Source organism: Tenebrio molitor, chromosome 2, assembly GCF_963966145.1.
Source record: "Tenebrio molitor chromosome 2, icTenMoli1.1, whole genome shotgun sequence".
NCBI classification, from domain to species: Eukaryota; Metazoa; Arthropoda; class Insecta; order Coleoptera; family Tenebrionidae; genus Tenebrio; species Tenebrio molitor.
In genome coordinates, this window is record NC_091047.1 from 22,780,537 (window position 1) to 22,831,176 (window position 50,640).

Here is a 50,640-nt window from a genome sequence, read left to right on the forward strand (position 1 = left end):
CTATAAATGTAAATTACCAGAAATGTTACCAACATAATTTTTTCCCCTGCTTTTTTGCAACCTGTACCGACTTTATTTATTTTTGATTTTTTCAAAAAACATGCTAGAAGCACGTTTTCTGTAAAGTTTGCCTGGTTTTGCTTCTTCTTGCATCATTTCTCAGATTCGTAGAACTCTTTTGATATATTTTTTTTAATTTCAAATTATTGGGAAATGCTGATAAAATTTTACAATCAAGACCCTTTAGTTCCTTTGGCCCATCCAGTGAATATAAAAAAAATAAAGGTTTTGCTATATGAATTTCAACTACTGCTGGAACGTTTTTGCTGATTGTTGTAGCAATTAGAGAGCTATAGGGTGGTTCCACTACATTTTCTTATTTTATATGTGAGGGATAGCCCAGCCAGCTACAACTACAGTCAATGCAGCAGCACAGAATAACCCAGAAGAAGAACAGAAATAATATGGTAATACAAACGTAGCAACTTTTAGAAGATAGTGAAACAAATTGATTACCCCATCTACATAAAAACCTAAAGGGGAAGTTTTCTCCTCACATCAGTGATGTTAAAATAAGAGCAAGGGTTTTGTTGAATTTTGTTTTGTTGAATTTCAAATTCGTAAACTTTTCAAGGACGTCATCTTTATAGTCAAATTTACTGAGATCGAAAGAAGGACGTGGATGGCATTTAAAAGCATATCCTGCAATTTCCTCGGCAATAAGAAGACGCAGATCTATGAGGAACTGTTACAAGATATGTCTTCTTTATATCTTTCAGTTCTCATTTGGTTTATTTCCAAAGAAATAAACCACCAGGTCTCAGGTCGGTATGAGGAGAGCTTCCACTACGATATAGCACTCATTGAGAGGCGGTGTAAAGGAAATTGGAGAGAAGCTAAGCTACATACAGGGTGTTAGGGAATGGTTGGGAATAAATTTCAGGGTGAACGAAAAATGTGGCTTAAAAACGAAAAAAATAAAAATAAATGTACCTACTCTGGCATATCCGTATTTTTTTATAATACTACGATTTAATAATGGTTTAAAGAAAAAATTTAAACGTGTAAAGTTGAATTTTTTTAAATTCAAAACTAATGCGATTTTAGGCAGACCAATGAACTAATTAGAGAAATTCTCCAACAGTGGACTACATTTTATTTTTTGAGAAAACTACTCATTTTAACGAAAAACTTTATTTAGGTTTTAAGCCACATTTTTCGTAAGGAGTTCACCCTGAAATTTATTCCCAACCATTCCCTAACATCCTGTATAATTGCAGATTTCTGCTTGGCAGTGTGTTATCATCAGAAAATAACCAAAAGAAAAAACAAGCAAATCACTCTTTTTTTTTAATGAACAATTATGATTCATAATACATAATTTAATGTGTATTCTAAAAAAGATTTCCTGTAATGATTAAAATTTAAAATAGATATTTTTGTATTAAGGGCGTGAAGGAGGCGATTTTGGCCCGCGGCGGAACTATAAGCACGAGGCCCGAAGGGCCGAGGGATTATAAAACGCCAAAGGGCCAAAACCGCCGTTCACGCCTGAAATGCAAACATTATTTTTTGTAAAATCATAAATCATTTAAATCCACCTTAAAGTTATGAAAAAATAAATGACATGATTGGTTCTCAAAAATCAAGAGTTGTTGGTTGCCAATGTGATGTCATGCAACAAATAAAATAGCTCTTAAAATTAATTGTTGTTCTTTTAGGCCTTAGGGCGCCCCCAAATTACTGTATAAATAACTTCATTTTGATACGATTTTACAAAAATATATTATTGATTATTTCCTACATCGAATTTTTAATATAAACCTTGATCCCTCTACTGGAACTGCTGTTGAATTTCGATTCAGCAACCAGTCTTCAGTCATTCGTCATTCTTTTGAGCTTAAATTGATTGCTCTCTGAAGTATGTACTATTACGATCATAAAATTTTGGACATCAAACTTCTGTCACATTAAAAAAATAACTCTAAATCATGCTTTATTGAAACTGTCACATGAAAGATGAAATTGTTGTCAATTTGACACCGGTTTAAAATATAATTTTTTTAATATGCGAGTACATTTGGGTATTTGTTTTATATTTTTAATTAATTAAAACCTCGTTCTATTCCATTTGTCTGATTTTTACAACTTTTTGAATATTTTCTCGGTAAATCTGACATTCACATTTTCGAAATTGACACAATCAAAATTGAGGTTATTAATACATAAGGATCGTTTTAGAATGTATGACAGCTCGATGACATTAGTGTCCAAAATTTTTTGATCGCAATAGTAGGTACAGTTGGTTACTAAAAAAAATGGAACTGTCAAAATAAAATTGACACATTTTTACAATTTTTACATAGTGTGAAACCTTCTTACGAGAGATAGGTTAGAATTTACATTAGGAAAATTTTCGTTTCGCGTTTTTTTTGCAACCAAGTGTATATAACATGACTAGATCAAGATTAAACAAAAATGTATATCGTGTGTGGATATCTCAACTGTGATTTTTATTTCTCTCGACACAAATCTTCGTTTTAAAGATATGTATGTCATAAATATTTTCAAAAATACTTTCAGGAAAATTTTATGATTAGGAAATTTCATTTTTAAAAATAGTTAGATAATTTAGCGTATTTGGAAAGTTTGAGTAGCAAGTTAAATCTGATAATAATCAAATTTAATGTGTAATGAACTGATGATATAAAATAGGCAATGAACATAAATAACGTTTTATAAGCAATAAATATTGACAATCATGTTTTTACTATCACGTGCACGTGACATAATACATAAACCTACATACGGATACCTGCTCAAATTTACACCATTTAATTGCAATGATATATCTAAGAGAGCAATATTCAATAAATATTTTTATCTCACTAATTTGTCGCCGTATTAGACACATAAAAATTTAATTTTACGTTAAATAAAACGTAAAGTGTCTGTTTTACGACATGTAACAAATGCAAGCTACGTCTCAGGTCTTAAATGCAGCTTCAGCAATTTCGCTTCCATTTGTCCACTTATCAAGGCACATCGCTAAATGGTCCTTTGTTCGGTATTGCAGTCAGTGATCCTGTTTCAGGATTAGAATCTGCCACTCTTATCTAGTAGCCGCCGGAGGCTTATGTCCTGTTGGAAACATGGGAAAGGGATTTAGTTAATTTACGAACTTTTTGTGGTTAGCACAAATGTGTTTTTCGCCTATCTCGCCGTCGATTCCCCATAAAAAACTCGAATTTAATCTCACTTTCCAGAATGAAGTATTTTCCACTCTTGTATACCAATTCATGGATGATTATACGTTATTAAGTAGAATGTTTAAATATGTAGTGTTCAACAAATCTACTGTGCTCATAATAGAATAATAATGATAGGTAGTAAAATAGTAAAATTACTTTCGACAGGCAAACATTCAATTAAAAGAAACATTTGAAATTAAATTTGGTTTCAGATGACGTCAAAACTAAAAATATATTATCAGTGTAAGATTATGAAATCAACGATGAGTCTTAAATATTTTATCCAACACCTGTTTATTATGAAGTCATAATAATGCCGATTTTGAATATATTATGAGGTCTATAACACTAGTAGGTTATGAACCCATAATTAAACTGTTTTTATAATTAATGAGTTTTGAGAGAATTGAACAGTTTATTGATCATCAAAAAGAATAAGAACTGTTACAGAAGGAGGTTTTGGATAAAACTATGTATTACACTCGTGCCTTAACAGCAAATAAGTCACTTGTATAATAAATAGCTATAAAAGTGTTACAGTGTTAAAAGTTATTTTTTGCATATCGTAATGAAAGTGGCACTTTTTTACACGCAAAATCTTAGTGAAAGTAGCACTTTTTTTACACGAAAAATCGTAGTGAAGGTAGTGTTTTTTTGGATCATTTTATTCCATTTCCTTGGAGATAATTGTCAAAGCATACCTACTTTTTTTTTGTTATTTTTTTTTAAATCCCTTTGAATCAAATTTCTCAAATTACATCGATATGCAAAAAAATAGTGGGTACAACACGTTATGAAAGTCTCTTTTTTTCACTTATTTGCTTGATTAACTCGGGCTACGCCCTCGTAATCAATCTGCAAATTCGAGAAAAAAAGTATGACTTTCATAACTAGTTGTACAAATAGCTATTGTTTTATAAAATCACAGTGAATGTAATTAATAATTTTGTTAAAAATTATACACAGTTAATAAAAGCAGCATAAGCATATTATTTGCATATTTACCTACAACTTAATTGTTAAAAGGTTTACGTAAAAAGGAAAGTGAATGACTATAGTGAAATACAGTGAAATCTTCTCACTAGTAACAGATAATAAAAGCCTCCCTTTTTGAAATATTGAAATATTTCAAGATGATTTACCTTCACATGTAGGTGACCACACACACACAAGCATAACGAAAGCTTAGCGAATTATGCAAATTCTTCACAATTTCTCTGTAGATCTTCAATGTTTTGCCGATGCCGATGAGGTTATGTATGTGAATCACAAATGTAAGTTTTTTGTCTAACACAATGCCTAATCTTCTGAATATGCCAGTTCTGTGAAGCTCTGAATTGCGTACAATATTTTCAGCGTGTCTTTTCTTTTTCACTAGTCGAATAGTATTGCTTCGAGGTGGACATTACCGTATAATAGCTCTTTCATCTGCTACCTTTTCAGAAAAAAATCTTCAAGGAGCGGGAAGAAAGATTTGATGTCAAGCATAGACATGCGTTATATTTCCACACTGCACCCTACAATCTATAGGAATCCTGTTTTTGAAGAACCACAATTATGAATTAGGGACTGGCTCTGGAAGCTGAGTGCTCAAAATTCAAACTCGATGTTCGTAGATGCCACAAAGAACACATTTCTTAATAGTCGAAACAAAGTACATAATGTTTTATCACGGCGAACATCTTCTTCATCGACAATTTGTACCTTATCTTAAAAACAAAATTTGATCAAAAGCGGCTGTGAAAAACCAAAGATTTGGAAACGTATTGTTTAACTTGAACCATTTAACCGTCAATATCGTTATTATGATAGTTGTCATGAACGAAGGTCACCGTGAAAGTCATTGTTATAATACATAGGTAGTTATCATGAGCGAAGATCAAAAATGGTTTTGATTTGAGAGCGGTTCCTAGATACATTCGTCACCATTACCAATATATCATACGAGAAAATTTGGGGCTTCTATTTTGAAGATCTATTATTTAATTTGATGTAGTAACAAACTTAAGGCCTCATTAATCTGTACTCTTTCCAAAACTACTGGCCAGTTTACAGAAGCGAAATTAAGTTAATCGTGATCAGATTGAACCAAGTTTCGGATTCATGGGTTAATCGAGCTTTAAAATTTAATTCGAATTAAATATTTAATTCTGTTTCTGTAAACTAGCCTCCGTCTGTTATACAAATAGCGTCACGTGGAGGAAATACATGAGCATCAAAGTTTTCCGTTCCCATTTCGTCGCTTGCTTTTTTACAAGTGGTTGGTTTTGCCATGGTATGGTACAGGAAGACCGTTGATGATGTTCGACTTTAGAGCTGCCTTTTCGTTATGTTTTACGAAACAAAAAGCATTGCTAATCGATTTTGCACCTGGAATTGTGGCTGCCTCACACGTAGGATCACTAATTTTGAAGTGGCACTTTGCATGAAAATCTATCCATAGTACGTTATCTTATATTTTTCAGTTGCTTGGGATTGCGTTAGGGGTTACCAAAATGTTGATCAAATAAAATCTATTCTTGATTTTTTGAGGTTTCACCAAGACACCAAGACCCTACCTAACTATTTTGATATAATAACGCACCATACAGCATGCTATTAAAATGCGTTAAGAAAATTTAACTCATAAAAACAAATTACTTTTCTGTTTACCATTTTTTCAAAAAATCGTTCTAAGCCCAGATAAAATTTTAACTAGTTTGATCGAAAATTATAGTAGCCGCCAATGTGTCCACGCGTACATTAAAAGCGAAAGAAGATAAAAACTTAGATGGTTAATCAAAAATCAATTCCTTATTCGTAGTAGTAAGTGAGAATGACATTGAAGTTATCGATGCACGCTTCTGCCCTTCGAGCCATAGAAGCTTGAGTTCTCACCAACATGTGGGAATTTTGGCGAATTGACTCGGCAGCATTATTCACACGAACAGTTAATTCTTCGACGGTGTTAACTGGAGTCTCATACACAATCACAAGGGTTTAAGTCCGGTGAACGAGCTGGCCGTAAAACTGGTCCATTACGACCTAATGAAGAAGCCATTGACAAAATGCAATTCGACGTGGTAGATCTTCTGGTTTTAAGTTTTGGAAACGTTGAACACGATAAGGATGTAATCCCTGTTCGTGCAGCGTTCTCCAAAATGTAAAACTGGAAACACCCATTCGTAGTGCAAATCGTCGGCAACTAACATTCGGTTCTTCCTCAACAGCTTGCAGAATTTCAGGCTCCAAGTGCAAGACACGGCGAGATCTTGAACGGTCTCGATCTCGGTTGACAGGACTAAAAGTACCTAAGTACCATAATCCCTTAAATACTGAACAGCATTCACAAAGGTACGTGCACAAGGAACTTGGCTACCGGGAAATCTCTCCATGTGCAAACGCCTGGCTGCATCAGCATTTGATAAAGCTTCCTCGTAGATGAGCACTATGTCTATTAATTCCCTTTCAGCAACTACTAAATGTATTAATCCGTCAAAAGCCATCACAGTGATCAAAAAAGTTTATTATTACAGCTTCTTAAAATTTAAGGGTCGGAAATCGTCGACCAATACTATAAATAACGTACTTCTTCTTAAATTTGAAGTACGTACGCTAAAATTTCAGCGGGCTGCGCAGATACAGGATAGCTTTTTCGTTTTGACGGACCTTTAAAATTTTATCGGTGCGTTACTTTTAACGTACTAGATACAGAATAGCCCCTAATGTCAGACATTTTGAAAAAAACCGATTTGCTTTGCTTTCTGAATCCGAATGATGGACGATTTTGAAAGCTCCACTGAAAATCTTGTTCCTGCCGAGATTGCAGAAGCTGCAGAAAAGGCTAAACTGGAATTACTCCCCAAGAAATTTGCAAAATTCCAGGATCAACAGTACGACAAGTTCAGCGAGTGGTGCAACCGGAAAAAAGCGAAAAGGTACACTGAAGATGTGCTCCTAGCGTATTTTCTGGAAAAGTCAAGAAATGTTAAAGCTTCCACTCTTTGGGCGCAGTATTCAATGCTCAAGACAACGATAGTAGTCAGAAAAATTATTGATACATATAGGCAAGTTCTCTAAGTTAATTGCTTTTCTCAAGAAGAAGAACGATAACTACAAGCCAAACAAATCGAAAATCAATACATAATTGATTTTGATAAATGTACACAATATATCTATGCATAATAAATAATGAATAACTCAATATTTAAAGGGTATGAATTCTAATCATCTAAATAACTGTATTCAATCGATTTTAAATAAAAACAGAATACATTGTTTAAAATATAACGAATATAATGAAACATTAATAGAAATTAAAGACACTTTATTACAAAAATTGAATATTTATTCTAAACGATTAAAAAGATATAAAAATAATAAACAACGGAAATTTGAAAACAAACTATTTAGAAATAATGAGACGTTGTTTTACAAAAATTTAGCAGATAATAAAACTCAAAATATAATGGTATACCAAATATAAATGAAATTAAAGAATTCTGGTCAAACATATGGTCAAATGAAGTTCAATTTAATAATCAGGCAGAATGGATTCCTAATTTAGAAAATGAGATACCAGATAGTAATAATCCACATCATATTCAAATTAGCCTTGAAATTTTAGTTAAAAATATTAATAGTTCACATAATTGGAAATCCCCTGGAGGTGACCAAATTCATAACTTTTGGTTAAAAAAATTTACTTGTATTCATAAATGCTTACTTGATCACTTTAACGGATTTATTAGGGAACCTAACACATTTCCAGAGTTTTTGGCCCTTGGTATAACATATCTGAAACCAAAAGATTCCGATACCAAAAATCCATCAAAATATAGGTAAAAAGTAGGCACTTTTTGCACTAAAAATCGTTGTCAAAGTTGACGTTTAGAGAAACTGACGGAATCGTTCTCTAAAAGTTTTAGAGCACGATTTCTCGCTTTTATGGCACAGAACTGTCCAAATACAACAATCGAATTTGTTGGAAACATTGTTTAGAAGTAGGTTGCTAAACGACGTGGTTCTCAAACAACTTTGGTTATTCATGAAATATTGAACCAATGATAATTATTTTATACAAATTTACGTTGAAACCGGTGTGATGATTTCACGATCGTAGATAAAATGTTGTAAGACATACGTGTAAAAAGTTCCTTTGTTGCACTCACATTTTTGAAATACTCCCTCGTACCTCGGTCGTATTTTAAACCCGTTCGTGCAATAAAGGATAACTTTTTACACTTATATCTTAAATAACTATTATCGACTGTAATTACACGAGAGGTCTTTTTTTGTCCGGATAAAATTGAATTTTTTTACGATAATTTGGTTGCTTATCTGGTGGTTTGTGGAGTCAATTTACCAAAAAGAAACCAAATTAGAGTTTAAAAAATGAAATTTTATCCTGGACGAAAAAAATCTCGAACGTAATTCGACGAGATAATTTAATGAATAATAATAGGTAGGTAATTATGAAAAATTGAACTGGCCATTTTGCACTTCAATTTATTACAAGCTGCGTCAATGTTTAAGATTGTTGGTTGGTTATCATAACAACAAACAAAAATCAGGTTCGAAAAAGTTTGCCATGGAAGTTTAAGCACATTTTATCCAAATGCAAAGTTAGGGCTAACTTTATCCGATGTCAAAGTGACAAATGCATCGCGGCTTATGGGATTTTTTATACATGAATTAAATTATCGCTGCAAAAAAAAAAGTTTAAATAAAGATTTTCATTTGTTTAAAATATTCACTTCAATGACTAGTACAATATTCAGTTACTTATAATACAACCAGTGGTCAAAGATTGCCAAATATTTTTGTGGTGGTATCACGAATGGTCATTCGCTTTATGAACACCACGAGTGCGGAGCACGAATGGTGTTCGCAAGCGTAATGACCATGAGTGACACCACCATAAAAATATTCCACTATCTTTGACTACGAATTGTATTCAACAGACTATTTAATGAACCAAATCAATGATTAAAATAAAATATTTCAAAAACTAATTCGCAAATCTGCAAAAAAACGCGCCGGAAGATATAGGAAGTCACGATAGTCGGTATGGCGTCAGTTTTATCAGTTTTTGGAAGAAAAAGGCTAAAATATTCACCGCAACCACTAGTGGAATACCCAGTTATATTTTCATTAGTGTAATATTCGCTGGAATTTGCTGTTGCTAGGCTACTAAAGTAAATTTCAGCTATTTTATTGGTTAAAATTTGAAAAATGACAGGTAAATTGAATCGTCATTTATATTTAGATTGGAGTGGTTATAAGGAAACGCCTCATTGAATTGTGAATAAACCAAAATTATAATATGAAAAATAGGTACTGTCGTGAGCAAAAAAACTGGTCGTCAAAATCATGCTTTCACACAAAGGAAAATGCTCCATTGTAAAACGGTCGTAAAGATCACAATCATAATGTTGTATGACATAAATCGTGGTTTTTTCTTTTTTTTTTACACTTTGTTGACAATCTAACCAAATTTTGAAATGACATTGACGACCAGAATTTTTTTATTTGCGGCAGTATATCTATAATTAATTACAGTTAAACAATATGTAATTTGTTTTAAATGTCATTTCCGCTCACAAATTACTGTTAAACCTTTTGCAATCAGTAGGTAGTTTTACCAATCAGGTACTGGTACTTTGTAGATACTTTTAATTTTATGTAGAAATAATAGTACATTATGCAACAAGATTTATAAACGGCCCTTTAGACACGAGTTTTATTAGGCAAGAGCGAAGCGAGTGTTTAGTAAAAGAGTGTCTAAGAAGATTATAAACGACTTGCACACTATACTTTTTCTACCATCAAATAAACAAAACAAATAAAACAAGTAACTTCTTTATTTTAAACGTTAATTTAAACATAAAATTCGAACCTGATAAACGTCAATTGACAAGTGACAAATAACTTCATTTTGAATGCCACATGACTTACAAGATTTTTGCTATTAAAAAGACCAGAGCGTGATTAAAAAGCCCGAAGTCACATCTTGTCAAGGTGTATTTAAAAGATCATTTAGCGTCATGGAAACATATGTGATAGATAAATGGCGTTTTAAACATAGGAGTAGTATCAGAGGAAAATGACTTGAACAATTTACAAATAAAAACTTTGTCAGAAATCTGATAAAATTGGTAGCTCTCAAATCACATCAAAAATAAACATAAAAGATTATCCTAAGATTATATCCGTTTAATAAATGTTTTGTTACTATACACATAATAAAATTGTTCAGTGTCACAATGAGCATTAGTGACACTGTGTTCAACTGAAAACAGTTGCACAAAGTTCAATTTTACAACATCGCTTCTGGTGACTATTGAATACAGGCTGATTCACATACTCCGTTCGTTAGAAAATTTCTGATTTCCCAAAATCGTATGATTACGAAAATTGGTAGCCGACTATAATGGACTGCTCCAAGTTCAAATAAAATATCCGGAAATACCGGAAATCGACTCCATCTTTGTTTTTTTAAATGGAAAGGCCCCATTTTGATTTCAAATTCAGAACGTCCTTTGTCAACAGTTATCTGTCATCGTTTTTGAACAATGTCATCTTTTTCGCAAAAAAGCGGGGTTGCAGGGATTCATTAAAAAATGTATAACTCCTCTACCATTAAATTAAAGGTTTGGCCGATCTTTTGTGCTAATAGTGACTTTTTGTTCTGTTTCATACGCTTACTGCAATTTTTCAAAATTGACAATCAAAAAATGTCTAAAACTCATTTTTTTAAATGGCAACTACCATTTCTGACAGTAGATATAAATGTAAAATTTAATTTTAAGGCCACTTTTATCAACATTGTGTATGCCTATTTCCAGCCGTTTTGGCATAATTTTTTGAATAAAATATTCTTTTTTTTATCAAACAATTGTTTTATTTGAATTTTTGTTCAAAAATCGCATTGTAATAAGTAGTAGATATGTAACAAAATAATAATAAAAAATAAGCTAGTTAACAAAAAAATACATTGAGCATTCTCATTAAAATACAGGGTGTTCGGTAAATGTCTGGCCAAACTTTAACCGCGAGCTACTGGCTTCATGTAGAACTCGGAAAAAATATTTAAAAAATTCTATGTCAAAAAATAAAATGACATTTAATTTTTGAGGTACAATTTTTTTTAACTGCTTTTAGTCTTCTACGTTGTCTCACAACCTCGTAGGTAAAATTTCGGCATATTTTTAAAATACACCCTGTATATCATATTTTATAAAACGTACGCCAATGCGAAGTAACCTCTAGGAAATATGCTTTAAAACAAGAAAACCGCATTGGTGTACGTTTTATAAAATATAATATACAGGGTGTATTTTTAAAATGTGCCGAAATTTTACCTACGAGGTTGTGAGACAACGTAGAAGACTAAAAGCAGTTAAAAAAAATTGTACCTCAAAAATTAAATGTCAATTTATTTTTTGACATAGAATTTTTTAAATATTTTTTCCGAGTTCTACATGAAGCCAGTAGCTCGCGGTTAAAGTTTGGCCGGACATTTACCGAACACCTGTATGTTTTTGTTAATTTGCTTATTTTTTATTATTTTGTTGTTACATTATCTACCATTTATTGCGATTTTTGAATAAAAATTCAAACAAAACAATTGCTTGATAAAAAAAAGAATATTTTATTCAAAAAATAGAAATTACGCCAAAACGGCTGGAAATAGGCATACATAATCTTAATAAAGGTGGCCTTAAAATTAAATTTTACATTTATATCTCGTTTCAGAAATGGTAGTTGCCATTTAAAAAAATGAAGTTTTCGACATTTTTTACTTATCAATTTTGGAAAATTGCAGTAGGCGTATGAAACAACAAAAATGTCACTAGCCTAAGAGTGTTGAAAACCCTGAGCAACGTATTAGGTATAAAATTAGACAAATCTCACCGGAAATGTTACAAAACGTAAGGTATGCATGTTACTATCGATCTGCAGTTACCAAGAAACAAACTGTGCCCATTTTGAACATTTGTTGCATTAAATAGTATTCAGCTTATAAAATTGGTTTTTATTTTTTAGCACGTGAACTTTGAAACTATTCAAACGAGGTGTCACTTGGCATACCCTTACATTTGAAAAAAAAAGTTAGGGGTGGTTGCGCACTTTCGGGAGGAGATATGCAAAAACCATGTGCACCAAAATGTAGACAAGGAAAAACAAGTTATGAATTTTATTCCAGTTAAAGTTTCCACACTGTATATTATTAATCTCATCATAGATCACAGACAATTAAACTATAGCAAGACGTCGCATTGCTACCCAATTTTTGGAAACACGATTCCAGCGCGGCGCGAGCAGTTGGCCGAACTAATTTTATAAAGCATGCTTGATGGAGTTGTTTAAATTAATAATTTTGTCCTCATTTAATATTAATTTCAAATGTAAAATGTCTTTAAAATGCACAACGTTTTATTAATTATAAGAAAAATTAACAATAAATGAATTAAATTAAAAACTAGAACCAAAACTAAAATTAAATATTCTGAAAATCCCCATTTTCTTCGTAAGTAACATGTCTTTGACGATTTTTTTTTTAAATTCTCTTCTTACGTCCTGCAGTTTTTTTTTATAAATGATCAAATTGATTGATGCATCCAACAATTTTGTTTTAATTTCCAGAAAATGGCTTTTACAAATAAACCATGAAAATTAATTTTTCGTTCTAAGGCGATACGTAATTTCTTTCCAATACTTCTTTTATTCAAAAATACACTTAGATCGTAAATTTTGGCAACACAACACACAACTCTTCTGTTATACGGGGTGATCAATAAGGACTGTTTAAGTTGGTAACACTGAATCGTATTTTAAATCGTATAACAGGAGTAACTTCCGGTTGTTGGTGGCTTGTCGGTGTTAATGCTATACCTATTTCAGATATTTGTCAAATAAACCAACAAAACATATCCAGTTACAGTGTTATAAATAAAAATTTTCTTAATTGTATTGCCAACTTAAACAGTCCTTCTTGATCACCCGGTACATTACATAGTGGGTCGATAAAAACGGTACCAATTTTGTACGCTCATATTTTCCTGAGTTATTATCTGTTTTTAATGAGTAATATACCAGTAAAAAGCTCAATATTTATAGAAAAGGTTGTTGTTGTCAAGAACTCAAAAATTGTGCGTCACAACATGAAGACATGCAAAAATTCTCTCAATTATAAGTTTTACAGATATGGTTCAATATGCTCCCCATTTTTATTAGCTACCATTTGCAATCGTCTTCACTAGTGATTGATGGAGCAACATCAACATCGCACCGAGCGGCACAAACAATCATATACCTTGAGCTGAAGGCTCCTGAACAATTAACGGAATGCTGGAATCAGCTACCTCAGAGACAAATATGTAGCTTCTGCAATTGGGGACGGACAAAGACGATTACAAATGATAGCTAATAAAAATGGAGGGCATATTGATTGAACCATATCTGGAAACTCATAATTGAGATAGGTAATCTTCAAAACCAGAATTTTTGCATGTCTTCATGTTATGACGCACAACTTTTGAGTTAGGACTATCTCTGCACAGCAAGAGGCCTTCATCTTTTCTATAAATATTGGGTTTTTCACTGGTATATTAATCATTTAAAAAACTTAATAACTCAGGAAGATATGAACGAACAAAATTTGTACCGTTTTTTTCGGCCCACTGTGTATTTTAGTTTCAATTTTAACTTGTCATGCTCCTTAAAAGAATAGGTACCGGGGGCACACACTATTGTTTGGTTTCTTTTTGTCTTGAATTGAAACTGAAAGTATAACTTTATTAAGAAGTTTCACCACTTAAGTTTTTACCTTTATAAATTACGTAGCAGATTCACAAATTGCCCAAAAAGTAGAAAATGTTATTTTTTTCCTTTCTTTATTGTTTTCTTATTAACAATTTCTCAATACTGAACACGTTGGCTATTGTAATTACTTTCATTTAATAAATGGCACTAATTCCTACCTTTTTATTCACAGAAAGTCTTATATCTTTAAAAAGTACATTTTTATTTTTTTCAGAAAAGTGTCACATTTGACAAATATTTTTTGACTGTTTTAAATACAACGGTAATAATCGAAATTTTACGAATAAATATGACGGAGTGTTTTGGCCAACTGCGTGCGGAGCAGCATCGTTGAAGCTATTCCAACGTTATTATATGGGATTGAAGTGTCTTACTATAGTTTAATTGTCTGTGTCATAGATCATCTGAATTGTAAAAGAATTCTACAATCTCATTTTTGTAACTGCAGTTGTGGACATTAAAATTTAAGACAAATGTGCCAACTCGCGTTATCAAAAACTCGACATCTACTTTTTTGTAAATTTATCTTTCATCTTGACAGACTCGGCTGATAAGTGAAAAAAAAGTGTTTATGTAAGATTAAAATTTTGCCACAGTTTGAGTGTTTCAAAACATTGCCAAAATGAAGTTCACAGCACTGCTTCTACTGGCGCTCCATATTTTATCAAGGTAATTTGCACACTATTTTTAGTTAACACTGTGAAAACCAAAACTTTCAGAACCACTGGTGAACCAATCAATAAAAAATTTCCAGAAAATTTTATTTTTGGGACTGCCACAGCCTCTTATCAAATAGAAGGTGGATGGCAAGATGACGGTAAAGGAAAAAGCATATGGGATCATTTTACACATACTCATCCAGAGAACATCGCTAACGGAGGAAATGGAGATATAGCATGCAATTCATATCACAAATATCTAGAAGATGTAGAGTTGCTCAAAAATCTAGGAGCAAATTTCTATCGATTTTCTTTGTCCTGGTCTAGAATCCTTCCCACGGGACAAACGGATCACGTGAACCATGCAGGTGTACGTTACTACAAAAAACCTTATCACTGCCTTGAAATCAAACGGAATCGAACCATTTGTCACTTTGTATCATTGGGATCTTCCCCAACCGCTCCAAGACATCGGTGGATGGCCAAACGAAGCGCTTGTCGACTATTTCGCCGATTATGCCAGACTAGCCTTTAAACTGTTTGGTAATGACGTCAAAAACTGGATGACATTTAACGAAGCTAAACAAATCTGTCAGTATGGTTATGGATATGGTTCTTTCGCTCCGGGGATAACTCACGATGGTATCGACAACTATTTGTGCGGGCACACTGTTCTCAAGTCCCATGCCAAAGCGTACCACATTTACGACAAAGAATTTAGAGCGACACAAAATGGTAGAGTTTCGATGGTTGTGGATACTCATTGGTTCGAACCTGGCAGTGACAGCGACCAAGACAAAGAGGCCGCCTATAGAAAAATGCAGTTCAACGTGAGTTGTTCACCGTAATTAATGACTTTGTTGGCAATATTTTTTTTTAGTTTGGTTGGTTCGCTCATCCAATCTATCACCCCGACGCGCGACGGTAACTATCCTCAAGTCATGATCGACCGTATTGCTGACAGAAGCCGGAAAGAGGGTTTCTCAAAGTCTCGTCTGCCTAAATTTACACCAAAGGAAGTGCATTATATTAAAGGAACTTTTGATTTTCTCTCCCTCAACACCTACGCAACAAATATGGCGCAATGGAGCGACGATTATGCAATTGGAGATCCGAGTTTGGATGCTGACACTAACGTGACCATATATCAAGATGGATCGTGGAACAGTTCGGCTTCTAATTGGCTTAAGGTTGTTCCGTGGGGGGTTAGAAAACTTTTGAACTGGGTTAACGAAAATTACGACAATCCTGAAATTATCATCACAGAGAACGGCTTTTCGGATCATGGAGAAGTCGATGATCAAGGCAGAATTTACTTCTATAAAGTACGCATAGAGGTATTTTTAGCATAGTAAATGACAAAATGTTAAAATTACAGGAATACTTGAGCAATATCCTTCAAGCGATCCTCGAAGATGGAGTCAACGTTACAGGATATACAGCGTGGAGTCTGATGGATAATTTTGAATGGTTGAGTGGATACACGTAAGTATTATGTATTCGAAGCGATTTATGAATACTTTTATATTAATCATTTAGGGAGAAGTTTGGCATTTACCAAGTTAATTTTGATAATCCACATAGACCAAGAACTCCTAAGGCATCAACAGAGTTTCTCAAGAAAGTAATTGCCACCAAATGCTTGGTAGACGTGTGTGAAGATTAATCACCGTTAATACTATTGTCATGTTACAATGAAAGGGCTGACAAAATAGATATTAAATAGTGTAATCCCCAAATGAGTACAGAATTGCATACCTCCACAGTACCGATCCAACATATTTATCTACAGACTGGTACGAAAATTGGATTCACTTTTACACATTTGCCCAAAAGATGGGACTACAAAAAAAATGAAAAGGAATTGCTGTCAACATTGTTTTTTTTTTACGTAGGTAATGTTACGATTTAAATTTCGCGGTAAATCGTAAAGGCGAGAACGTTTTAGAACATTCCAGAACGGGCTCTCGGACCCCGACTTCCGGTACCGGCCGCGTCAATTCGGCGAGAGGAGGGGAAAATATATAAAGGTGGAACCGACGCCATCAAAGGGGTTCTCGATCAGGTTCTCGATCAGGTTCTCGATCAGGTTCTCGAAAGGTTCTCGACTAAGACAGGTCCGAGGTTACGACCGTTCCGTGTGTGAGTGTTGTGTTCAAAGGGGGAGATTAGGGGGTGTTTTAGTGTGCAACAGGTGCTGGCGAACCCGTGGAGGAAGACCGATTCGGCTGGGAAATCGTCCTAGAAGAATTCCAACCGAAACGTCGCGGCGGATAAAGGCTTCCTTCACGAGGGTCAACAACCCTACGCTTCAGCGGATAATTTCACCACCCTGTTGGGCCGACGTCATCCCCCAGGACCCCTCCGGAGAGCAGGACCTCACACCGGACTGTCCCTGGCCGAGGAACCCGAGTCCAGGAGCAACTCATATCTGGCAAGGTCCTTCAGCGTCTTTCTTTTACTGTCCGCCATCTTGGCACACTTCTTTTACGTTGATTCAGTTATCAGACCTGGAGTGACCTCGCCAGAGACGACGAGCTCGCTGGCTCTCGGAAGTTTTTTTATTAATTTTTATCAGTTCATTACCATTTTATACTTTTTTGCACCGGGGCTAAACCTAACTGATTCACGCTTATCCTTAGGGAGTGTCGAGGGGAGGAAGGACCCCGAGGACTTTCCGAGGATACGGACGGCGTAATAGACCAGCGGCGGAAGAAGGACTCGGAGGACCTTCCTCCAGCTCCTCTCTTCCCAGGACTCTTCTTTAGATTTCAAGTCCCAGGCCCGGTGTAAGGGAAGTTTTCGTTAATTTATCATTGATTCGTCATTTGTAATTAGAAATTTAGCCTGGTAGTACCGGCACTGTTTGTAAATTTAACTAGAGTTTAAGCGCCTTCAGCGTGTTATTTTGTGAACCTTCAGTTCGCCACCTTACTCGCTTTCATTTGGTAATATTGACAGTTTAAATAATAGTTTCAAGGTGAAAACTTTAATTTGTACATTTTCGAGAATATCTCTTGGTTTGTATCCTAGATTCACTTTACATACTTTAAAATCTACTCCAACACCATGGCTACATGTCCTAGCGCACATTATTCCGTACGATATTAGAAGAAAATACGTAACAAAACGAATTTGGGATAAATTTCAAAATTCACCGAACATGTACTCCATAACACAAGACATGGCAAATTTACCACCCTTTAGATTAAAATCGCGTAAACCACTTTGGAAAGAAGAATTTCTCATGGAACCATTTTCCAAATCTGACTATTGGAAAGCAGCCTGGCAAGACGTAGATATTTTCAATAAAAATCTAATTGAGGATCCTACAAAACAACTTCCGGGATTTGACCTACCTAGGAAAATCTGGTGTAAATTAAATCGTTTTAGAACCGGGCATGGCAAATGCAATAATATGTTGTTTCACTGGAACATTCGTGAAAACCCTTCTTGTGAATGCGGTGCAGAAAAAGAAACCATCCAACACATTTTGGAAGAATGTCCCCTTACTAAATTCCAGCAAGGTTTCTCCAAACTACATCTACTTACCGAAGACGCCCTAAATTGGCTACAACAAATTAAAAACATATAATTTACCATAATTATTTTATGAATTTCGAATTTTAATTGTAATTTTCTTCATACGAATATATATATATATACTTTACATAGACAACTGTGTTTCGCCCGCAGCGGCATCTAAGTTGGAGTTTAATAATTAAGTGTCGTATGTAAGGCTAGGAAACGATAATTAAACACCATTATATTTACATCTGTGTTTCTGTCCAACACCTGGTATAACACCGTGTTTGTGAAACCTCTTTTCTACCTTCGACAGTCTCGCTCTCGAGACGTAAGTGTGATTTTGTGCCGGGCCTGGAACCAATCAGTCTCCGAAATCGTTATTTAAATTTCCCCCGGTGAAGTTGGGAGATTTAAGTTTTCTCTTGTGGTCGTTGGAGTAAGTTTTTTTTTTAAAGAGAAAATAATAACGTAACAGTAACTATACTTTCAAAAAATGTAGCTAAATTAATGTTGGTTGTAGCCGATTAGGATTTTTTTTTTTTGCCTTTCCCTTTTCACCGTACTGGTCTATCAGGTACCTTGCGGTCGGCTTTTTCCTCTTTTTTCCTTTGTGCGGCGGGGCTCCGGGGTACTTTCCACGGCCACCCATACCCATCCTCTCTTCTCCTTTTTTCTTTCTGGACAACACAACATGAAATACAGCACAAACATCCATGGGAGGCCCATCCGGCCTGGGATTTGAACCCTGCTGACCTCGCGGTGGTGTCGGGAGAGTGTCGCTCTTCCTTCCACCACCCTACCGTCAGCCCCTACTAGACATACACACACATCCATGGCCCGGCGGAGTTTCCTTCCTTCGAAAAAATCCTCCCCCTTCGGTGGGATTCGAACCCACTAGCGCCGGGACCGCGACCTCGGAGCACTGTCTCCGACAGCCATGCGGCCACCGAGCTACTTTTCCACATTTGCCCAAAAGATGGAACTACAAGAAAAGATTAAATGGAATTGCTGGCAACATTGTTTTTTTTACATAACTATGCTTTCAAAAAATGCCGATTAGGATATGTTGCACGCTAATGATCCTGCACTCTTACAGCTGCTGTTCTACCAGAGCGACCTTCTTTAGCAGGGTAATACCATTTTATGATATTTATTCGCTGCTCAATATTGAAATTCACAATTTTCAATTGGCAGTGACATTGACAATTGTGAAAATAATGACAATTGCACGAAAAATTTAATTCGGTGTTGCCATTTAATTAAATGCAGGGCAAGTCACATAAGGCTTATTTCTGAATTTATTTTGTACGCAACCAAAATTACTAATGACGCTGACCACTTGATAACGTTTATAATGTGATTTAATTTAGTAATCAACGTAAGTATGTAATTTGGCTAAAAATGTCAAAATGACATTGTCCTGTTCTCAAAAATTAAATTCATCAACTGCTGTTTTGACATTTTTAGCCAAATTACATACCTACGTTAATTACTAAATTAAATCACATTATAAACGGTATCAAGTGGTCAGCGTCATTAGTATTTTTGGTTGCGTACAAAATAAATTCAGAAATAAGCCTTATGTGATTTGCTTTGTATATATTTGTAACCCTCAAATTTTTTGTAAAAACAGCGACATCTCTTGGCAATAAGAAGAAAAGTGACTCCAATTTTCGTAGCCACTCTCTATATGTTGACTCATATAATCCTTGATTGATAAGTCTCATAAAAAGTGATATTACCAAAAATGACACCTGACGACGTGACTCATTATATTTAGTTCATCATATTTTACTACAGTTTATGCATACCATGTCTAAAAAAACGCTAAAGAGAGAGAATAAATTATTTTTTCCACTACTAGTCTCAGAAGGCTTCATTATTGACCCTCGAACCGACCCCAGAAGTAGAATTTCTCTCCCAAGGTTAATAATAATTTTCATTATTAACCTAGGTGAATAATGAACAGCCGTCACCTAACAACGAAAGATTTTCGTTAATTTCATTGGTTAACGCAGACGATTTTCATAGCAACCGTTGAAAACTGAGAACTCGGATCGTCGCATCGAACAAAATAATGTTATTAATAATTATTATCCGAAAGGGTTTTAACGTATCTAGTAGTGGAAAAAATAGTATATAAACCACGGTGAAGAAGTCCCTTATAGCCTTCGCGCCTTGGCACTCTGGCTATAATCATCATGAAGTTCTTCACCTTGGTGTATAATATACTATTCCTACGACCGCTAGTCTAAATAGCTAAAATCCCTAACTAACAACCCCTCTAGTAAACGCTTCCTTACGCACATGTGCTTGTAAATTAACTCCGCCCACAACAGTATATTATTATTCGAGTTTTATAGGACGCTAGATTGTGAACGAATGTCACAGTGCGTCTTATAAAACTAGTGTAACATTAGTATATTAAAACATGAGTTTTATAAAACTTATATTAAGACACGAGTCAGATTTGCAGCACGACTGCTGCAAGCAGGAGTGCCTGTAAATGACGAGTGCTCTTAAGTTTTATAAAACGAATTTTTTATGCAATTTTTTCTAATTTGCAAATTAAATACATGCTTTTTTTACAAATAAAATCAATTTTGGTAATTTAGGGAATTTTGTGACAGCTGGTGACACATTTATTTCATGGTTAACATTTAAAGTAAAATTCTAAATTTGAATCTAGACTAAACATAATTGTCATTTCGCAAGTGAAATTGCAATTAAAGATGAATTATCTAGAAATGCGGCAAATAGCAGAGAATACCCGAGTCAATTTGCTGCCGGCAATGTGTGTTACCAACTGAAAATAGTTCCTAGATTTCGGATGTGTTAATACTTAGCTTATTAACGCATTCAAAATGAATGCGTTAACAGCTTTGTTAAAACAGCAAATTAGAAAAACTATTTTTTCTACTTTGGTCGCATTAATTTGATAAATACTCAAAAAAAATCTAATTATGAAATAATCTAAGGATTTGTGTGTGGCATGAGTTATGGTGGTATTTCTGTGTAATTTATGTCAAATTTCAAATGTTTTAATTGTTAACAGGAGCTCGGTAGAGACGCCGGACTCCGGCCAGCGTGCTATTACAGCAATACCAACGTACAGGTTGCTCATTGTAGCTTGAGCTGCGAGGTATGTCCAAAGTTGATTAAAGAGGTCCGATAAAGAGGTCCTGGAAGCAACAAAGAAATGCGACAAAGTTAGTGTTAGGCCACGCCCATTCGGCTCTCACAGCTCAAGCTACAATGGGGAAGCTGTAATAAGTATTAAAAAACAAAACAAAAACAGTTTCACAAAAAGTTCCTTTGTGACACTACTTTTAGTTTCATAAAGACTCACTTATGATAGCAAAGCCGAAATAGTTGTTTTAAAATATTTTTTTAAATCATTACTAATCGTTTCAGGTTTTAAAATTTCGTTAGAATGAGCTTTGTTAGGATACTAAAAAAAAATAAATTACATTTTAAAATCTGGATAGTATGAGCGTTGTTAGGGTAATAAAAAATAAATTACTTTATCTACCCTTGCTGTTAAAATGCTACTAGACTTTTTGATTTGAATAGATACACTTTAGCATCTGCTATAGAAAAAATTCATTTTTTCTTTTCATTTTCAAGGGTTTTCCATGCGGTTTCCTTGTTTTAAAGCATATTTCCTAGAGGTTACTTCGCATTGGCAAACATTTTATAAAATATGATACACGGTGTATTTTTAAAATGTGCCGAAATTTTACCTACGAGATTGTGGGACAACGTAGAAGACTAAAAGCAACTAAAAAAACCTACCTCAAAAAATAAATGTCATTTTATTTTTTGAAATGGACCCTTTCACATATATTTTTTCCAAGTTCTGCACGAAGCCAGTAGCTCGTGGTTAAAATTTTGTCACGCATTTCAGTAACACCCTGTATATTTAGTTATATACCGCTTTTCATGTTATGTATCTCTGGAAACGAACACGAAAAAAATATTATCTCTCATCGAAATTTATCGTAATTTATTGATAATATCATAAAGAGTAGAAGTGAGTCTTTTTGTGCTAAGCCCAGAGATTGAAGACCGAGACGAAGTCGAGCTCGCAACTGGGCGAAGCACAAAACGACCTTCTACTCTGAATAATATACAAGTGTATCTGAAATACGTGTGCCAGTGGAAGAATTCGCCAATTTATTAAACTTTTTTCTATAAGATTTTGCAAAACTCGCAAAAGTTTTCCAACATTTTTGACCCCCAATTTTTACCAAACGAGTCGTTTTGTGTGAATAACTCATCTCTATTTTTGTGTAACAATGTAGAACAATGTAAGTTTTTTGACAAAACTTCGTTCTATCATAACAGAAAAATTTCGCCCTTATCCATGAGCGGGTGTACATTTTAATGGGTAATTCATTCCACATTTAAAATCTATTTTTCTATTTTGCACCTTCAACACAGTCAGCGAAGCACTAAAACGGGTTTCGAAAAGGAATTCTTTTCGATACCGGTTTCAGGAACATTTACTTCAATTTTTAATGTTGGCAGTGACTCACAGTGACTAGTTGCTAGGTCACTGCACTTCACGACACTTTAAATTTAAAATTTGCAATTGTTCTTCTAGTTACCACTGTTACTAACCCTTTAAAAAAATTAATTTTCCAGGCATTGTGTTTTAAACTATTTTTTATTATACCTGAATCATAATCCCGGTTTTTGACACTAAAATGCGTGCGAAAAAGGGCCCTTAAAACACTAAAGCTTTAAGGGTCGCTTAGGTAACAACAAATTCAACTATATTTTGAACAATGGTAAATACACAATTTATAATAGCAACGAAACAACAACAATTGACCATTTCTATATCAACGATTAATGACACAGATTACTTCGGAAAAGGTATTTCAATTTAATTTTTTTGTTATAATTTTCAGATTGTAGTGCAGGTATAATAAAAAATAGCGTATGATACACGTTTATAAGGGCCTTTAAAGCACTTGCGACGTTAAAAGCACTCCGCTACGCGTCGTGGTCTTAAACTCGTCTCGCGTGCTTTAAAGGCTTCCTTATAAACTTGTATCATAATATACTATTTTAATTTAAAATTTAAAATAGAGACAAAATAGAAAAAGTATTGCATTACACTGGTTTTATAAGGCATATTGTCGCACTTATTTGCTTTATAGCATTCCTCGGTGCGCTCTAAAAAACGCGTACGACAAAATGGTGTCTTACAAAACTCGTATAATAAATTCCACAGAGGAACTTCTTCTTTCTTCAATCATACAGGAAAATCTGGAGCCTCTATTTTGAAGATCTATTATTTAATTTGGTGTAGTAGTAAATTTAAGACCTCGTTGATCTCTAGCCCTACAAAACTACGTCTGTCAGTTTGGTCGGTTGACATTTCCTCGAGTTGTCTGGGCACGAAAATTCTCAACTAGGGCCACGTAGGGGAAACGAACAAGGATCAAAGCTTTCCAGTCCCATTTCGTAATAACACACATAATCAAATCTTAATCTCATCAGAGATCATCTGAATTGTAAATGAATTCTACAATATCTCATTTTTGTAATTGCAGTTGTGGACATTAAAACCTAAGCAAATGTGGTAAGTCGTGTTATCAAAACTAGACATCGTATTTTTTGCTATATATCTTTCATCTTCTCCTGGTCTAGAATCCTTCCCACGGGAAAAGCTGATCAAGTCAACCAAGCAGGCGGAGAGTATGTACTACAAAAACCTAATCAATGCCTTAAAATCAAACGGAATCGAACCATTTCTCACGTTGTACCATTGGGACCTTCCCCAGTCGCTCGAAGACATCGGTGGATGGCTAAACGAAACGCTAGTCGACTATTTCGTGATTTTTTTTTAATGTCAAGTAGATATTGTGATGTAACATTGTTACTTGTATACCGGGTATCAACCACCAAACCTGGCCATAAGCACATTACACATATTAAAATAATATATGAGTTGCTATGAAACACATTAATGTTTCGTCAAATTTGCCCAATAATAATTAAGCATAATATTGCTCTGTGATCGTTCTTCCCTTTTCCAAATTTCAAAAGTATTTCTACTTTCTACGTTACCTACATCAAAAGTTTCCTGATGGCATTGTTTGTACGGATGATAATAATTATAGCTGTCAATATGACATTACACAATAATATATTTCATAGCAACTCATATATTATTTTAATATGTGTAATGTGCCTATGGCCAGGTTTGGTGGTTGATACCCGGTATATACATTCATTGACCTGTGTTTTTTTTTAACTGAACATAAGGACTAAGTATGGGCTATGTTCAAGTTTCTAGAAATGTGGGTTGCATACTCTGCAAATATTGAATCTATCATGACAGCTGTTATGAGGTTAAATGGCGGCGAAACGGCTGCGGCGAAACGTCTCATCGCCTTCTACAAACCACTGAGGGTAAAAATCATTCACTCCCGAGGTCCATATACTATTTTTTGCATGACCCAACGATTTTAATTGAAAAAAACAGAAAATCTGTAAATTATCACTAACTGTCAAGCTAAATCCCTGTTTTTGACACTTAAATGCGTGCGAAAAAAGGCCTTTAAAACACTAAAGCTTTAAGGGTTGCTTAGGTAACAACAAATTCACTTACATTTTGAACAATGATAAATAGACCTTGATACACGATTTATGATAGCAACGAAACAACAATTGACCATTTCTATACCAACGATTAATGATACAGATTACCTCGGAAAAGGTATTTCAATTTACTTTTTTTGTTATAATTTTCAGATTGTAGTGCAGGCATAATAAAAAATATCGTATGATACACGTTTATAAGGGCCTTTAAAGCACTTGCGACGTTAAAAGCACTCCGCTTCGCGTCGTGCTCTTCAACTCGTCGCACGTGCTTTAAAGGCTTCCTTATAAACTTGTACCATAATATACTATTTTACCTTTCGGTTTTTTCAATTAAAATTTTTGGATCGTGCAAATACATGTGCATAATACGGTGCGATCAATTAAAAAATAAATCAAGTCGGCGTGTTACCTATGGCAACCCATGTTATAGCATTGGCTCCAAAGCAAGCTCGATTTATTTTTTAAATGATCGCTCGGTAGTATCTGCACCTTGGTACTGCATGATTGTTACCGTCGGTGCTTTGTAGGACCCTCGGGCTTCGCCTTCTGGCTACAAACTGCACCTCGAGTAAAAAAACAAATTAAAAAGCTTGAGTTGGCTATAGTTTTTTGCCCTAGGGGAAAAAGAACCGGTATACTCCATACAATCACGGAGTAAAGTTGCTCATTACAGGTATCCATCAAGGGAGATATGAACATGATTTTTCGTGGTTATACACCGAGGGCCTTTGGCCCGAGGTTTATAAGTCAACCGAGGGGAAAAACATGAATATCTCCCGTGGTGCATACAATATTTTATTTTTTAGTGTCTGTACTTAAAAGTTAAAACTTTCTTAAATTAGTATATTAAAGTATAAGTGGATATTAAGGTCTTTAAAACACGCGCGATTTTTTGAGCACGACGGCGCAGCCAGACCAGTTATCCACGAATACTTTACGATATATTTTTTAATGTTAAATGAGTTAACATTTAGACTTCACGTTTCTCCGGTCCTCTCGGGTTTGGTGATGTTTCCATGGAAAAGAGCGTTTTTTAAAGTTCGATTTAAACACGCTCAGGCGTGTTTTAAATGAGCAAAATTGGTTACCAATAAAAAAAATAGTATATTATGATACAAGTTTATAAGGAAACTTGCTACGCGTCGTGCTCTTAAACTCGTCGCGCGTGCTTTAAAGGCCCTTATACACGTGTATCATACGCTATTTTTTTTTATACCTCCACTACAATCTGAAAGTTATAACAAAAAAAGTAAATTGAAATACCTTTTCCGAAGTAATCTGTGTCATTAATCGTTGATATAGAAATGGTCAATTGTTGTTCTTTCGTTGCTATCATCAATTTTGTATCAATGTCTATTTAGGATCATTGTTCAAAATATAGGTGAATTTGTTGTTACCTAAGCAACCCTTAAAGCTTTAGTGTTTTAAAGGCTTTTTCGGCCTCCCAATCTGGGAAATATAGCGTTACCTTACACTTTAGGTCAAGGGAGGTGCGATTTCCCGTACAATGTCAAAAATTTCTAGTGGAATGTGGGAAAAATCTGGTGGAGTACGGGAAAAATGTGCGGACACCGTTGATTTATTCTTTTCACAGTTAATTTAAAATTAAAGTGTCCATACGTTACTTTAATTTGGTGTAAAAAAACACATTTCCCTGTATAATTTTTCCGATAAATGTGTTTGTTTAATTTATATCGATCGAAAAAGAAAATAATCGTAACAGGGAAAATGCAACCTATTGGGTTGGCAGCTGTATATGTCAAAAAGTTTGACAATTGTCAGGTATTTCATGAATATCTGCAAAATTGCACAATAAAACTAAACCACAGAAGTTGATATATGGTTTTGTGTACCTACTTTATCCAGTACTAGCTGTTAGTGCTAAAGTGCAACTGGAAAATAAAAATATACAAAACATTCTAACCCCAAAATCTTGTATTCACCTGAAGAAAGATGATTCGTTTTCACCAGGAAGTAGTGGTTAAGTACAAGACATTTTAATAATTTGCAACATTATTAACATAATTTATTTTGTAAAATTACAGTTGTAAACATTATTGTTACAATTCTCCCCTTTAGAGAACAATGCAGAAACAATTTGGTAACTGTCAGCTTTATTACTTCTGGGTTTAATGTCAATATGTTGTACTGGTGCTTCTCTTACGGTACTGGTGATGGAATTGTCTGCTGGTACATAGTTATATTGGAAGCAAGTGCTAAAAATTCAAGTAGATTAAAGCACTGTATCGAAGTTTGTGACACAACTCACCACTGTTTGAGCTGTAGCTGCAACACAGTACATTTTGTTTTTGATGTTGAAGGAAGGCCATCAGTCATCACGAATCATTTTAGGAACTTCAATCTTGTGTCCATAGGGCAATCAAGGTTCAAATATTTGTCAATTTTATTAATACCAATTTAACCTGACTTCCATATATTTCTTCACAGTTTCAACCCAGTTTGGATTGGTAATGGCAAATGATCTACAAATATTGGTTTTTGTGTCAGTTATCAATATAATATCTTCTCTTGACATTTTTCATTTTCAGAGTATATAACTCCTTTCGGAGACAGGCACCACAAACACCTATTAATAAAACTGTCTGTAATAAAATATGGTTTATTAAAAATTTGTGAATTAAAGAATAGTTATTACATACTTTCGTGAGAAGAAATTGTCCTATGTAACGTTGTTTCGATTTTGTGGTAATAATTCAGAATTTAGTCCTGCCACTAGTTGTACTGCCTCTGGTGTCACATTTAACTCACTCTATATTATATACTAGACATTTTTTTCACTCGATTAATACACCAAAATCAAATTTTGAAGCACGACCGTGAAAATTTAGCCGGCAAATAATTTGTTAGGAAAAAAACAAATGAGCGGTCACGGTCGTCAAGGAATTGATTCCACAGCATTCGATTCTTTATTGACGATGTCAAATTCTACAATAAAATTAGTCTTGATTTTTAAAAGATTTAATATTTTGGTCAGCCGAAAAGTCTAATACAAATGTCGTACGGGACGTATTTTCCGGCCCTCCAACTAATCAGGCACTCGGCTGCGCCATCGTGCCCGAAACCAGTTGTCGTGCCGGAAAATTCACATCCCGTACTCTAATGTAAATAACTATTTCGCACGCATTTAAGGGCCAGTTTCATAATAAAAACTTAAAGAGTCGACTTTATCTTAAAGTAACTTTAATGGATTGTTGCAACAATATGTTTCTATGGTAAATGGTAAACTTTAATGTTAAAGTAACTTTAGGCTGATTATGAAATTGGGGGTTAGTGTCAAAAATATGTTTTTAAGGTCGTCTCAAGTTAAAAAATCTTGTCAGTGCCAATTACGAGACAAAAAACACCATTACTTTTCAATTGCTTCATTGCCAACAGACTCAGGCCCGGTTGTATAAAGCTTAGTTAACATTGTGTCAGCTAACAACGCGTCAAGTCGGAAATCCGCCCATTTGATTGGCTGATTCAAATAAAATGTTAAATATCCTCCAATCAGATCGCTTGACATTATGTTAACTTTAACAACGACTTGACATCGCTTTATACAACCGGGCCTTAGTCATTGTTGATCACGCTGTGGCTGTACTGGGAGATTTCTTCAAGTTATGAATGATGATCAACGAACTTCTATCGTTTTATAGGGAATAATTTCGAGCTGAACAACACTTAAATTTCAGGGACATTTTATCGGTTTCGATACTCACTAGACTCGATTGATGCTGTTGTCGGTTCTATGTAGTATGAACCAGGTACATGATAAAAAAGCTCCTGAAAACACTTCAATTTAATAATAATAACAAATTAAATTTATCGCGATTCTATTTGTAAAAATTGATAAAAAATAAAGCTCTAAAATTTCCACAATTAAAAAAACACTACAAAACGACTTGATTTTTTATTTTTTTCAACATTACTTGTAATGTCAAATAAGTGTCACTTTTTTTTAAATGGAAACATACAGGCTGGACCATCGTATAGTATATTTGCGATAAAACCCTTTTTAATTGTAAAAAAAATTGAAATTTAGAAGGCATAATCTTAAATTTCCGCTGTACGAAATGGCCGAATCATTTTTTATAAAATAAAATAAATGTGCAATTTGACTTTGATAGCGTTTTATTATCAAAGTAACAAAGCAATCCGGATTTTTTTCTTACAATTTCCCCTACAAGACAATGTAGATTTGGATTATACAAAAGTTGGCATTTAAATTAGGATAATAACTGAATAAATCGACATTTATCAAGTACGAACAAACTAGTAGTATTTTAGGGTAGTATTTTAAAATGACGGAAATCATTAAACGGTGGTGAAGTTTGATTTACAAGGGCCTCCAATACCTTACAAATTCAGGACCGTACCGCCAGTTATGATTTGCAGCGGCTTCTTTGGGGTAAGCGACCATTGTCAATCAAGAATTATGACCCATAGAGGGTCCTCAATAAATTACTAACATTATGATACCAAAAATTATTAAATGTCAATTAATTTGAAATCATAAAAGTGCTGTTGCAAATGCAAAGTGGTTTTTTGCAACTTTAGTCAACTTTATCTAAAACAGTCTTGATTAATTTAACATTAATTAAAAAAAATAACAATACTTAATAACGTTGTCCTTTATTGTTTTAATGTTATGTTTATGTATGATTTTTTTTTGGTTTTCAGTCTTTTGTAATTGTTTGTACTCCGGAATTTGGAACAAGGCGTGATTTAAAGTTGTACTAGGAAAAGATAGTATTATCATCATCAATATCAGGAAAGCATGAATCACGATGAAATCTTTTTGAAAAATCACCTGAGAACAACACATTGGTGACACTTGATACATTAGAAACATTTATAAAATAAATATTACTTTTACCTCAAAATTTTACAGTTTTTATTGTTCGTAAATGACTACAATTTTAAATGTTGTAAACATTAACTTGATGCAGTGTTTACTTTGTTGTATTTTACATCATTTAATCAGTTTTTCCGTTGACCGCTTGTTAATTTCAATATTAATGAATTCTTTTGTCTAAATTATAGTGTATTAACGGACCTCATTGATACACTATTTTTCACTAATCAACGATTTTTGCGATTTTGACGTTTTGATTAAATTTTGATGTATAAACAACCTCGAACATGCATTGTTTGCACTTATAGTCTATCCAGTGATAGATTGTTGACAGTCAAGTATTCATTTCACGACTCCCGTACTACGCGAAGAAAATAGTACCGCGGCAAATTTAAAATATCCCACAATGTTACTAAATTACAAAATGAAGTCTTCATACACGCGTTGAATTAAGATTTTATTTAGGATGTCTCAGAATAAATGTAGGAGACGTGGATGACATATTCTTCGTAAATTCTAATAACGAATTCGAAAGAAAAAGTGCCCTAGGATAATAATTAACAACGTAAGATGTAGGCTAAAAAATTTATATATGATAATAAATTTATAATGTCACATGAATGTTTTAAAATATTAACTTACGTTGACATGAATTAATTTTGGGCCAGGAAAATCAAATAACGACAAAACATGTTTACTTCTACATTTTTATTTTTATCTCACCTGGTACAAGAAGCTAACACAGGTCAGAACCCTGTTCATAATCGATTTTCACTCAAAATGGGGTAAACGTAAACATGGAAAAAACGCATGATTTGAGTGATTTGACCATCTATTTTAGTCATGTACCTATAATACTGTCAGTTATCAGGGGTTGAATGTCCCCCCCATCTCGTCTTCAAAACGCTACATCTGCAAATAAACCAAACCCTTTAAATAACTAGTCATTACCTAGGTGAAAACTCAAATCACTATCACTATCGTCACTTTCAATGTCAACATTAATCACCAGCTCCTCAACAGACGTATATATCTCTTTTTCAAAATATTGTCTTATAATTTTATTGGTATGACCTATGTAATGTGTCCATTGTTCGGCAGAGACCCCTTCTAAAGCTGTCCTCCACGCCAAAATTGGATTTTTGTTCTTCAGAACCTCACTGTCATATGTTCGCTTGGTTTGACTCCATACCATTTCAATCGGGTTAAAAATACAATGATATGGAGGCAAACGTAATGGTTTATGACCAGCCTCATGAATAACACGATCCGCTACGTAGACAGGACTTTTATCATTTTGTCTGCATAACTTTAATAAGGTGTCCTTTTTATCTGTCTCAGAAAAATGGATATTGTTATTTTGAAGCCAGGTCTGTAAATGAGCTTTTCTCCATGCACAAGTTGGTTCCTTTTCCTCCAAGCGACTATGGTAACTGGCGTTGTCCAGAACAATTATTGATGGTTCCGTCAAAGCAGGTAATAATTTATCTTGCAACCACTCTTCAAAAGTTTCTGCATTCATTTCTGAATGGTAATCCAATGAATTCTTTTTGCTTTTGAAGATGAGTCCTGCCCCTTCAATAAAATTCAAAAGTATTGCAAGACTTGAACGTTTGTAATGGTAGATAAATTTTGAAGTGAGCTCCTGGCCTAAAGTATCCAATGTAACATGCTTTTCTACAATTAAAAATTATTAGTTCTACACACTTAATTTCCTAAAATAATGACCCCAGAAATCTACATGCAAAATAAACTCATAAATTAAGAAAAAAAAATCTCATTGAATAAAGCACCCTTTCTTCTCTCTTACTCTGATGAACCATGTCATATAAAACAAAACGAATTTCTTGTTTAATATTTGGACCCAAATCTGTCGTACTGTTTTTGGACCGTCGCCTTTTAATTTTCTGAGGCTCCTCTTGTACTGCATCTTTGTATTGCAAGACTGAGTTCTTACTAATACCCAAACAAAGTGCAGTTACCTACAAAAACAAGACTTAAAATCATGTGTTAGGTGTAAATCATCAACAGTACCTCAACAGCAGATCCCAAACACAAATTTCTTTCCTTAAAATAGGTGTATGCATTGGCAATCATCTTTTGTGCTGTCACATTACCAGCGACAATAATATAGCTTCTCTTGGCCTATCAAACAGTTCATTAAAATCAAACGAAAAACCAAGAATCTTACCTTTGACTGAACCGTATTTGTTATATCACTTAGGCCACTCATTGTTTAAAGAAAGTTTTTCCTTCGAAAGATTCTTAATTAAATAGTTTATTTTATAACACTTTGACGTCCTACAAACACACGCTGACAGGAAGCTGACAGGCACCTGACAGGTCGGAACCGTGTAGGGTGTAGGAATAAAAAAGGCGCGAACACTGCCAACGTTAAAGCGCATCAACCCAATGTCCCTATTGATTTACATTGTTAATGTCTAGGGAAATTTCTTTTTTTCACGATATTTGAAAAAGTTGAATCTATGGCTGGATTCACTATACCAACACTGCAGCAGGTAGTGCAGCAGGGTTTTCTATATTTTATAGCTCCATAACTGCACAATTACAAATTCACTTTTTCAAAAACCGACATTTTTGGTTATAATTCGCATGTCATATTTTTCAAAGGCAACTAGATTTCCGTAGCAATCGTGATTTTTACGTGAAATTGAATGTGAATGGAGTTGACGTCTTCTGACACTCTTTGTGGAAAAGTGAATAGAAAGTGTTGAAAAATTTAAAAATGGCCTACCCTGAGGACAAAAAAAGAATGAAGGTATTTATAAGGTCTCATCTTTATGGAAAAAGATGAAATTGGTTTTGATTTGGCTTTAATTTCAAAATTTGTCACCAAAAAAAAAAAAGTTTGCGGTCAACGAAAAAATTTTGTAATCAACTCTTTTGTTAATGGGCTATTAATAATCTCAACTATTAAAGCCACTCACTCGCTACACTCGTTCGTGCTTTAAACAGTTTCGATTATTAATCGCCTTCATTAACAAACTAGTTTATTAAATAACTATTAATCGTTTCTCTGCCGTCTCTTAAACTCAGTTTTTTCGAGACTCTTTTTTAACTTTAATTTTGCCTTAAGAAATTACTTTCTTTGAGCAACCAAAATATGTGGGAAATTTAAAAACCAATAAATTTTTTTCGGAAAAGTACTTTAAGAAAAAAATATAATTTCTCATAGAAATTTATCGTAACAAAACTGTTTTTCTTTAAATAAATTTAAAATGATCAAAATTCAAACTTTATTTTCGTAGATGTCACGAAGAACCCACTTCTTATTAGTCGAAACATAGTACATAATTTTTTATCTGGGCCAACATCTTCTTCATTGACAAGTTGCAACTGTTTAAAAAAATATGATCAAAAGCGGCTGTGATTGAAAACGTAGGGTTTGATCTAAATCATTTAACCGTGAATGTCATTGTTATGATAATTGTCATCAACGAAAAACAAAAATGGTTTTGATTTGAGAACAGTTCCTAGATGCATGAGTCCTAATTATCAACATTTCACCGAGTTATCCTTCCAAAAGCATTGTAAGTTAAATTATGTAAATTTTTTGTTTTATACAGATGCTTTTCATCATAAATTTTTTTAAACGGAATCCTCTATATGTGCTTGATGAAGATTTTCATTGAAATTGATAATGATTTGGACAGATTTTAGAGATTCATAACATTTAGTGATACACAAGGGAGAACAGTGAAAGATTTGATTTATAGTAAACTTTGTGAATTTGTTTGTTCAGACGAACCACGAGACGAAGATTAGCGATTCTTAAGCCTGATATTTTCTTCAATCATACAGAAAAATTTATATTTTAAAGATCTACTATTTAATTTGGTGTAGTGGTAAATTTAAGACCTCGGCGATCTCTAGTCCTTACAAAACTACGTCTGTCGTTTGATGAATAGAATTGGTCGGTTGTCATTTCCTCAAGTTGTTTGAGCTCGAAAATTCTCAATTAGCGTCACGTAGGGGAAATGAATAAGGATCAAAGTTGTAGTTGTGGACATTAAAACGTAAGCAAATGTGTCAACTCGCGTTATCAAAACTCGACATCATATTCCTTTCGATTTATCTTTCATCTTGACAAACTCGGCTGATAAGTGAAAAGGGTTTATAAACGGTTAAAATTTTGCTACGGTTTAAGTATTTCAAAACATCGCCAAGATGAAGTTCAGAGCACTACTTCTACTGTCGCTTCATATTTTATCGAGGTAATTTGCACACTATTTTTAGAGAACACTCTCAATTCCAAAATTTTCAGAACCACTGGTGAACCGATCAATAAAAAATTTCCAGAAAATTTTATTTTTGGGACCGCAACAGCCGCTTATCAAGTAGAAGGTGGATGGCAAGATGACGGCAAAGGCGAGAACATATGGGATTATTTTACACACACTTATCCAGACAGAATCGCCAACGGAGAAAATGGAGATGTAGCGTGCGATTCATACCACAAATATCTAGAAGATGTTGATTTGCTCAAAAATCTAGGAGCAAATTTCTACCGATTCTCTTTCTCCTGGTCTAGAATCCTTCCTACAGGAAAAGCCGATCAAGTCAACCAAGCAGGCGTAGATTACTACAAAAACCTAATCAGTGCCTTGAAATCAAACGGAATCGAACCATTTGTCACGTTGTACCATTGGGACCTTCCAAAGCCACTCGAAGATATCGGTGGATGGCTAAACGAAACGTTAGTCGACTATTTCGCAGATTATGCCAGACTATCCTTTACATTGTTTGGAGATGATGTTAAAAACTGGATGACATTTAACGAGGCTGATCAATTCTGTCAGGTGGGCTATGGATACGGTGCTTTCCCTCCGGGGATACGTCAGGATGGTATCGATGACTATTTGTGCGGGCACACTGTTCTCAAGGCCCATGCCAAAGCGTACCACATTTACGACGAAGAATTTAGAGCGACACAAAACGGTAGGGTTTCTATGGTTGTGGATACTGAGTGGTACGAACCTGCCAGTGACAGCGACCAAGACAAAGAGGCCGCCGATAGAAAACTTCAGTTCATCGTGAGTTGTTCACTAAATTTAACTTATTGGAAATATAATTTTTTTTTCAGTTTGGTTGGTTCGCTAACGCAATCTATCACCCTGATGGCAACTACCCTCAAGTCATGATCGACCGTATTGCTGACAGAAGCCAGAAAGAGGGTTTCTCAAAGTCTCGTCTGCCTGAATTTACGCCAGAGGAAGTGGATTACATTAAAGGAACTTTTGATTTCTTCTCCCTCAACACCTACTCAACAAATTTGGCGGAATGGAGCGACGATTATGCAATTGGTAATCCGGGTTGGGATGCTGACACTAGCGTGACCACATATCAAGATGGATCGTGGAACAGCTCGGCTTCTAGTTGGCTTAAGGTTGTTCCGTGGGGAATGAGAAAACTTCTGAACTGGATTAACGAAAATTACGACCATCCTGAAATTGTCATCACGGAGAACGGTTTTTCGGATCATGGAGAACTTGACGATCAAGGCAGAATAAATTACTATACAGTATGCATAGAAATATTTTTGGCATAGCAAATAATAAAATGTTAAAATTACAGGAATATTTGAGCGCCATCCTTCAAGCTATTCTCGAAGATGGAGTCAACGTTACAGGATATACGGCATGGAGTTTGTTGGATAATTTTCAATGGTTGAATGGCTACACGTAAGTATTATGTAATAAAGTCGATTTGTGATTAATACGTTTGCACGATCTTTTCAGGGAGAAATTTGGCATTTACCAAGTTAATTTCGATGATCCAGATAGACCAAGAACTCCCAAGGCATCAACAGAGTTTCTCAAGAAAGTAATTGCTACCAAATGCTTAGTAGATGTGTGCGAAGACTAACTAACATTAATACAATAATTATCATGTTACAATTAAACGACCAATAAACAAAATAGATATTATTCCACTGATCCATAATATGTCAGTAATACCTTAGATACGGTAACCATTATGATAGTCATAACTCCCTTGGGAATTATACTAGGGAATTATAAATTCGTAATTCCCTTCAATGTAATATCAGAAGAATTCAACAAAAATACAGCGACAATTCTTGAATTTACCACTAAAATTGTTTTCCGCATTGTTAAAATTGAACAATTTTTCCGTTAAATTGCTGTTAGTACTCACGATTGTGCTTAAACATGATTTTGATGTCGCACTTTTTTTGGATTTAATTTTATTAGTATGGAATAATAGTATATTATGACAGAAGTTTATAAGGAAACCTTTAAAGCGAGCACGACGCGTCGCGGAGTGCTTTCAGCACGTAGTAGAGACAATTTTACTGTTTGCAATGGTCTCGAAGTCCTATTAAAATTTGGTGCAATTTAATTTTTTTTTGTCTATATTTTTTTTTGTTGCAAGATAAAAGATTAAACTATGTCTCTCTAGTGTTGAAATTTGCATTTTTGGTTTATGTCCATCACAAATTTTAGGTCAAATATACAGAAAAATGTACAACTTCAAGACGTAAAACAACTTTCAAAATAATTTTTTTTTTAAACAACACTAGAGAGACAAAGATTTAAGTTTTATCTTTCTGAATATATCATATTTTGATTGCAATAATTAATACAAATGGCTATTTTAATGGGACTTCGAACGCATGTTTTACTGCACCAATGCCACAGTAGGGATTGGTCTTAAAGTGTCAAAACTATATGTAAATAATATGTATACATAACGCATACGTATTTCCCGATTTTCATTGTACCGTATTTTCATGTTGAAAACTACAATTTTTACTAGAACTTTTAACTTAACAACTACTTTTTATACTACAATTTCAATATAACATATTCCCTTTGGAATAAATATCGTGAAAAACTGTTTTTTTTTCCATAAATAGCAAAATAATTCTTTATTTTATTTTAGTCAATAATCGTCTTTATACGCCCCCAAATGACAGCTACCTCTAATCGTACATATTATCACAAAGTACACGATCACTGACTACCAATATTTAATCCTGCATAATGGAGAATTTAGAAGCTTTGGAAATCGAAAAAAATATTTTAAATCCACTACGGTAACATTGCAAGGTAATGTACGAATATACAGGGTTATTCACGAGAGGGGTACTTCTGAATTTTTATTTTGGCGCAACCAACAATACCAATGGCAGTAACTACTAAATCAAATGTGTTATTTCTTTTAAATTAGAAATCAAAGTAAGTTGGATAGATTTGTGAGAAATGTCAGATTGGCAGATAACCTGTATTTAATCAAAATTCAACAAATAAATTAACAAATTAAGTTAATGTAAAAGGTGTTCGAAGTGTCTACCATCAGCTTCTAAACATCCGCAGCGGCGACAGAAGTCTTTCCACACTCGCCATAAATGAGGAGCATGTGTCTTTTCGTCGTTATTGTAAAACACATTTTTCGAATTGACAAAAATTTTTTGCTTTAACGTCAAAGAGACAGAGGTAAGAGCCATCGTGGATTCAGTTATAATTATTTTCAAAATTTGAAATCAAGATATTGTTGCAATGTGTATAATGGGTTGCGGTAAAAAGAAATTCAGAAATACCCCTCTCGTGAATAACCCTGTATCTTTGTTTACATTGTATTACTGTTAATAATAATAATAAAAATAATTAATTTTTTTGTCGGAAACATTTTTTCCATATTTTTTTCATGTACATTTAAGTATCCTTGATAAGGTAGTAAGTAGTTTGTACGCCAATTTTGGGACACCTGTATGAAAACAAATATTCCAAAAAAAAATCAACAAAATCGGACATGTTCTTGAAGATTAAGAAGTAAAAACCTCCATTGACTCGACTATTCGTTATTACGCTGCATTCGTTGTAGGTTTCGGAGGCAAAGTTTATAAACAAAAAGACGGCCTTGCGATATCGTTGAATCAAACGATTTGACGTACTTAATGGAAATGAACGAAATTAACTGATAGCAAAATCAATTGTAGGAATTAGTTGACTATCCACTTGAGGTCCCTACACAGAGTGGCTACGAAAATTGGAGTCACTTTTTTGCATATTGCCAAGAGGTATCGCTGTTTTTACAAAAAATTTGAGGATAAAAAAAAAATGTAATGAAATGGCAACATCGAATTCAATATTTTGTGCAATTGTCACTATTTTTAACAATTGTAAATGTCACTGCCAATTTAAAATTCTGAATTTCAATATTGAGCAGCGAATAACTATAATAAAGGTCGCTTTGGTAGAACAGCAGCTGTAAGAGTGCAGGATCATTAGCGTGCAACATATCCTAATCGGGATTTTTTGAAAGCATAGTTACGTAAAAAAAAACAATGTTGCCAGCAATTCCATTTAATCTTTTCTTGTAGTTCCATCTTTTGGGCAAATGTGGAAAAGTAAATCAACAACAGATTCAGTCATTCTTGATCACCTTATTGTGTGAGAGTGTCCCCTTACTAAATTCCAGCAAGGTTTCTCCGAACTTTATGTACTCACTGAAGGCGCCCTAAATTAGCTACAACAAATTAATAGTTATTTATTTAACGAGTTTGTGTGTAAATTGGGCTTTTTTGGCACGAGTGGGCCCACGAGCGCTAAAAATAGTCCAATTTACACAAGAACGTGTTGAATACGTTTTTTTGTTCGACGAGCCCCTTAAAGGTTCCAAATCGTTTAAAATCTTTAAAATTAACTTGACGTTTCGTTTTGACACGCAGGAGAATATTCTCAAATTCTGACAGTGTCGAACAAAAAATAACATATAATTTACTATGATTATTTTATGATCTCCGAATTTTAATTGTATTTTTTTTCATACGAATTTGAAACAACGCGTGATTTAAAGTTGTACTACGAAAAGGTAGTATGATCGTTAATATCAGGAGAGCGTGAATCACGATGAAATATATTTAAAAAATCACCTGGGAACACTTTGGTGATATCTGATATACAAAATAAGGTTTATTTTTAACTCAAGACGACATAAACAATGTTCACTCTCTCATATAGAAATTTATCGCAATAAATATATAATTTTTAAATAAATTTGGACACATAAAGGGGGGGAGGGCATAAATACATTGAAGAAAACTACCCAAAATCAAGTGTAATATAATTTCTGTTAAGTGCAAATAAGTTTCAGTACTCCGGTTGCAGAAAAGATACCAAGAAAATGTTCTCGTATTTATAAGTTCAGTAAGCCTACTTGAACTACCTACTATTGGGTGATTCAAAATGATTGTGGCCAAGTATGGCAGCTATGTACGAAAATTTATGTGGCAACTGTGTGGGTAGGGTAGAGTTGACATTTCTTTGACAGTTCATAGGCGTGCAATTTTGAAAGTTTTCAAATCAATGTGCAATGGAATTAAAAAAATCAAATGCACGCTTATGAAATGTCATACAAATATTAACTCTACCCCATTCACACAGTTGCCACATACATTTTCGTACATAGTTGCCATACTTGGCCACAATCATTTTGAATCACCCAGTATATTTTCAAGTATTCAATTTAATTCAATTTTTTTAGTACTTTCAAAATCGTTAATATTACCACAACACAGATTATATTCAGAACGTGGTCGATTCACAAACCTTTCTGACTTTATTGCTTACATTGACCAAGCAATGGAAGTCGTTACATACAGTGAGTTTTTTTTAAGACTGGCCATACGGTTTTACTATACGTGCTAATTTTTCAACCCCCTGTTAACTTTTGTCCTCTCGAAAATATTCAACCCAGTTTTGTAGTAAAGTTGTGGGATATGATAATGTATTGAAACAATTTCAATTTAATAATCAGAAGCAAGGAATAAGTTAGCAAAAAGATGTTTTTATACAACTGACATTAAAAGTGATGTTTTTAGTGGAAGCTAATTTGATTAAAATTTGCTCTTTATAACCTACCGTGTTAAAAGTATTTCTAACACTAGTAAAAAAAAACTTTTAACGCTAGTTATTTTTTATTTATTTATAAATGTTAAAGTGGCTCTATTTGCCGCTTTTTCAATATCTGCGGGAAATCTGTCGTCGATATCGGCATCGTTAACGTCGTTTTCTTTGCATTCCATGTTTACGAATGCAATAATGTGGAATTTAAAGTGTTTTACAAATAGTAATGTAAACTTTTTTGACGTTTCTAATAAACAAATGTCAATAAACATCAAAAATACGACTGCGTTTTTTAATGCAATGCAAACCAGTTGTATAAAAAATAGATGATTGATGGACGTGTTAAAAGTGATTTTATTTTGTTCGTGGGGTTGGTCAACTCGCTGCGCTCGTTTCCCAATCTACCCCACTTACAAAATAAAATCTCACTTTTAACACTTACATCATAAATAACTATTTTTGAATTCCGTTTTTGTTAAAATTTTGTTTAATTTTAAAGGAATTTATCTTACAGGTGGAGTTTTTGAGCTACCTGAGACCATTGTTTTCGGTGACAGAAGTCAAATTTTAATCACAAGTGAGATAAAGTACTCACTAGTGAGTTAATTTGACAGTTGCCATTTAACTTGACATAAATCACTCACAAGTGACTAAATTTGACAGCTGTCATTTTACTTGAATGAAACTGCATTTCTTGGATTTTTGCAATAGTTGCACCTCTAAGATAAAACGTCGTATATCACACGTGATCGAAATGCCATTATGAAACTCGTGAGAAGTGTCCCACTCGTGCGCAAGCGCACTCGACGGTCAAAATTCTCACTCTTGTATAATGATGCATTTCTATCACTTATAATATAATATACTATTATTCCATACTTTTGTCTATGACTGTATTTGTTTTCCCAAATGAGATTCAACAAAGATGATTATTTCGATGACAACACCTGCAGCTTGACACCTGCAAAAACTGTACTGTTCTAGTTATGTTACTTAACCTTAGAGTACCTAAACTCTTCTAGTAATTTTCCATTTGATTGTCTTGTTTTCCTATTAGCATAATTAGATCAATTACCGAAGGCGAACCAAAAGAAAGAACGAAGAAGAGCCTTTTCCAGTCCGATATTTTGGACGCTACCATATTCCTATTCCTACGTGCTCCTTGTTCGTATTTCCAACGCAAAGTTAAAATGTATTTACCAGAACGCGCAATATTGACGTGTGCTTTGTCACCAATCAAAAGAGTTATCAGTAGTAGTTTTCGGTAACCTTCATTATATAATTAATTAACACGTATTAAAATATTATAATTTACTGACAATAAGTGCTCTTTGGTCTTAGTCACATTAGTCACTGTTATCAAATTTGATAAGATTTTCATCTCGAATATTATTTAAAGATAGAAGTCAAGTACGTTAATGCACTATATAAAGTTTCTCCACCTAAGCGTCCTACAACAAACCGACACGATGAACTACAAACTAGTTTGGCTGTTGTACCTGTATGGTTTGACATTTGAGTAAGTTATTGTTTTAAAATATTTGACATCAGATGATAGTTATTTTTTAAGAAACGCTAACGCAGCTATCAACCGTACCTTTCCTGCGAACTTTAAATTCGGAGTAGCTACGGCTTCCTATCAAATTGAAGGAGCTTGGAATGAAGACGGTAAAAGCGAAAACATCTGGGACCACATATGCCATGAAAATCCAACATTCGTCGTCAACCAAGACAACGGTGACATTGCATGCGATTCATACCACAAATACAAAGAAGATGTTGCCTTGCTCAAAGATATAGGAGTGGATTTCTACCGATTTTCAATATCGTGGTCTAGAGTAATCCCCGAAGGAGTCGCCGGCAGCCCTGTCAACCAACTCGGTATAGATTATTACAAGAATTTAGTCCAGGAACTGATCGACAATGGCATTGAACCGATGGTGACGATGTACCATTGGGATCTTCCCGAAGCATTGCAAGATCTTGGAGGTTGGCTCAATCCAGAAATTATAGACCACTACGCATATTACGCTAAAACTCTATATGAAGAACTTGGAGATTCGGTCAAACATTGGATGACGTTCAATGAGCCAAAGCAGACATGTATGGGAGGATATGGAGACGGTAATATGGCACCGGGTTACAACTTTACTGGATTGGAAGATTATCAATGTACACATATTTTGCTTAAAGCACACGCCAAAGCTTATCACACTTACGATGAAGAATTTCGAGCTGAACAACAAGGTAATTCAAACAAATTCCTAAAAGAAATTCCGTTAAAGTCATTTATCAATCAACAGGGTCGATCGGTATCGTCATGGATACTGCATGGTTTGAACCAGCAAGTGATAGCGATCAAGATAAAGAAGCTGCTGAAAGAGGCCTTCAATTTATGGTACGACAATAATTGAATTGAATCAGTGTTAAAGTAATCCGTGTTTTCATAGTATGGATGGTTTGCCAATCCTATAGTCAACGGTAACTACCCTCAAGTAATGATAGATCGTATCGACGAAAGAAGTGCAGCTCAGGGTTATGCAGTTTCTAGACTTCCGAAATTCACAGATGAGGAAATAGAATACATTAAGGGAACTCATGACTTCGTCGCGGTCAATTATTATAGTGGTACTTATGCACAGTGGATTGAAGAAGCGGACATAAATGATGTCAGTTATAACAGCGACTTAAATATTCTTGTATTCCCTGACGATGACTGGGAAGACACTGAGCCTCCATGGTTTAAAGTAATAAAAACATATTGTATTTTTGTTTACGACTAAACTAAAAATCTTCTCTCAGATTGTACCATGGGGTCTAGGAAAAACGGTCAATTGGATCAGGAAAACGTACAATAATCCAGAAATTTTCATTACTGAAAATGGATACCCTGACGTAGGAGGCCTACAGGATGATAAAAGAATATATTTTTATAAGGTAATTTCTAACGTAGACGTAATAATTCAAATACGTAACATTACTTCATCTAGGAACATATGAGCAGTCTGCTTGAAGCTATTTTGGACGATGGTGTAAATGTTACGAGATATACGGCTTGGAGTTTAATGGATAACTTTGAATGGGGTCTCGGTTACAGGTAGAGGATTAAGATTGACTTTTAAATAAAATTACATACCTAACAATTTTATTTTAGTAAAAAATACGGAATGTACAGTGTAGATTTTGAAGATCCTGATAGGCCAAGAACTCCGAAAGCTTCAGCAGCTTATTACAACCAAGTAATTACTACCAGATGTTTAGTAGACGTCTGCGAATAACTGCAGTTATTGTGTCATTTGCCACTTTCATGGTTACGTCTACTTCTTTAACCTATATATTAATAAAGCAATTACGATACTCTTCTTAAATTTATTTCGTGTACTTGGTTAACGTTTCAAAATAGTATATTACATTACGAAAGTGATACTTTGCCGACGAGGAGGCGTGTTGAAGAATACGAGGATGCGAAGCGTCCGAGTACTTCTTCAAGCCTCCGAGACACTTTCAAGCTGCGTAATGTATTAATTTTTTTTTGAAATCGCTTTTTAAAAATAAAATTCTGTCGCATCAAGTCGAACACAGTCACCCAGGTAACGATAACCATTATAGTAAAATGACTATCAACTTGCAAAGTAAAAATGCCTCGGCAGGCAAAAATCGCCAAAACTGACTAGGCTTGAAAAGTGACACTTTCCAGATCCAACTGCGTCTTGAAATGACCCACTTTCTTGACGATTTCATGAAAAATATACGGGGTGTTAGTAAATGGTTGGGAATAAATTTTGGAGTGAATTCCTTATGAAAAATGTGACTTAAAACCTAAATAAAGTTTTTCGTTAAAACCAGTAGTTTTCTCAAAAAAAAAGAAAAAAAGAAAAATAAATGTATTCTGACATATCCGTATTTTTTATAAAATGTGTATAAACGTGGAATGTTGAATTAAAAAAAAAAAATAATTCAAAACGAATGCGATTTTAGGCAGACAAAAGAACTAATTAGAGAAATTCTCCAACAGTGGACTACTTTTATTTTATTTTTTTGAGAAAACTACTAATTTTATCGAAAAACATTATTTAGGATTTAAGCCACATTTTTGGTAAAGAATTCACCCTGAAATTTATTCAAAACCATTTACTAACACCCTGTATAATCGCCAAAGACCTAGACTTCAAAGTACAACAACGTGGGTAAATCTGCGGCAACAGTAAAATATTGTTTTTGTAAGGGTGGTAAGTTGACTTTTTTAAATAGCACTATTGGTCAAATTTCACATTTTCTTCTTAATTCAGTGTTGTAGCATATGCGTATCTTATTTTAAATCAAAACAAAAGGACGTGATCGACTCACTGATTCAGAAAACATACTTTTTGTTCTGTGGAAATGAGTCTAGCCGCCCCTAGAGAATCCAGAACATCAAGAGGCATCAAAGACTTTAAAGCCCATTGTACGCTTCAAAAGCATTTTTATATTAAATTTTTCATATTTATTACATTTCTATGAGCGGAAATGAAGTACTAAAGGACTGCTTTCGAATAATATACAACATGACTAAATTCAGCATAAATTTCGGGTTGGTATGAAAAACACATTTTGAAAATTAATGTGGTGTCGGCGACTGAAAAGGTTAAGAACCACTGATCTGTATAGTTTATTTAAACAAGTCGATATTAATCCTGTTAGAGAAATTCAGAAATACTTCAAAATATATTCCAATCAGAATTGCGTAGCATAGCATACGTCTTGCTGTGTCTTCATACTCCAAATTGTGGGAGTGAACAATTATTACCGATGTTGATCTAGACTTAAAGTAATCCTCAAAGGTGTAGCAGACAATCCAATTAACCAAATCCACGTACACTATTTAATAAATTTATTCCAAGAAGTAATTGATAATGCAGTCGAACCCATAGTGACAATATTACCACTGGAACCTTGCTCGTCCAGACAGAATCTCGCAGGTTACCCCACTTTGGTTCTTTCACAAAGGATCACTTTGTTTATTGTATACTTTAGAAGAACTATGTACTTGGACATTTCTTCAAGTTATGGATAATTTTCAATGAACCTCTAATTAAAACATATATTACTCTTAAGAACCTTCGAGCTGAACAACACTTAAATTTCAGGGACATTTTATCGGTTTCGATACTCACTAGACTCGATTGATGCTGTTGTCGGTTCTATGTAGTATGAACCAGGTTCATGATAAAAACGCTCCTGAAAACACTTCAATTTAATAATAATAACAAATTAAATTTATCGCGATTCTATTTGTAAAAATTGATAAAAAATAAAGCTCTAAAATTTCCACAATTAAAAAAACACTACAAAACGACTTAATTTTTTATTTTTTTCAACATTACTTGTAATTTCAAATAAGTGTCACTTTTTTTTAAATGGAAACATACAGGCTGGACCATCGTATAGTATATTTGCGATAAAACCCTTTTTAATTGTAAAAAAAATTGAAATTTAGAAGGCATAATCTTAAATTTCCGCTGTACGAAATGGCCGAATCATTTTTTATAAAATAAAATAAATGTGAAATTTGACTTTGATAGCGTTTTATTATCAAAGTAACAAAGCAATCCGGATTTTTTTCTTACAATTTCCCCTACAAGACAATGTAGATTTGGATTATACAAAAGTTGGCATTTAAATTAGGATAATAACTGAATAAATCGACATTTATCAAGTACGAACAAACCAGTAGTATTTTAGGGTAGTATTTTAAAATGACGGAAATCATTAAACGGTGGTGAAGTTTGATTTACAAGGGCCTCTAATACCTTACAAATCCAGGACCGTACCGCCAGTTATGATTTACAGCTGCTTCTTTGGGGTAAGCGACCATTGTCAATCAAGAATTATGACCCATAGAGGGTCCTCAATAAATTACTAACATTATGGTACCAAAAATTATTAAATGTCAATTAATTTGAAATCATAAAAGTGCTGTTGCAAATGCAAAGTGGTTTTTTGCAACTTTAGTCAACTTTATCTAAAACAGTCTTGATTAATTTAACACCCGCTTCATTAATTAAAAAAATAACAATACTTAATAACGTTGTCCTTTATTGTTTTAATGTTATGTTTATGTATGATTTTTTTTTTGGTTTTCAGTCTTTTGTAATTGTTTGTACTCCGGAATTTGGAACAAGGCGTGATTTAAAGTTGTACTAGGAAAAGATAGTATTATCATCATCAATATCAGGAAAGCATGAATCACGATGAAATCTTTTTGAAAAATCACCTGAGAACAACACATTGGTGACACTTGATACATTAGAAACATTTATAAAATAAATATTACTTTTACCTCAAAATTTTACAGTTTTTATTGTTCGTAAATGACTACAATTTTAAATGTTGTAAACATTAACTTGATGCAGTGTTTACTTTGTTGTATTTTACATCATTTAATCAGTTTTTCCGTTGACCGCTTGTTAATTTCAATATTAATGAATTCTTTTGTCTAAATTATAGTGTATTAACGGACTAGTTTATTAAAATCATATTAATCGTTTCTCTGCCGTCTCTTAAACTCAGTTTTTTCGAGACTCTTTTTTAACTTTAATTTTGCCTTAAGAAATTACTTTCTTTGAGCAACCAAAATATGTGGGAAATTTAAAAACCAATAAATTTTTTTCGGAAAAGTACTTTAAGAAAAAAATATAATTTCTCATAGAAATTTATCGTAACAAAACTGTTTTTCTTTAAATAAATTTAAAATGATCAAAATTCAAACTTTATTTTCGTAGATGTCACGAAGAACACACTTCTTATTAGTCGAAACATAGTACATAATTTTTTATCTGGGCCAACATCTTCTTCATTGACAAGTTGCAACTGTTTAAAAAAATATGATCAAAAGCGGCTGTGATTGAAAACGTAGGGTTTGATCTAAATCATTTAACCATTGTCATCAACGAAAAACAAAAATGGTTTTGATTTGAGAACAGTTCCTAGATGCATGAGTCCTAATTATCAACATTTCACCGAGTTATCCTTCCAATAACATTATAAATCAAAAATTGAATGTTAAATTATGTAAATCCTAGTCCGTAACCATGTGTCATTATGCTTTTTTTTAGAGACGCTTTTGATCATAATTTTTTTAAACGAATCCTCTATATGTGCTTGATGAAGAAGGGAGAACAGTGAAAGATTTGATTTCTAGTAAACTTTGTAAATTTGTTTGTTCAGACAAACCACGAGATGAAGATGCGCCATAGTAACTTCCACAAAGGAGCTTCTTAAGCCTGATATTTTCTTCAATCATACAGAAAAATTTCTATTTTAAAGATCTACTATTTAATTTGGTCTAGTGGTAAATTTAAGACCTCGTCGATCTCTAGTCCTACGTCTGTCAGTTTGATGAATGGAATTGGTCGGTTGTCATTTCCTCAAGTTGTTTGAGCTCGAAAATTCTCAATTAGCGTCACGTAGGGGAAATGAAAAAGGATCAAAGATTTCCATTTCCATTTCATTATAACACACATAATGAAACTTTGTTAATATCATCACAGATCATCTGAATTGTAAAAGAATTCTACAATTTCACATTTTTGTAATTGTAGTTGTGGACATTAAAACATAAGCAAATGTGTCAACTTGCGTTATCAAAACTCGACATCATATTCTTTTCTATTTATCTTTCATCTTGACGAACTCGGCTGATAAGTGAAAAGGGTTTATAAACGATTGAAATTTTGCTACGGTTTAAGTATTTCAAAACATTGCCAAGATGAAGTCCAGAGCACTACTTCTACTGTCGCTTCATATTTTATCGAGGTAATTTGCACACTATTTTTAGAGAACACTCTCAATTCCAAAATTTTCAGAACCACTGGTGAACCGATCAATAAAAAATTTCCAGAAAATTTTATTTTTGGGACCGCAACAGCCGCTTATCAAGTAGAAGGTGGATGGCAAGATGACGGCAAAGGCGAGAACATATGGGATTATTTTACACACACTTATCCAGACAGAATCGCCAACGGAGAAAATGGAGATGTAGCGTGCGATTCATACCACAAATATCTAGAAGATGTTGATTTGCTCAAAAATCTAGGAGCAAATTTCTACCGATTCTCTTTCTCCTGGGCAAGAATCCTTCCTACAGGAAAAGCCGATCAAGTCAACCAAGCAGGCGTAGATTACTACAAAAACCTCATCAGTGCCTTGTACCATTGTACCATTGGGACCTTCCAAAGCCACTCGAAGATATCGGTGGATGGCTAAACGAAACGCTAGTGGAATATTTCGCAGATTATGCGAGACTATCCTTTACATTGTTTGGAGATGATGTTAAAAACTGGATGACATTTAACGAGGCTGATCAATTCTGTCAGGTGGGCTATGGATACGGTGCTTTCCCTCCGGGGATACGTCAGGATGGTATCGATGACTATTTGTGCGGGCACACTGTTCTCAAGGCCCATGCCAAAGCGTACCACATTTACGACGAAGAATTTAGAGCGACACAAAATGGTAGGGTTTCTATGGTTGTGGATACAGAGTGGTACGAACCTGCCAGTGACAGCGACCAAGACAAAGAGGCCGCCGATAGAAAACTTCAGTTCACCGTGAGTTGTTCACTAAATTTAACTTATTGGAAATATAATTTTTTTTCAGTTTGGTTGGTTCGCTAACGCAATCTATCACCCTGATGGCAACTACCCTCAAGTCATGATCGACCGTATTGCTGACAGAAGCCAGAAAGAGGGTTTCTCAAAGTCTCGTCTGCCTGAATTTACGCCAGAGGAAGTGGATTACATTAAAGGAACTTTTGATTTCTTCTCCCTCAACACCTACTCAACAAATTTGGCGGAATGGAGCGACGATTATGCAATTGGTAATCCGGGTTGGGATGCTGACACTAGCGTGACCACATATCAAGATGGATCGTGGAACAGCTCGGCTTCTAGTTGGCTTAAGGTTGTTCCGTGGGGAATGAGAAAACTTCTGAACTGGATTAACGAAAATTACGACCATCCTGAAATTGTCATCACGGAGAACGGTTTTTCGGATCATGGAGAACTCGACGATCAAGGCAGAATAAATTACTATACAGTATGCATAGAAATATTTTTGGCATAGCAAATAATAAAATGTTAAAATTACAGGAATATTTGAGCGCCATCCTTCAAGCTATTCTCGAAGATGGAGTCAACGTTACAGGATATACGGCATGGAGTCTGTTGGATAATTTTCAATGGTTGAATGGCTACACGTAAGTTTTATGTAATAAAGTCGATTTGTGATTAATACGTTTGCACGAATCTTTTCAGGGAGAAATTTGGCATTTACCAAGTTAATTTCGATGATCCAGATAGACCAAGAACCCCCAAAGCATCAACAGAGTTTCTCAAGAAAGTAATTGCTACCAAATGCTTAGTAGACGTGTGCGAAGATTAACTAACATTAATACAATAATTATCATGTTACATTTAAACGACCAATAAACAAGATAGATATTAAATAGTACAATTACAGTACCGATCCAACATATTGATCTGTATGTTATTTCATATAATTTTAGATCTCAAAAAAGTAACATTAACAAAAATGACACCTGACTCATGAATATATTCAGTTCGTCATAATTTAGTATAGTAAAGTTCGGAATAAATTCGATAAAACTGTAAGTATTATTTTCTGAGAAAAATCCTCGAAGAGATCAACTTTGTTTTTAAAAAGTGCGTATTCCTCAGTACTTTACTTATGTTGACAGTTTGTCATCTTCTAATTATGACGTCATTAAAAAAATTTTAAATGACAATACCCACTTTTTTCTCATTTTTCTGATAGGCCCTCGTACCTCGGTCGTATTTTAAACCCGTTCGTGCAATAAAGGATAACTTTTTACACTTATATCTCAAATATGTAACTATAAATTATATGAAAAGTTTTCAAACATTTTTATAAAGAATTAATTATGAATAGGATTTTTTTTTATTATACATAAAAGAATGATATAGAATTAATATATACAATAAAATTAGAAACGCTTATCTTTTTTTTTTTAACTGTAAGTATATTAATAACATAATTACATAACATTTTTGTTTAATAATACAAAAATTTCCGATAATATTGCGGAATCTGGAAAAGTGCCCCGAATGCTTGCAGCGTTTCCAATGTTGAACGGCAAGGGAAATCCTCTTGAAAAGGAATTTCTTTGATTTTGATTCGCCTGATTCCGCGATAAGTCGGTTTCCGATGACATTAGTCAAATCGATGGCTTCTTTGCACCAAGGGCCTAAGGTTTCAAATGCTAAACCTTTAAACACGTAGTTTGACGAAATGATTGAACTACATTTGCTATGTTTGCGTTTGCAACCCATTTCAGTGGCAAAACCTGAGACTTCAGATGATTTCAATACGTAACTGTCTGCAAGTGTATCTACATCAGTAACGTCCCAAACCAAAGGTTAACTTTCAATTCACGGTACTAAAGTCATCCCATCTGGGCGTTTTCCGTCATCCCGACACAGTCCGTTTGGTTCTAAAGTTGAATTCACATGAATAGAAGTCAAAGACCGGTTGGTAATGGAATTAATTTCAGTGTGTCTTGAAAATCTACCACTGCTTTTGAAACAACTTAGACCGTGGGTGCCAATTTCGTCAACTTTCGCATTGCATTTGCAAATATGAGGTGTACAAAGATTACAACCCAATCTTAAACCAATACAAACTTGGAAGGAACTGTTATCAAAAAGAGTACCAATATTAGGAGAAGGTATTGCATGTAACCAAGATCCTGATTCTCTGCACTGCAAAGCCTTAAAACGAGCCAAATCTCTAGGTGAATTAAAGATTAAGTCATTGACTTTAAACAAGACTTTAAAGAAGAATCAATTGAATTAACATAATTAGAAAATTTCCAAAATGGAGTTGTTCTTAATAAAAAATTAAATTTTGGTATGAAAAGGCAGTTTTTGATTAAAGTATAAGCCACGTGTCTGTTAAGGAGTTCAGCTTTGTTTAAAAGATTTTCAACTGTAATTATAGTTTTTTCGACAATG

The 50,640-nt window shown here is 34.1% G+C and overlaps 3 protein-coding genes, 3 long non-coding RNA genes and 2 pseudogenes across 6 annotated transcripts; 6 read left to right on the forward strand and 2 right to left on the reverse strand.

The window, feature by feature from the left end:
* The first annotated feature begins 14,679 nt into the window (after nucleotides 1-14,679).
* LOC138122726 (myrosinase 1-like) lies at nucleotides 14,680-16,466 on the forward strand (annotated as a pseudogene).
* Nucleotides 16,467-16,606: 140 nt separating this feature from the next.
* On the forward strand, nucleotides 16,607-18,489 carry LOC138123874 (uncharacterized). The gene is made up of 2 exons (XR_011156933.1): nucleotides 16,607-17,155; nucleotides 17,359-18,489. It is a non-coding gene; the product is annotated as an uncharacterized lncRNA (long non-coding RNA).
* Nucleotides 18,490-26,305: 7,816 nt separating this feature from the next.
* Nucleotides 26,306-27,742, forward strand: LOC138124174 (uncharacterized). Its single transcript, XR_011157040.1, has 2 exons — nucleotides 26,306-26,842; nucleotides 26,908-27,742. It is a non-coding gene; the product is annotated as an uncharacterized lncRNA (long non-coding RNA).
* Nucleotides 27,743-30,660: 2,918 nt separating this feature from the next.
* Nucleotides 30,661-31,242, reverse strand: LOC138122727 (uncharacterized). Its single transcript, XM_069037014.1, has one exon. It carries the CDS (start codon nucleotides 31,240-31,242, stop codon nucleotides 30,661-30,663), a length of 582 nt encoding a protein of 193 aa, XP_068893115.1.
* Nucleotides 31,243-31,500: 258 nt separating this feature from the next.
* Nucleotides 31,501-32,333, reverse strand: LOC138124123 (uncharacterized). Its single transcript, XR_011157010.1, has 2 exons — nucleotides 31,755-32,333; nucleotides 31,501-31,702 (listed from the first exon to the last, which is right to left on the reverse strand). It is a non-coding gene; the product is annotated as an uncharacterized lncRNA (long non-coding RNA).
* Nucleotides 32,334-33,811: 1,478 nt separating this feature from the next.
* Nucleotides 33,812-35,660, forward strand: LOC138124704 (myrosinase 1-like). Its single transcript, XM_069039848.1, has 5 exons — nucleotides 33,812-33,955; nucleotides 34,006-34,774; nucleotides 34,825-35,262; nucleotides 35,316-35,422; nucleotides 35,480-35,660. Exons 1-5 carry the CDS (start codon nucleotides 33,909-33,911, stop codon nucleotides 35,604-35,606), a joined length of 1,488 nt encoding a protein of 495 aa, XP_068895949.1. The 5' UTR covers nucleotides 33,812-33,908; the 3' UTR covers nucleotides 35,607-35,660.
* Nucleotides 35,661-40,996: 5,336 nt separating this feature from the next.
* Nucleotides 40,997-42,968, forward strand: LOC138123988 (myrosinase 1-like). Its single transcript, XM_069038871.1, has 7 exons — nucleotides 40,997-41,129; nucleotides 41,181-41,857; nucleotides 41,914-42,008; nucleotides 42,061-42,357; nucleotides 42,413-42,547; nucleotides 42,601-42,707; nucleotides 42,765-42,968. The coding sequence occupies exons 1-7, from the start codon at nucleotides 41,029-41,031 to the stop codon at nucleotides 42,886-42,888; spliced, it is 1,536 nt and encodes a 511-aa protein (XP_068894972.1). The 5' UTR covers nucleotides 40,997-41,028; the 3' UTR covers nucleotides 42,889-42,968.
* A 4,328-nt stretch (nucleotides 42,969-47,296) lies between these two features.
* LOC138124705 (myrosinase 1-like) lies at nucleotides 47,297-49,094 on the forward strand (annotated as a pseudogene).
* Nucleotides 49,095-50,640: the final 1,546 nt, after the last annotated feature.

Excerpts from the sequence above, each read along its gene's own strand:
- LOC138122727 (XM_069037014.1), bottom strand. The coding sequence starts at position 31,242 with ATGAATGCAGAAACTTTTGAAGAGTGGTTGCAAGATAAATTATTACCT.
- LOC138124704 (XM_069039848.1), top strand. The coding sequence starts at position 33,909 with ATGAAGTTCAGAGCACTACTTCTACTGTCGCTTCATATTTTATCGAG. Across the intron at positions 34,775-34,824 it reads ATAGAAAACTTCAGTTCATC|TTTGGTTGGTTCGCTAACGC; the intron begins GTGAGTTGTTCA and ends TTTTTTTTTCAG. Across the intron at positions 35,423-35,479 it reads CAATGGTTGAATGGCTACAC|GGAGAAATTTGGCATTTACC; the intron begins GTAAGTATTATG and ends CGATCTTTTCAG.
- LOC138123988 (XM_069038871.1), top strand. The coding sequence starts at position 41,029 with ATGCACTATATAAAGTTTCTCCACCTAAGCGTCCTACAACAAACCGAC. Across the intron at positions 41,858-41,913 it reads ATTTCGAGCTGAACAACAAG|GGTCGATCGGTATCGTCATG; the intron begins GTAATTCAAACA and ends ATCAATCAACAG. Across the intron at positions 42,358-42,412 it reads CTGAGCCTCCATGGTTTAAA|ATTGTACCATGGGGTCTAGG; the intron begins GTAATAAAAACA and ends ATCTTCTCTCAG.